The sequence below is a fragment of the Cavia porcellus genome, unplaced genomic scaffold, assembly GCF_034190915.1.
Source record: "Cavia porcellus strain 051 isolate PalLab524CR breed Dunkin Hartley unplaced genomic scaffold, mCavPor4.1 scaffold_9, whole genome shotgun sequence".
Lineage (NCBI taxonomy): Eukaryota > Metazoa > Chordata > Mammalia > Rodentia > Caviidae > Cavia > Cavia porcellus.
Window position 1 is genome coordinate 15,681,644 of NW_026947492.1, and position 61,442 is coordinate 15,743,085.

The 61,442-nt window shown below is 35.5% G+C and overlaps 1 pseudogene; it reads left to right on the forward strand.

Moving 5' to 3' along the window:
- Positions 1-3,861: 3,861 nt before the first annotated feature.
- LOC100716740 (olfactory receptor 10D3-like) lies at positions 3,862-33,690 on the forward strand (annotated as a pseudogene).
- The last annotated feature ends 27,752 nt before the right edge of the window (positions 33,691-61,442 follow it).

The window sequence follows — 61,442 nt, forward strand, 5'->3', positions numbered from 1 at the left end:
CAGGGCCGTCAATTGAGATTATTTTTACCCATTGAATGATCTTTCCTTCATAGATAGTTTGATTTAGTGCTTCTCAATTCTAATCCTCTGAACCATGTATATCTATTCCTTATGGCAGCCCACACTGTCTTAATTATCAGTGTCTTTTACTCCAGTTTGAAACTGGGAAGTGTGAAGTCTACTTTCTAGTTCTTTCTTTTGAAGTGTTTGCATTAATTCCTACTATTCTGTATCAATTTCTACAAGGCAGGCTGCTGGGATTATTATAGGGAATACACTGAATCTGTCGATTAATTTGGTAAGACTTGCTAACCTAACAATATTAAGCCTTCTAATCCATGAACATAACATAGTTTTCCATTTGTCTAGATATCCTTTAATGTGTTCAATAATATTTTGTGGTTTTTAATCTTTAAGTTCAGAAGTCTTTGACTTCCTTGGTTAGATTTATTCCTAATACTTTATTCTTCTGGATGCTACTATAAATAATATTTTCCTTATGTCCTTTGAAAATTTTTAATTGTTGGTATATAAAGTACAATTGATTTTTGCATATGATCTGAGGTTATTAGTACTAATTAGTGGATATCTTAGGATTTTGGTGTATACAACTTTATCCTTTGTAAGTAGAAATAGTTTGTCTATTCTTTCCTTTGTGGATTTTTTAAACCTTTTTTTTTTCTTAATTGCTGTGGTTAGAAACTCTTGTGCAACGTGAACTGGCAATTCTGAGGACAAATATTCTTTTCTTCCTCCTCACCTTAAGGCAAATCATCCAGTATTTTACCATCAAATGTTCACTGTGGGTTTTTCATTGATATCATTCATTATATTAAAGAAGTTCCATGTGCTTCTAGTTTGTTGAATATTTCTATGATGGCAAAATAATTGTTTTTGTCAAGTGCTTTTTGTGTTTATTGGGATGATTATGCAGTTCCTATGTGCAAGTAGTTTTGATTATTGTGTATAACATTAATTGATTTTTGAATGTCAGTCAAAGTTGGATATTTGGAATAAATCTTCACTTGATTAAGCTATATAAATCTTTCTATATTTGGTAAATTCATTATGTGATTATCTTGTTGAGGATTGTGGTATACATACTATTAGCAGATATTGGCTTGTCGTTTTGTTCTTTTCTGTGATGACATACTTGTATCAGAATAATTCAGGTTTGATAGAATAGTTCTGGAAAGTTTTTCCCTCTTGTTTTGGGGGAAGGGATTTGAACAGTTGTATCAATACTTTTGTAGAACTGTAGCAAAGTAGAGTTCTGGGTCTTCACTTGTGGGTAATTTTGATGATTACCATTAAAGATATTTTTTATGGTTGTATTTGATTTTTCCTCTGTAACCAGTTTGTCATATATATCTTTTAAGAATTTGACAGCTATTCTAAGTTACTTAATTTACTGACATCCAGTTGTTTCTATTGTTACTATATATATATATAAAATATAATATAATATATATAATAATATATAATATAATATATATATTATATATAATATATATATAATATAATATATATATAATTTCAATCATGTTTGCTTTTTCATTTTTAACTCTAGTAACTCAAGTCTTTGCTTAGCTTTTACTGGTCAGGCTAGTTAAAGATGGTCTATGTTATTGTTTCAAATACCTTTTGCTTATTATATACATTATTGATAGTGTGTTCTTGCTTATTCATATCTATTCCATTTTATAAATGGGCACTCTTTTTAATCTCTAACTACTCCATTTTCTTCTAAACCTATTATCTCTGACTTCTTTTTACTCTTACCAGAAACCTTTTCTTTTGCACCTGTGTCAAATGTATCACACTACTCACAGGTTGTTATGGCTTATATCTAGATGAGCCCTCAAATCCTCATGTGGTCATAGGCACAGTTTTCATAAATCAAGTTTACGAAGCTGGAATCGAATAATGGTGCTTCACTAGGATTAAGGATCCTGAATGTGAGTACCACTAAACTTTAGGATATAAGATACGAGGGACAAAAAGAGGGTTACTATTTGTCACTTGCTGCTTGTTTTCTTCTGCCTGCCCTGATTTATCATGGGCAGTTTATCCTCTGTGGTAGAACTCTGCCATGCTACCCTGCCTTGGTGCCAGTCAGCTATGGACTGAAACCTCTATGATCCATGGGATAATTAGCCTTTCAACTTTTAACTCTGGGTTTTGGATACTGTATATCAGCAATGAGAAAAGTAAGTAGGACCTAACTATTTTCTTCTTGTTTGTACTGCATGCTTGAGGGGCATCTCCTTTCTCCCTTGACCTTTGGCTATTCAGCCATGTTTTGTATTAGGAGTAGCTTTCTCTATGGGTTAGAGAAGGGAACATCTTTATGGAAATTTTAGTGAGAGTTCCTATGTAAGACTTGGAACATCTGCCATCACAGTGAGTCATAGCTCCACAAATGGAAATATATTATTATTAAATGCATTTATCTGTGGAGAGTCTCACTTTTGGGCTTACTTCATTTCAGTTTTGGTGGAGACTATACCAATCACTTTTCCATAACAGAGTATAACATGTGAATTGTTAATATTTAGAGAACAGACTTCTAGAATCTAACCAGGATATCCTATGTGTATACTATACACTAAAGAAAATGAAAAGCTCATGAATCCATTTCTTTAACAGAATAATATTTTTGTATTTTCTACTTAGTTTGCATTTAAGCAATGAAGTTTGATAAATGAGATGAAAATTACATTAATATATGATCCAATTCTATTGAAATGCTATTGAGTCACATGATATCACATAGAAGATTTGGCTTCTCTAAATTTGTGATTCTGAACTTGTGTATAACTAAAAATTTCCACCATTTGTCACTGCTCAGCAACAGAATTTTCTTATTTTTAATATTTATAATCCTAAGTGAAAAAGAGTTGTTGAATATAAGCACAAACATGTTTTCTTTACAGAGTAGTATTAGAAAGTCTATACAATCATTACATGAATGGAAGATTTCTATTTTCAGGAACACATCCACTATGATACTGCAGAAGTAACTTCTGCTGCCCACAAACCACACTATTATGTTCTAGTCTTACCAAACCTGGATCATCATGTGCATTTACATAAAGCCTTGATTTTCTTCAATCCTGCCATGGCTCTCATCCTGATTATTCTGAGCATCCACCATCATTGATAGTTTTTCCCTCTTTCACCCCCATCTTCTATTCCTTTTCCCAGTATTCAAGATGTTCTATCCTTATTCCATAGTATTTTTCTCTATCTTATTGTCTTCAGTAGAATGCTTTGGAAAAATAAAATCTCTGTCTCTCTCTCTTGGTCTCTCTTGCTCTCTCTCTCTCTCTTTCTCTCTCTCTCTCTCTCTCTCTCTCTCTCTCTCTCTCTCTTTCACACACACACACACACACACACACACACACACACACACACACACACCCCGAGTCTTCTTTTTCTCTATTTTCCCCTGGACACAAAAGCAGAGGGTAACTCTGACTCCTTGAGAGCTGAACTGGACCCTATTATGGTTTCTGCGTATTTCCGTGTGACCCACCCTAGAAGATTGTGCATAGTACAATCTCAGGGTCCTTCCTGTCCTCTTTCCCCCTAACAGGGGGACTCTGGAAGCCAAGCAAGCAGTCCTATCTGAAACTTTTCATGACTAAGAAATAGATTTGTGCTCTGTATAGCCCCTGGAATTTTGGCTTAATTGCTATTGTGATGTAGTCTATTCTACAGTGACACAATTCTCCTTATCATTTATTGTTAGGTAAACTGGTGATCCATGCCTTTTTAGCATGTGATTGACACTTTTATTAAATGTTGAAAGAAAGTGCTGATTATTTTGGACACTCAATCTGAAGCGGCGCAGAGAAAATGAGAGATAAGGAGACGAAGGAGGAGGCCTTTAATTCGGGCATAGGAGAGCTTCACGGGCAGGAGGTATATAAGCTCTCAACAAGAACAAAGAAGTGGGACCGCTTTTATCAGTTTTGGCTGGGGGAGGAGTTTAGGAGGTGGGCAAAATGACAGATTAACCGCTGACTCGAAGGAACATCTGCCTGTGTAAAACAGGAAACGGAAAGTTTACTGGGGCCGGGGGGCGTGGAGGCTTGGGTGGTTGTGGAGTCTTGGGATTGGAGATGGCTTGACATGGCGCATGCGCAAAGAGGGAGTGGGAGGTTTATCTCTGGAACGAAAAGGAGCATGGAAGTTACTCTTGGAGAGAGAAGTTGTTTCTCTGGGTCTGGCACTGAGTTGAGAGGATGTTGTTAAACCCAAGGCTAGCAGAGTCTATTAGGTTCTTTCTTTTGAACAACTTATGTTTATTTATTGTGAAAATATTGTAGGTGGCAATTAAAAAATTAGACGATATACTGGAAATACTGGCTGGCAGTTAAATTGGTAAAGGGACCTCTGACATTTCCAAATAACCCAAAAATGCAGCTCTCTGAGTAAAGTTGACTAATTATATTACAATTTGGTAGAACATGTACATTTATTGTTCAAATCTCACTCACAGTGGGTTGTATTTGAAACTCCTTAAGTCATCAAAAGCAAACCCTTTTCTCCTGTGGAAGTCCAAGTGGCTCTTCAGTCTGCATTCCATTCAGCCCATCTCATGGTCATGTCCGAATGTGGCATTAAGGGAATTTGTTGTCTGTAGGATTTTGCTATTTGCCCCGATGGATTTTCTTTTTTGGACACTGGGAATTGAACTCAGGACTTTGTGCTTGCTGGGCAGGCACTTGCATCACTGAGTTGTAGCTCCAACTCTCTACATATAGGCCTTTATGACTCTGTTTTATTTCCTTTGCTTTTTCACAGCTCAGCTCATAGTTTTATTTTTTGTTCTTCATTTTTAAAATTTTGCTTGTCTTAAAGATTTTCTAGCTTACATCATTTCTTTTTTATTCTAGACAAAATTCCAGTATACTTGGAATTGGTAAGTTTTATAAAACAGCTTTTTTCCATTTTAATTCCTAGTTGTAAGTAAAAATAGACAATTACACTCCTTAGATTTTATTTGCTGAATTTTTCTGATTGTTTTATATCTCAGAATTAGTTTTAAAGTTCGCTTTCTGCTAAATTTTGAAAATTAATCTCCATATTTTTATGTCTTATTTAAACCAATGCAATTTTTAAAATCTCAGAGAACTGAGAGAAAATATTTCATCTTTTCCTAAGGACTCTACCAATATTTACCATCCAGAATTGTGCAGCACATTTGATAAAATGATAAAGGTAAATATCACAAACGTGAGCCTTGAGAAATTGTGCAATATCAGTTTTGATTTTGAATTTTGGAAAACAGTTCTTGTAGAAAGTTGTCAAAGAATAGAACTTGGGAAAATAAATCTGGTTTGAAGAAATTGTGAAATGTCCTCTAAAATGTAATGTTTCAACCCAGTAATGTCTCTTTTGCTATCTGGTAGCTTTGATGGATATTCATTGCCTTAGGTTTGGCATTCACACCATAATTTATGCTTTCTGAAAATAGAACTGCTGCAAATGATTTTCCTTGGACAAAATAATTTTTTTCTTCTTTCTTTATACATAAAGCCATGAAGCTCTCAGTGTGATGTGTTTCCTATTTAAGCAAAGGGTTTGAAAATCTTTCTCTTTTGTCAACATAAGGGCTGTGCAACCTTCTCCTTTTGCTACTTGAACCATTCACTTCACTGTGCCCTTCTCCAGGCAGGTTTCACACAGTGTCACCTTCCCCCGCTCCCTGAGTGTCTCCCTCTACAGGAAAAGCTGTCAATCATTTCCTTTCTTTCAAGTGGTCCTTCCAAACACTTCTAATTTAATTGCTTGATTAAAATTGCTAAATTAAAATTGCCTTGCATTTCTGTATTTTTGAAAACTTGGTGATGATCAAAATTTAAGCAAATATTAAAGTAAGAAGTTTCCTTTTTATGGTAACTTGAAAATACTTTTGGAAAAGATGTGAAAGTATAGCTGAATTCTTAAAGTAGTGCTGTGAGAATTAAATGAGCTAAAGAAAAATGATTTAACCATAACTAATTCAGGGTAAATTGTTAATGAAATGTTTAAATAAAACTTTCAGGGAACCAGATTCTGAGCATTGTTGTTTGCATGCTGTTTCTGTGATATTCTAGCCATTTTTATAGCACACATTTATTTTTCTAACCGCTATTAACATGTCATCAACAGATGAAAATTGCATCTATTTGGAGGTTACACAGTGTTGGTTGTTATACATATATATTGTGAAGCAATTAACATAATCAACCTAATTAACATATCTATAGCTTCCAATAATTATTTTTGTATGGTGGAAAACACTTGAGTGGACTGTTTTATGAAAGGTTAAATATACAATGTAATTTTATTAACCATAATTATCACACTGTACTTTTAACTTTCAGAACTTTATCAAGTTGTAATTTCCACCCAAATCTCTTTTACCCCAACACTAAGCTTCCAACTAGCATTATATTTTCTTGCCAAGAGTTTGGCTTTTCTTTAGATTCTTTCTTTAGACTGAAATGAGATTGGGCAGTGTTTGTCTTCCCCTCTCTATACTTTGCTGACATTAAGTGTGATGCCCGATTCCTTCAACTATGTACTCAGTCTTGTAGGTGTTCATGCTGTCTTCACTATTCATTTGTTGATGGAGCTGGATCATTTATGTGTCTTGGCTATTTTGAAAATGTACAGTGGATAGAGGACACAGATGTCTCTTTGACATACTAATTGGATTTTCTTAGATTTGTAACTAGAACTGAAATTGCTGTATCATATGTAATTCTTTTACCTTTTTGATTACACTCTTCATACTTTTTTCCATTGGCAACACCAATTTTCATTGCTACACCAAACATGTACAGGAGTTTCCCTCCTTCACATCTTCATCAACACTTAGCCTTTTGATAACAGATATCCAAACAGCTATTTTATTTTGGTTTTGGGCTACAGTTTCCTGTTGTTTAGTGGTGCTGAAAATCTTTTCATGTACTTGTTTGCAATTTGTCCCTTTAAGAAGTCTATTCAAGTATTTGCTTATTTTTGATGTTAATTTTTTGTTATTGTTCTTAAGTTGTTTGTAAGTTGTATGAATGCTTTATATAACTTGGATATTAGCCCTTAGCAGATACATTCATCCCATTTAATTGGTTCTTTTTTCTTTTTTTTTTTTTTTTGAGTCTCAATTTACGTTGTAGAAACATTTTGGTTTTAGGTAGTCACACTGCTTCTTTTTGCTTTTGTTGACCACATTGCATAGTACTTTTAAGGATGAAGAAAGCAGCTTTCTTTCTGTCACTGAAAATAAATTAATGTTGAGCTTTATAATATTATTTATAAAACAAATATACTTCATGTCAATTTTTTTCATCTTTTTTTAATTTAAAGAGAAAATCAAAACCAAATGAAGCAAGACAGTAAAAGGCTAGAAGCAACACAGAATTTCAAGAGAAAAAACATACAGTAAGAGTTCACTAGTTAATATATCACACATTGTCAACTTACAAACAGCTGTCCAGATTACAAAATTAAAGCATACAAAGTGGAGATTAATACAGTGAGACTGCAGTTCTGTTCAATAATCCAAGAAAAACGCAGCAATGTGGTTCTCTTTCCTACACATTTAAATAAACTTGCAGTTATATCCTTGAGATCACTTTCCTTACTCTCTTTTTTACACTCACAATCGTGCATTTTAGTTTCATTACTTCCACAGTTTTTTTTTTAACTTTTTCTTTGAAGAGGAAAAGAAAAAAGATTGAAAAAAAGGCCAAAAAACAAAAAACAAAACAAGACGGACCAAAGAAAAACCCAATGTGACAAAGCAAAACAGAGTCATTTAGATCAGGAGGATGGACATAGCATAAAATGAAAAAAAATAAAAGAAAAATAAAGGGGGGGATTACTAGGTGATCAACAATGGTTACCATTATGCCTCTTGTTATCCTAAAAAGAGTAGCCTATATCAGCTAGTATAAAAGAATTGAGCAAAACTGTACATAAAACCAATAAAACCACATTGGAGAGCTTACAGGACTCCAAAGAAGATAATAGTCAAATAATAACGGGCATCATAGAATATCTGGTTGCCTTCCAAATGGTTGCCTATACCCTCAAACTTGATACTATTAAGTGAAACAGAATATAATAAAATCAGAACAAGATATGGAGAACACTACAGGGGTTCAAATCAGGTTAATAGGGAAACAAAAAAATTACTATAATCTATCGCACTATTTTTAATTTTCCTTTAGTTAAAAGATACTAAGAAAAAATTAATTTTTAAAAAAAAGAAAAGAAAAAAGTGGGGGAGACTGAGATTTAAAAAAAGAACGTATCAATATAACAACACAGGTCAGAATCGAAAAATTTAACCATCATTGTGTTTCACCCCCAGATAGCTTGACATTAATAGTAGTTACTATTGTGACTCTTTCCTTGAAATATTTGAGTCTAACTTTGTATACTATCGCATCAAATTTATCAAGACAGTGTGAGACCGTTCAAGAGAATGAAATTGTTGCAGGGAATTTAGAACCAGGTAGCAGAAACCAAACATCAATTTCTGTATTATCTCTTTGTCTATAAAAAACTTGCTTATACTATCGCATACATTAAGATATAATAAGGTACCACATGTTAGAACCAATGGAAACAAATGAACAAAAACTTGATGGGGCTTCAAAACAGGATGATATTAAGTCAGCGCTAGCTACTACGCTCTTATTCTCTTCAAAATAGTCATTTGTAGTATCACAGACAATAAAATAAAAACACCCAAATTAAAACCATTCCAAGTAATGAGTGAAAACATTACATGGCTTCAAACCAGTGTGACTGGGAATCATGATTACCACGTACTTTCATGTATTCTTATCGTTTCTTACACTAGGGAAACTATTCGGTATTTATACAGGTGAGTTTGATTTATTTCACTTATAAGTATTGTCTTGAGCTGCGTCCATTTATTTATAAATGTCTCAATGTGATCATTCTTTATAGCTGAGTAGTACTCCATTGTATAAAAATACCACAACTTTTTTATCCATTCCTCAGTTGATGGACACTTAGGTTGTTTCCAAGATCTGCCTATTACAAATTGTGCTGCTATAAACATGGGTGCACATATATCACTGTGGTATGATGCTTTCAGGTCTTCTGGGAATATGCCTAGGAGTGGAATAGCTGGGTCAAATGGTGCTTCCAGTCCCAGCTTTCTGAGAAATCTCCAGACTGACCTCCACAATGGTTGCACCAGTCTACACTCCCACCAACAGTGCAGGAGAGTTCCTTTTTCCCCACAGCCTCTCCAGCATTTGTTGTTGGTGGTTTTCTTGATCTTGGCCATTCTTTTAGGAGTGAGATGAAATCTCAGTGTGGTTTTAATTTGCATTTCTCTAATGACTAGTGATGCTGAACATTTTTTCATATATTTATTTGCCCTTTGTATTTCTTCATCTGAAGATTGTTTATTCATCTCCGATGCCCATTTTTGGATGGGGTCTTTGAATTTTGGGGATCTGATTTTTTTAAATTCTTTGTATGTTTTAGACAGAAGTCCTTTGTCTGAGGGACAGTTCACTAGGATTTTTTCCCAGTTTGTGGGTTTTCTTTTCACTATGTTAGAGATTTCTTTCGATGTACAGAAACTTTTTAATAAGATGTGATCCCAGTTATTGACTCTGGGAAGTATTTCCCGTGCGGTTTGAGTCTTGTTCACGAATTCTACCCCTATGTCTTCAAGGTTTTTACCCAATTTGTCTTCCAAAAGATTTAGTGTTTCTGTTTTAGTATTTAGTTCTTTGATCCATTTAGATTTTATTTTAGTATATGGTGACAGGCATGGGTCTAGTTTTAGTTTTCGGCATATGGAGAGCCAGTTTTTCCAACACCATTTATTAAAGAGACTGTCATTCTTCCAGTGAACCTGTTTGGCCCCTTTATCAAAGATGAGGTGGTTGAGTGTGTTTGTAGTTGTGGTTGTATCTTCTAATCTATTCCATTGGTCTTCGGCTCTGTTTTGATTCCAGTACCATGTTAATTTTACTACAGTTGCTTTGTAGTATAACTTCAAGTCAGGGATTGTGATGCCTCCTGCCTTGCCTTTGCTGCTTAGAACTGTCCTTGCTATTCTAGGTCTCTTCTGGTTCCAGATGAATTTTAGGATTGATTTCTCGAGATCTATGAGGTATGTTGATGGTATTTTTATCGGGATTGCATTGAATCTGTATAACAGTTTTGGGAGAATGGCCATTTTCACAATATTTATTCTTCCTATCCATGAGCAAGGGATGTCTTTCCATTTCCTGAGATCATCTTCAATTTCATTTTTCAATGTATTATAATTTTCCCTGTACAGGTCTTTCACTTCTTTTGTGAGAGTAATTCCTAAATATTTCATTTTCTTGGTTGCTAGTGTGAAGGGTGTGGCTTCTCTTATTTCTCTCTCTGTGATTTTGTTGTTAGTATATAAGAATGCTATCAATTTTTGAGTATTGACTTTGTATCCAGCCACATTGTTGAATTTATTTACTATATCTAGGAGTCTTTCAATGGATTTTTGGGGGTCTTCTATGTAGAGTATCATATCATCTGCAAATAGTGATAATTTAACTACTTCTTTTCCTATCTTTACGCCTTTTATTTTTCTTTTATGTCTAATTGCTCTGGCTAGTATTTCCAGTACTATATTAAATAGGAGCGGTGACAGGGTTTATCCTTGTCTTGTGCCTGATTTTAAAATAAAGGCTTTCAATTTTTGGCCATTTAGTATGATAGTGGCTGTTGGTTTGTCATAGATGGCCTTTATTATGTTGAGGTAAAAACCATTTATTCCAATTTTCTGTAAGGTTCCTATCATAAATGAATGTTGTAGCTTATCAAAAGTTTTTTCTGCATCTATAGAAATGATCATGTGATTCTTACTTTTGACTCTATTGATATGGTGGATTACACTTATTGATTTACATATATTGAACCATCCCTGCATACCTGGAATGAATCCCACTTGGTCATGGTGTATAATCTTCTTGATGACTTGCTGCATCCTATTTGCCAATATTTTATTGAGGATCTTTGCATCTGTGTTCATTAGGGAGATTGGTCTGTAGTTCTCTTTTTCAGTTGGGTCTTTCTCAGGTTTTCATACTAGAGTAATATTTGCTTCCAGGAATGACTTAGGAAGGATTGCTTCCCTTTCAATTTCATTGAAGAGTTTGAGGAGTGTCGGCATTAGGTCCTCTTTGTATTTCTTGTAGAATTCTGCAGTGAATCTATCTGGGCCTGGACTCTTCTTTGTAGGTAATGACTTAATTACATTTTCGATTTCATGAACAGAAATTGGGTTATTCAGCAGTTTTACTTCTTCTTGACCTAGCTCTTGTACTTCATATGCTTCTAGAATTCTGTCTATTTCTTCTGTGTCATCTAACCTTTGAGAGTAGAGGTTTTTGATATAGGTGTTGATGATCTTCTGTATTTCTATTGGGTCTGTAGTGATTTCACCTTTTTCATTCCTTATTGCATGAATTTGAGCTTTTTCTTTCCTTTTTAAAATAAGGTTGGCTAGGGGCTTATCAATTTTATTTATTCTTTCAAAGAATCAACTCTTTGATTCTTTGTATTGCTTTCTTAGTCTCTATTGCATTGATTTCTCCTCTGATTTTTATAATTTCCTCTCTTCTTTTGGCTTTGGGCTTGACTTGCTCTTCTTTTTCTAGCTGTTTGAGGTGTAGCATCAAGTTATTTATTTGTATTTGTTCTGTTTTCCTGATGTGGGAACTCAGTGCAATAAATTTCCCTCTGAGGACAGCTTTCATTGCATCCCACAGATTCCGGTAAGTTGTATTTGTGTTTTCATTTGTTTGTAGGTATTGTTTAATTTCCTCTGTGACCCACTGACTAGTCAAGAGTGTGTTATTCAGTTTCCATGTGTTTATGGGATTTTTTCAGTATGTTTTATCATTAATTACTAATTTCATAGCGCTATGATCTGATAACATGCAGGGGATGATTTCAACTCTTTTGCATTTCTTTAAATATGTTCTATGAGTTAATATATGGTCTATTTTAGAGAATGACCCATGTACTACTGAGAAAAATGTGTATTTTGTTGTTGGGTGGAATACTCTGTATATGTCTATCAGTTCCATTTGTTCACAGGTGTGATTCAGTTCTTTTACCTCTTTGCTGATTTTCTGTCCTGTTGATCTGTCCATTGGTGTCAATGGTGTGTTAAAATCTCCTGTTATAATTGTGTTACTGCTAATTTGGTTTTTCATTTCTGATATTACTTGTTTTATATGACTGGGTGCTTTGGAATTTGGTGCATATATATTTAAGATAGTTATCTCTTCCTCTTGAAATTTTCCCATGACCAGTATGTAGTGACCTGCTTTGTCTCTTCTGATCATTATTGGTTTGAAGTTCACATTGTCTGCAAACAGAATAGCTACCCCCACTTTTTTTGGGTTCATGTTGCATGAAGTATTGTTTTCCATCCTTTGACTTTCAGTCTGTGAGTATCCTTTTGGGTTAGATGGGTTTTTTTGTAGACAGCATATGATTGGATTTTGTTTCTTGATCCATTCTGCCAGTCTATTTCTTTTAATTAGTGCATTGAGACCATTTACGTTAATGGTTATAAGTGTTATATATTGGTTTATTAGTGACATGTTATATTTCTGCTGTTGCATCTTTATCTTTCTGTTCTATTTAATTGTCTGCTTTGTTAAGTGGTTTTTTCTTAAGTGTATCTAGACTGTCTTTCAGTATTCTTTGCAGGATTGGCTTGGTGATCATGAATTTCTTCAGCTGTTCTTTGTCATGGAAGTATCTTATTTCTCCACCAATTTTGAAGGACAGTTTTTCAGGGTACATCAGTCTAGGTTGGAAATCATTTTCCTTTAGGGTCTGAAATACTTCACTCCATGCTCTTCTTGCCTTTATTGTTTGTGTTGAGAAGTCTGCTTTGATTCTGATAGGTTTTCCTTTATAGGTGATCTGTCTTTTATCTCTGACAGCTTTTAATATTCTATTCTTTTGTTCGATTTCTGGAATGGTGATTATTATATGTCTGGGTGTCGTTTTATTTTTGTTATGGCTATTTGGAGTTCTATATGCCTCATTGATCCTGATATCAGTTTCCAATTTCATGTTTGAGAAGTTTTCAGCAATTACTTCTCTAAATATCCTCTTGACATCTTTTGTATTGTCTCCTTCTTTTCCATTTATCTCTATCAACCTGATGTTGTTTTTCTTTGCGTCATCTTACAGGTGTTGTATTGTTATTTCTTGATTTCTTGTTATTTTTAAAAGATCTTTCCTTTCCTGTTCACTGGCTGCAATCTTGTCTTCAAGGTCCGAAATTCTATCTTCGCATTCATTCAGGCAGTTTTTGCAACTTTCGATGTTGCTTTTGATTTCCTGTATATCTCTTTGCATCTGTTTTACATATTGTTTGTTTCTTATATTGTTCATCCAGAGATTCTATCCTTTTGTTTAGTTCCTCCAGTTTTTTAGCTGTGTCTTCTTTAGATATGTTCAGCATCTCCTTCATTTCTTTTATTATTTCTTCTTTCACCTGATATAATATTTCTAGTTTGAATTCCTTCAAAGCTTCCCGGAGCTGCTTCTTTATTTCTGTTACTATTGTTTCAGGTATTTCAGGTATATGACATGTATTTTCTTCTATGTACATGGCTCCTAGGCTTTCTTGGGGGAATGGGCTGGGTGTTTGAGATTGCATTTTGGTCTTTCGTTTTGTCATTTTCCTATATTACTGTGTTTCAAGTGTTGTTTCAGAGTTTCCCCTCGTTGTGTTGTAAATTGACTCTTATGTCCTGGGCTCTTGGGACTCCTCTTGTAGTAGCTCCCTCCTTGGGCAGCGGAGCCCCTGGATTAAAAGAGGCTTGCCAGGCTCCTCTCAGGTAGACCCAAAGCTTCCTTTTGCACAGTTTCAGGGCCGGACCGGAGTCGCCTCCGCTCAGCTGGATGCACACCTTCCAGTCCCCAGAGGTGGTAGTTGGGCCCTGGGCGGGAGAGGTGGCAGCAGGGCTGGCCTCTGCTCAGCTGGATGCGCACCTTCCAGTCCCCAGCGGTGGCGGTATGGGTCCTGGGCAGGATAGGTGGCAGCAGGGCCGGCCTCTGCTCCGCTGGACGCTCACCTTCCGGTCCCCAGCGGTGGTAGTTCTCATGTCAATTATTTTAATAAATTTGATATTCCCAAATTTAACACTTTTTAAGGTTTTTTTGTGTTTTTTTTTTTTTTTTTTTTTTTTTTTTGGTGCCAGGGATCGAACTCATGACCTCATGTTTGCTAAGCAGTCACTTACACCAGAGCTAAACCCCCAGCTACTTTTGAAGGAATTTATAGTGAAATGTGTGAACATTACAAATCATAAAAAAAATACTCTTCTAGAATAATTCACCAACAAAACCATGAACTTTATTGAACTTGTGATTTGCTATATGATTTCTAAATTCCCCTTACCATGACCAGAACCCCAGGAGATGTGTGCGGTTGTATAAATTCACATGGTCAGTAATGAATTTGGTTTAGGTTCAATGCAAGAATATGTGGTAATAAAGTGCATTTTCTGACTTCTACACTCCTTTGTTTCGAAGAAATTTTTTAAACTTGCTGTTTTTTAGGAGTCAGGGCACTGTCTGTGAATAAAGTTGCAATAACAATGTATGTATCTTTGTATAGTTACATGCTTCTTGCACCAGTGTGGCATTAAAACTTCACCATATTCATTACTGATTATTTTAATTTATATATCACCATAGAGCTTTTCCTAAAAATATTTCCCATAGAATATGAAACACAACACATGTTGCCATTCTTCTGATACTTGATTTACATTCCAAATACCTAATCTGACTCTCTCCTTTGTTTATTTGTGGTTCAAATCAAGCTGTAGCCTCTTCAATGAATAATATGGTGGTGATTCTGTAGTTATTCATCCATATAAATCTTAGTAAGTTTTCTTTAGAATGTTCCTCAGACAATTGGCTCATGCCATCTTCACAGAGGTTGCCTTACCTTTGCAGGAACTCCTGACCCATCCTGTCAGTGCTAGACAGCATTTGAGTGTAGGTGATTTCTCTTTACTCAAATTCTTACTTTGTCAGTTTGAGGCTATAGTAATTTTAGTTTTCAGAATTTTCCCTGTATCAGGGCATCCAATCAACCTTCATACATCCAAAGAAACTGTCAATTCCTTCCTTGAGTTCAATTGTTTATCTTCTGTGTCATGACTGATCTCACTCTACACACCCTGAAACTTGGAGGATCTGCCTCAGTCCTGTTTCTTACTGTATTTTTTAAACAATGGTAAGAAAAGATGGAAAAGTTGCAATGCAAACATTAGTGAAATAATATTGCAATGCAAATATTAGTTAATTGCTGGAAAATAAAGATAAAAAGGGTGGTTTTACTCATTATAACCAAAAATCAAGCTGAGAAAAGGCCCAATTTGATGCAATTAGAATGAAAAAATGTGAAATCTCAATGGATACTGCCCAAATCAAAGACATTATTAGCAACTCATTCTCCATCCTGTCTACTAATAAGTTTTACAGTTCAGAATAAATAGGTAAATTGTTAGATATATGTAAGTTACCAAAATTGAATCAAGATGATTTGAAAATCCTCAGTCATTCAAGAACATGCAAGGATATTGAAGCAGCAATAAATAGCCTACCACCTAGGAAAATCTTAGATTCTGAATTCCTGCTGAATTCTCCAAAACATTCATGGAACTTTTAACAGCAATACTCATCAAGCTTTTTAGAAATGTTGGAAGGGAAAGATGGCTCCCAAAGTCACTCATGGAAGCTACCCAAAACCAAACAAGGATTCAACCAGAAAAGACAAACATAGTTCAGTTTCCTCAATGAAAACAGATGCAAAAATCCTCAACAAGGTACTGGCAAACAGGAAGGAAAAAACCATCAAAAAATTTGTGTCATGACCAAGTAGGGTACATCTTGGAGGTGCAAGAGTGGTTCCATATATGCAAATCAGTAAACAGACTTCATCACACAAGCAAAAGTAAAGTCAGTATCAGATCGTTATCTCAATAGATGTAGAAAAAGCCTTTTAAAAATCAAGCAATTTCATGATAAAAACATGAAGAAACTAAGTGTACAAGAATTTTAGTTCAATCTGATAAAAATCACTTATAACCAAACTACTGCACACATAATATTAAATGGGGAAAAATGGAAACTTTCTCTCTAATATCAGGATAAGGATAACAATGTCCACTACCATCACTTCTGCTTATCATAGTACTGAAAACATTAGGAAGAGACATTATGCAAGCAAAATATAAAGGGAAGTGGAGAGCAGAGACCCTAGAATGTTTTGAATGGAAACCGGAGCTCACAAAGAGTGAAGAAATAGAGGACAATACAGGAAAAGGAAGGAAACTGCGCTTTCTCCCTGGATCCTACTTCATGGCATAAGACAGGAGGATTAAATCAAAAGACAGTGAAAGTGGGTGACTCCAAAGTCTGCAGGGAGAAACACACCTGGGAATGGCACAGCAAGTAAATGAATCTGGTTCAACTGGGTTCACTGTCCACTGGCTACAGTGCTTGTTGGACAGGATTTTAGGGATAGGCCTAATGAATCCAACATTGAGAGAAACTGTGGCTTTGTTTTATTATACTAGGGAGGACTGAGTGAGGGACAGCCATGGGAGATGTCTTAGTGCTTCTTATGCTAGAGAAACAATAATGTTTATACATATGAGACTGATTTATTTCATTTATGAGTATGGTCTCAAGTTGCATTCATTTATCTATAAAAATCTCGAGTGTATCCTCCTTTATAGCTGAGTAGTAGTCCATTGTACAAAATAATACATTTTTAATCCACTCTTAAATTGATGGACATTCAGGTTGTTTCCAAGATTTAGCTATTACAAATTGTGCTTCTGTCAACATGGTGCACATATATCACTGTGGCATAATGCTTTCAATGCTTCTGGGAAAATACACAGAAGGGGAATACCTGGGTTGAAATGGACCTCCAATCCTAGTGTTTTGAGGAATTTCCACACTGATATCAATAGTGTTTGTACCAGTCTACATTCCCAGCAACATTGGAGAGATGTTCATTTTACCTCACATCCCCACCAGCATTTGTTATTAGTTGATTTACTGATGGTAGCCATTTTTTCTGGAGTGAGATAGAATCTCTGTGTTGTTTTAATTTGTATTTCTTGGATGCCCAGCGATGTTGAGCATTTTTCATATATTTATTTGCCATTTGTATTTCATCTGAGAAGTGCATATTCATCTGAGATGCCCATTTTTGTATTTGGTCTTTGGATTTTGGAGGTCTGAGTTTTTTTTTTTTTCAGTTCTTTATATGTTTAGATAGAAGTCCTTTGTCGAGGGGATAACTAACTAAAATATTACCCCTGGCGTGTGGGTTTTTCTTTACACCATGCTGGTGATTTCTTTTGATGTGCAAAAAGTTTTTAATAAGATGAGATCCTCGTTGTTGATTCTTTCAAGTACTTTCCATGCAATTCATCTTTTGTTCATGAACTCTCTGCCTACCCCTGTGCTTTCATGGTTTCTGAATACTTTCTCTTCCAGTAGATTTAGCTTTTCTGTTTTAATATTTTGATCTTTGGTCCATTTTGACTTTAGTTTAGTGCATGGTGATAGACATCAATCTAGTTTTAGTCTTTGGCATGTGGAAAGCCAGTTTTTCCAGCACCATTTATTAATAGGCTATCTTTCTTTCAGTGAACATGTTTGGGTTCTTTGTCAAATATAAGGTGGCTGAATGTCTTTGTGTCTGCATCCTATAATCTTTTCCATTGATCCTCAGGTCTGCTTTTTGACAGTACCATCTGATTTTATCATGGTAGCTTTTTAGTATAATTTCAAGTCGGGGATTGTGATACCTTCTGCCTTGCCTTTGTTGCCCAGGGTTGCCATTGTTATTTTAGATTTCTTCTGTTTCCAAATGAGTTTTAGAACCATTTCTATAGACTTGTGAGGTCTACTAATAGTATTTTGATCAGGATTGTATTAACTATTTGTAACAGTTTTGGGAGTATGGCCATTTTCACAATGCTGGTTCTTCCGAAAAATGAGCAAGGGATACCTTTCCATTTGTAATATCTTCTTCAGTCTCCTTTTACAGAGTACTGTGCCTTTTTAATATGTAGATCTTTCACATCTTTGTTAGATTGATTCCTAAGTATTTCATTTTTAGGATGCTATTGTGAACGATGTTGATTCCCTAATTTCTTTCTCAGTGAGTTTGTTGTTTCTGCTATGCATTTTTGAGTGTTGACTTTAACCCAGTTATGTTATTGAATTTGGTTATTACACCTAGAAGTCTTTTAATGGAGTTTTGGGGGGCCTTCTATGTAGAGTACCATGTCATCTGTAATTAATGAAAATTTAACTTCTTCACTTCCTATCCTTATTCCTTTTATTTATCTCTCTTGTCTAATTGCTCTGGTTAAAGCTTCCAGAACTATATTGAATAGGAATGGTGATAGTGGACATCCTTGTCCTGTTCCTGAATTCAGGTTGAAATCTTTCAGTTTTTATCCATTTAATATGATGTTGGTTTGTCATGGAAAGCTTTATCAGATTGAGGTAGAGATCATCTATTTTGATTGTGCACCCATGTTTATAGCAGCACAGATTTTAATAGCAAAGTCTTGTAAGCAACTCAAGTGTCCATAATCTGAGGAATGGACGAAAAATGTGTGATATCTTTATACAATAGAGTATTACTCAGATATAAAGTAGGATAAACTCCAGGCTTTTTTAGGTAAATGGATGCAACTAGGAGGGGAGGAGGAGGAGGAGGGGAGAAGGAGAGGAAAGGGAGAAGGAAGACTATACACATAAGTGAAATAAGTCAGACTCACATGTGTAAACATTTTATTATCTCCATAGTGTAGGAAACTCAAAGAGTAAATAAGATCCAAAATGTGCCGTAGGTATAGTGAAAGGTAAAGTGTCTACTCAGAAGGAAAGAACAACTGGGATGGAGGAAAGGAGAGAAAAATAGAAGAAAAATATATATTGGCTAAGATAATTATATTACTAATTTGTGTTAATTAATTGAAAATAATCATTTGTGCTCATACTGCTTGATCAAATTTACATGCCTATATCTTGTAATCTGAGCAGTTAATTTGAAGATAATAATATGTAATATTTGAACCACTGTTAATTTCCTGTATTCTTGTTTTTAAACTCTGTATTATTGTTTTTATTGTTTCTTATTCTTTAAATTTAAAAAATGTTAGGGTCTATTTGGGCAACTTAGTGAGGCCATTTCTCAAAATTTAAAAAAAAAAATGAAACCTCCCCCCATTTTTTTCTTTTTGAGGCAGTGTCTTGCCATGTAGTTCAGGCTGATCTTAACCTCATTAAACTCATTATTTAACCCAGGGTGCCTCAAGATGCCTCAGCCTCGCAAGTGACGACATTACAGGTATATGCCACCACTCTCAGCCAAATGAACAGCTGTCAAAAGGCTGAGGATATAGTTCAACGTGAAGCTCCTACATTTATTCCACAGTGTCACCAAGAAAAAAAAAACAGACGGACTACACATATGTTTATTTATACAAAGTGTAAGAGAAAGACAGAAAGAAAGGGAAAGTAAAAAAAAATGAGATAAGAATAAAAACATGGAAATAAAGCTTTTGTAAATGGGGAGGGGTGGAAAGGAGGGTAGAAGAGTGGGGAAATAAAGTAAGTCATATCATGTACAGGTGCAAATTCTCTGTGAGGAATATGATCATTATAACCATCTAAAATATACCAATAAAAGCTGATTTCAAAAATATTACAAATCCAGTCATATCGAGTTGAAAAGCTTCTGCACAGTTAGAAATACAACCAACAGAGTGAAAAGATAACCTGCAAGATGCAGAAATAATTGTGCCTGTGATTCATCAGGCAGAAGACTCATATCTAGAATATATAAAGAGCTAAAAATATCAAGCCTCCCGACATAAAAGAGCCAGTAAAAATGGGCATAAAAATGGGCAAGAAGTACAAATGGCCAACAGGTACATGATGAAACTCTCAATTTTGCTGGCACTTTGAGTAAAGCTCATTAAAACAGTGCTGAAGTTCCATCTTACCCCAGAAAGAGTGGCCATGAAGGAGGAACCAAATTATAGCGAATGTTGGAGAGGCTCCAGGGGAATAAAAGGACCTCTTCTACAGTGTTGGAGGGAATGTAGTTTAGTAAAACCAGTATGGTGATCACTGTGGAGACTCCTGAAAAACACAGAAACTAGAAATTTTATTTGACCCAACTATTTTTCTGTAAGGTATCTAAAAGAGTTAAAGATATGTTATGACAAGTATATGTAACCATATTTGTAGTGGCACAATTCATAATAGTTAAATCTTGGAAGTGTCCTACATATCAACAGATGAATACATAAGAAAATGTGGTATTTACACACGATGTAGTACTACACAGTCATAAAGAAAGATAAAGTTGAGTCATTCAAAGGAGAAGTGATGCCCTAAGATCCTACTAGCAAGTGTGGCCATGATATTAAGTGAAATAGGTCAGGCACTCAAGTATTATATTATCTGTAATATTATTTAAGAAACAGGGTAAAAATGGAGAGCAAAATAAAAGGTAGGTAATAGGAAGTAAGGAAGTGGATCTTTTCTAAAAGGGAAAAGGATCAAAAGGGATATGGGAGAGGCAAGAGATTTAGGGAATGACAAAAAGAATTGGAATATGTCATGCTCATGTACATGGAATGTAAACATTACATGCTACAGATGTGGACCCCTGCAAAAAGAGAGCTGGGGGACCAAGAGATCAGTGGACAGCCGTGGAGGGAAGGGAGGAGGATGAAAAAGTTACTTGTGCCAACTCCCCACCAAGACTTAGACACTATGTAGAACACACATGTACGAAAAATCAAATCAAATGAAATTTGAATGTCTCCACGTTAAGATAACCTCATGTTGTAAACACTTGTGTCATTAATATGCTCTGTTATCAGTACTGTTTTCTCTTCTGTCTTTCCCTCCCCCTTCCTTCCTTCCTTCCTTCCTTCCTTCCTTCCTTCCTTCCTTCCTTCCTCCCTCCCTCCCTCCCTCCCTTCCTTCCTTCCTTCCTTCCTTCCTTCCTTCCTTCCTTCCTTCCTTCCTTTCTTCCATCCTTTCATCCTTTCTCATTTAGTACTGAGGATTGGAGCAACTTTTCAACCTGAACTACCACCTAGACATTTTATTACAGGGTTTCAGTAAATCACAGGATTGCCCAAGCCTCCCAACATGCTAAGATTACCCACCATGCCTGGCTAGTGCTGTTTCCATAAGGTGAAATTTAAGAAAAAGGAGACAATGGTTGATATTCACATTTCACATAGAAAATGATAAACCTCAGCTAATCATTCATCATATTAGATCTTATTTCCATTTATTCTCTTAGATTTCTTATTAGCAGCCCTCAACTGGTGAATTGAGATGCTTTCAGCAAAGCCTCATCATTAGGGTTATCCTTCCCCCGTTACCCTGTATTTATAAAATACTTTATGGGTGTGGCCATATTGTATCTGATTAATTTTCTGAAATGACAATTTCTGAATTAGTGAGCAGCTGAAAAGAGGTTTAAGTTATAAAAGGTCCATAACTCAAACACAGGAAAAACCTGATCGAGTCCTTAAAGAATAGGGAGGCCTTTGTAGTGATCCCAATGCTGATGTTTATTTGCAGTTGCAGTTTTCTTTCTCAATAATTAATCAATGCAATTCCTTCTATCATTTTTATTTCATGCCTACTAAATTGAAGGAACAGTAGTGATAGATCTTTGAGACAGTATTTATGCTCTAGAACTGCAATGGGAAGCTAATGGATTTTAGACTGCAGAGAAGAACGTGTATGTGGAATTTTGACATAATATGCATATTCTGACTTAAGGAAAACAAGAAGTTATTTCTTGTGAGTGAAATATAGTGAAGATAGCCCAAGACCATAGATTCAAGGTAACTTGCATAATATTTTCTGCCTGGAAGGGTTGACATGAATTTTTACAGTCATTGAACAAAGAAAGTCATAAACTAAGACATTCAGTAAGTACACTGGATGCCAGGGATTTAGCTCAGCAGCATAAGCACCTGCCTGGTGAGTGCAAGATCGCAAGTTTGATCCCCCATACAAAAACAAAAACAAAAAAAAGTACTCTGGTGTATTAAGTAGCAAACTATACAGATCAAGGATCTTTATATTTTAAATGTGCTTCTGTATAGTTTTCTTAGCTTTAAAGTTGGCAGATGCTAAAAGTCATTTAGGCTTAGAAAGACATTCTATGAATTTTACCATGTAGTCAGTCATGAAGACTTCTATCAGATACATAAATTAATGGTAATGGCTATTAAAATGGCCAAAATATCCCAAGATAATTTTGGTGTCATTGCATTCTGTGGTCCACAATCTCAAGATTCTGGTCAGTTGAGATTGAAATGCTTGAAGATCTTGAATATAATCCCTACTTCTTCAGAGAACTTCAGTTTATAGAAGAGTTATGAAGTATATGTGAAATATACCTATTATGGTTTAGGTACTGGTATGACTCACCATCTAAAGTAATGAGAATTACACATGTACATAACTTAGTCATGCTCCAAATATACAGCATAATAGTTTACATGTAGGTTAAAATAATATAAAACATTATGGTTCATGTATTCAAGTCCATAGACTTTCTGTGTCCCATACCAAATAATATTTTCTTTTCTTTTCTTTCTTTCTTTTTCTTTTTGAGGGGGTGTGGGTATCAGGAATCAAACAACCTCATGCTTGCCAGGTAGGCGCTTATGCCACAGAGCTAAATTCCTGGCAATAATATTGTACTTTCAATCTTTTAATTTTAACAAAAGAAAAATTAGGTTGGGTGCAAGAGACCAAAGTATCTCATATTTCTTTTTATCTCTTAATGATATTGGTAACTCCAGTGTCCAGATTATGCACACATTTGCCCAATCATACCCAATCCAAGCATGTCAGAAGTTTCATCCAGCAGTTTCAGTGGTTTCAGCACATTGTCAGCTGGCTCTGTTTGCTTTGGGCCTGTGATGAGGCAGCACACCATGGTGGGGGACAGCTGGCCATTTCTCTGTGACCAGGAAGGAAAGAAGAGGAGGCAGGGGTCAGTTGTACAATATCTTCTTCAAGGACTTGAACACAAAGACTCCATCCACTAGGCTACACTTCCTCAAGTTCTAACAACTCCCAGGAGTCCCATGGCTGCGGTCAGGACTTTAACATACGGCCCTTTGGGGGACATTTCAGGTCCACACTACAGCATTTGCTCATATTTATGTTGGTTTGTTTTCTTACCATAAAATTTAAGAGTTCTTTGTCTGTTTTACCTATGAGTCCTTGATAGTAGTATTTCTTGATGCACTGTTCCTTACTTTTTTGTCTTCTTATGTTTTGTTCTGTTTCGTTTTTGTATCAGGGAACACCTCATGACCTCATACTTGCCAGGCAGGTGCTTATACCACTGAGCTAACTCCCTGGCCCCTTCCTACCCTTTTAATGATATTCTCAACAGTAACCTACTCAAGATTTCAGTATTTCATTCACAGCTATTACTTTCTATATCTATGTCAGAAACATCTCCCTGTTTAACTTGCAAATAACAGTTTTTTTCTGTACAGATGGAGTTTCTAATATCTTTGGAATTTGTATTTTATGATTCTGCCTCATGGTTAATTAAAATTTTTCCTTGTTTACCCAATAGTGCAAGCCTGATCTAATGAAAAGAATTCTTATAGACTTTAAAGTTATCTTTGTATTAATTATACATACATATATATATATATATATATAAACATTATGTTTTATGCTCTATATTCTATTCCACGTGTTTATTTCTATTATGTATGCCAATAGCACATTTACTTGCTATAAAAATAAAAATAAAATCTTTAAATTTCTTTAACTTGAGGAGTAACAAATATAAATATTAAGTAGTTTGAAGCCAATTTCTTAGGAAAAGACTGTTAATATTTGTAAACATATTAGTACACAATGCTGATAAAATTGGACCTTGCAGGCACTGCTGTGAACAAGATATTTTGGAAAATTGTATCTCTAAAACTAAAGTATAAAATAATTTTATAACATTTCTGTGTTGGTTAACTAATATTTATAAAGTATTGAAAATAGAGAAATATATATAATATATATATAATTGATGAATATATATTCTTTCACTCTATTTGCTTATTTGACAAGCACAGAAGAAATTTTAAAAATTAAACAGCCAATAAAATGAAGACGATTGAGCAAAGTAGGTATATATGAAACGTAAGTCAAATGACACTGCCAGAAATGATGAGGGAGAAGGAAGGGAGGAAAAAATCACTGATGAAAGGAATTAAGATGTGTTATGGGATGTGAGGGTGACCCCGCTGCAACATGTGCCACCCCATTGATCTCCAGGGTTGATTTGGCTGATCTGGCTGGCTAGGCGGGTGTCCTCGTCCTCCCTCAGCGATCCATGTGCAGCCCGCCTGAAGCTGCACGCTTGGTCAAAGAAGATGATCACCCCAATAGAGGAGGACCGTTCCTCCATCAAGGGTATACCAGTAGCTGCGGAACCTACAAACAAGCTCTCAAGATGTGTTATGTACATGTATGAAACACGCATAGAATGCAAACATTATGTACTGCAAACACATACTAATAAAAATTATATAAATAAATGATAGTCATAACAATTCAGCAATATGGAAAATAGTTTGAAAAAATGTGAAAAATGTTTTGGTAAACCAAATGATGAAAAATGATAGCTCATATAATCTGATAGTATGATTATAAATTGCTAAAATGTATTATGGTTGCTGTGGAAAGATCAGAAATAAGACACATAAAATGTGAAAATTGGTAGGTTAAAGTTAAGGAAGTATGTTTTTTGTTTTTGAATATTCATGAGTTTGTTTTAAATTTTCATATTACTTCAATAATAAATATTTCAGATCATAAACTAATGAGGGATGGAATGGGAAAGAGCCCCAGGAGCGCTGTGAAAGTCTAATTACTCCCTTTGCTCTATCATGCCTTCTGGGTCTGCAAATTGGGCCACTGGAGGGATTTGTCGCAAAAGAAACCAGGCTCATTGATACTCTTCCATTCAAAAATATTAAAGATTGAGACATTCAGGACAAAATTAATGGCAGGGCTGTGTGTGGGATCTGTGTCTTGGATTCAAGTGCAGAAGATACAAAATCTTGGTTCTATGCTGTATCCTCTCATAGAAAATACAGTTCTGGTTTCAGGAACTCATTCTTTTTACCCAAAAACTTTACAAAAAATCTCTCTACCCACATGAGACTTAATTTCCATCAGTTTATTTGTGTCTAAAACTCTGTCTCTGTAACTTGCATTCTGCTTAGGTTGCTCTTTCCTTTGCTCCCCTGTGTTACTCAGACTCTTGTTCCTGGTCACTTCACCTGCTCAGCCAAGGGGAGGGGGAAACCATGGAAATGAGAATGCTTACAAGTGGCCACAAGCAGACTCACACCGTAAGCCAGCTCCAAGAGAGCAATGAAGAGTGCTGGAGATAAGTGTGTGTGTGTGTGTGTGTGTGTGTGTGTGTGTGCGCATGTGCATGGGTATATAAAATGATTTGTGGGGAACAGTGAGTGGTATGCAAGAAGATTGATTCTTTAGGATTCTTTGGAATACAGATTGGAAATCATCTCTACTTAATATCTAGTTGTACACAGGAAAACTTTTTTTAAAACAGAGGTGTATGTTTCTATTCTCCCACTAAAGAGTAAAGAAATTAGCAAATATCAGGAGGTGTAGTGATGATCAACTCAAAAAATTTCTAAAACCCTAGTAATATGCCTTTTAGAATTTAGCATTAGTACAAAGTATTTAGTCTACCTTCCTTTGAGAAGAGTGCTCCCCTATTCTGTTTCCCCAATTGATCATGCAAATTTTACCTGAAATCTTCCATAGTAGAATCCCTGCTTTCCCAAAGGATTCTCTTTATGGTCAGGTACACCCTAGTCTTAGATTGATTTTCACTGTGTGCAAATCCTTGTAAATCCTTTCTGGGAAATCTAGGTGTTTATCAAGGGAGAGTATTGAATAGTGAGTGTTGGAGAATAGTGAAGAAACTTTGCAAGTGCATCTAAGGTCAGTTTTGATATTTATAGTTATACTTACTCTAGGGTAAGCATATACCAAAAACTTTTGTCATTTTGCCTAGTGAATCTGTTGATTTTAGAAAGAGAAATATTCAGAGGGAAGAATAGCTGACCTAATAATATTTTTAATTCTGTCAGAGTATTTATATAATGTACTATTTAGAGTCTGAAGAAAACATTTTTCTGACCTATATGTCTTGCATGCGCACGTCTTTTAAATCATGTGGATCTCATAAATAGGTCTTAAATAAATTTTGAAATGTTATTTTTACTTTGAAGTCAATTTCAATTATATCTTCACGTTTGAAACATTTTTGTAACTGTTTTTATTTTTTTTTTAATTTTAAGGAGATTAAGGACAAAAGAGGACAGGACAAAGCAGATCAGAGCAGAACAATGTAAGCAACGCAGTACTTCACCACAAAACAACCCGATATAACAGTAGTTATTATAGTGTCTCTTTCCTTGAAACAGTTCAGCATACGTTCATACACAATATAATCAAACATAAAAAATTTTATAAAATCTTTAAAGAGAATAAAAGTATTACAGGGCATTCAGAACCAAATAACAGAAAAAAAACAATAGTTACTATATTATCTCATTGTCCATAAAAATTTGTTTATACTACCACACATGATAAAATTCAATAAGATACAACATGATAGAACCAATCTAAACAGAAAAGCAAAAGCATGGTAGGACTTCAGAGTAACGTTATATCAAGTCAGTAATGACTATTATAATATCTTGTTTTTTTTTCAAAATAGCTGTTTATACCATCACAGATAATAAAATCAAACAAACCAGGGTAAACCCATTCCAACTAATGAATGCAATCATTATAAGGCTTCAAAGCAATATAAATGGGGAATCATGATTACCATAATCTCTTATTTACTCGTACCATTTCTTATACTAGGGAGACTGTGTGGTATTTATACATGTGAGTTTGATTTATTTAGCTTATGAGTGTGGTCTCAAGTTGTGTCCATTTATTTATAATTATCTCAATGTGATCATTCTTTATAGCTGAGTAGTACTCTATTGTATAAAAATGCCAAAACTTTTTATCCATTCCTCAGTTGTTGGACACTTAGGTTGTTTCCAAGATCTGACTGTTACAAATTGTGCTGCTATAAACATGAGTGCACATATATCACTGTGGTATGATATTTTCAATTCTTCTGGGAATATGCCTAGAAGCAGAATAGCTGGATCAAGTGGGAATTCCAATCCCAGCCTTTTGAGAAATTTCCAGACTAACCTTCACAGTGGTTACACCAGTCTACACTCCCACCAAGAGTGCAGGACAGTGCCTTTTTCCCCACAGCCTCTCCAGCATTTGTTGTTGGTAGTTTTCTTGATCCTGACCATTCTTTCTGGAGTGAGATGGAATCTCAGGGTGGTTTTAATTTGTATTGCTCTGATGAGTAATGATGATGAACATTTTTTCATGTATTTATTTGCCATTTCTATTTACTCACCTGAGAACTGTATATTCATCTCAGATGTCCATTTTTGGTCTCTTTGAATTTTGGTGGTCTGATTTTTTTAATTCTTCATGTGCTTTAGAAAGAAGTCCTTTGTCTGAGGGCCAGCTCACTAAGACTTTTTCCCAGTTTGTGGATTTTCTTTTCACTATGCTGGAGATTTCTTTTTGACATTCAGAAACTTTTTAATAAGATGTGATCCCAGTTATTGATTCTGGGAAGTATTTCCTGTGTGGTTTGATTCTTGTTCATGAATTCTCTACACACTCGTTTTTCTTCAAAATTTTTACTAATTTTCTTCCAATAGATTTAGTGTTCCTTTTTTAATATTCAGATTTGTGATCCATTTAGATTTTGGATTAGTACATGGTGACAGGCATGATTCAAATTTTAGTTTCAGCATTTGGATAGTCAGTTTTTCCAGCACCATTTATTAAAGAGACTGTCATTCTAGTGTACATGTTTGGCCCCTTTATCAAAGATAAGGTGGTTGAGTGTATTGATAGTAATGGTTGTGTCTTCTAATCTATTCCATTGATCTTCAGATCTGTTTTTACTCCAGTATCATGTGGATTTTACTACAGTTACTTTGTAGTATAACTTCAACTTAGGGATTATGATGCCTTTTGCCTTGCCTTTGCTGCTTAGAAATGTCTTTGCTATTCTAGGTCTTTTCTGGTTTCAGATGAATCTTAGGAGTGATTTCTCTAGATCTATGAGGTATGTCAATGGTATTTCCTTGGGGTGGCATTGATTCTGTATAACAATTTTGGGAGAATGTCCATTTTCACAATATCGATTTTTCCTATCCATGAACAAGTGATGTTTTTCCATTTTCTGAGATCCTCTTCGATTTCTTTTTCAGGGTATTATATTTTTTCCTGTATAGATATTTTACATCTTTTGTGAGATTAATTCCTAAGTATTTCATATTTTGGATGCTAGTATGAAGGCTGTGGTTTCTCTTATTTCTCTCTCAGTGATTTTGCTGTTAGTGTATAGGAATGCTATTGATTTTTGAGTATTAATTTTGTATCCAGCTATATTACTGAATTTATTTATTATATCTAGGAGATGTTCAATGGAGTTTTAGATGCCTTTTAGTAGAGTATCATGTCATCTATAAATAATGATAATTTAACTTTCTCTTTTCCTATCTTTATCCCTTTTATTTCTCGCTTTTTTCTAATTCCTCCGGCCAGTATTTCCAGTACTATTTTGAATAGGAATAAGGGACATCCTTGTCTTGTGCCTGAATTTAAGGTAAAGGCCACCAGTTTTTAGCCATTTAATATGATATTGGTTGTTGGTTTGTCATAGGTAGCCATTATCATATTGATGTAAAGACAAACTATTCTAAATTTCTGTAAGATTCTTATCATGAATGAATGTTGTACCTTATCAAAAGTTTTTCTGCATCTATAGAAATGATCATGTGATTCTTACTATTGGCTTTATTGATATGGTAGATTACATTTATTGATTAACATATGTTGAACCATCTCTGCATGCCTGACATGAATCCCACTTGGTCATGAGGTGTAATTTTCTTGATGATTTGCTGCATCATGTTTGCCAATATTTTATTGAGGATTTTTGCATCTGTGTTCATTTGGGAGATTGGCCTGTAGTTCTCTTTCTTAGTTTGATCTTTCTCAGGTTATGGTACTAGACTAATTTTTGCTTCCAGGAATAACTTACGAAGAATTGGTTCCCTTTTGATTTCATTGAAGAGTATGAGGAGTGTTGGCATTAAGTCTTCTTTGTATTTCTTGTAGAATTCTACAGTAAATCCGTATGGGCCTGAGCTCTTCTTTTTAGGTAAAGACTTAATTACATTTTCAATTTCATTAATAGAAATTGGGTTATTCAGCAGTTTTACATCTTCTTGACCAAGCTTTGGTAGTTCATATGTTCCTAGGAATCTTAACATTTCTTCTGTGTTATTGAACCTATGAGAGTAGAGGTTTTTGAAATAGGTGTTGATGATCTTCTGTATTTCTAGAGTGTGCAGTGATTTTGCCTTTTTCATTCCTTATTACATGAATTTGAGATTTCTCTTCCCTTTTTTAAAATAAGGTTGGTTCGGGCCTTATCAATTTTATTTATTCTTTCAAATAACTAACTCTTTGATTCATTAATTCTTTAGATTGTTTTCTTAGTCTGTATTGCATTAATTTCTGCACTGATTTTTATAATCTCCTTCCTTCTTTTGGCTTTGGGCTTGACTTGATCTTCTTTTTTTAGATGTTTGAGGGGTAGTATCATGTTGTTTACTTGCGTTTGTTCTGTTTTCCTGATGTGGGAACTCAGTACAATAAATTTTCCTCTGAGTACCATTTTCATTGCATCACACAGATTCCAGTAAGTTGTAGTTGTCTTTTCATTTGCTTTAGGTATTATTTAATTTCTTCTTTAATTTCCCCTGTGACCCACTGATTGTTCAAGAGTGTATTATTCAATTTCCATGTATTTGTGTGGTTTTTGCAGTTTCTTTTATCATTAATTTTTAGTTTCATGGTGCTATGATCTGATAATATGCATGGGATAATTTCATTTCTTTTGAATTTATTTAAATATGTCTGTGGTCTAGCATATTGTCTATTTTAGAGAATGTCCCATGTACTGCTGAGAAGAATGTATATTCTGATGTTGGATGGAACACTCTGTATTTGTCTCTCAAGTCCTTTTGTTCACAGGTGTAATTCAGTTCTATTATTTCTTTGCTTACTTTCTGTCTGGTTGATCTGTACCTGGTGTCAATGATGTGTAGGATCTCCTGTTATAATTGTGTTATTGCTAATTTGATTTTTCATTTCTATTAATACTTGCTTTGTATAGATGTATGCTCTGAAATTTGGTACATATATAGTTAAGATTGTTGTTTCTTCCTCTTGAAGCTTTCCCCAAACAGTATGTAGTGACTTTCTTTCTCCCTTAGATTCATTCTTGATTTGAAGTTCACATTGTCTGCAAACAGAATAGCCACCCCCACTTTTTTGGAGGGTCCTGTTGCATGAAGCATTGTTTTCCATCCTTTCACCTTCAGTCTGTGAGTTTCCTTTGGATTTAGATGGGTTTCTTGTAGACAGCTTATGGTTGGATGTTGTTTCTGGATCTATTCTGCCAGTCTGTTTCTTTTAACTGGTGCATTGAGACCATTGACATTAATAGTTATAACTATTATATGTTGATTTATTGTTGACATGTTATCTTTCTGCTGTTGCATGTTTATCTTTCCATACTGTTTGTCTGCCTTGCTTAGTGTTTTTTTCCCCTTTGTGTATCTAAACTGCCCTTCAGTGTTCTTTGCAGGGTTAGTTTGGTGATCATGAAGTTCTTCAGCTGTTCTTTGTCATAGAAGTATCTTATTTCTCCATACATTTTGAAAGACAGTTTTTCAGGGTACGTCAGTCTAGGTTGGAAAGCATTTTCCTTTAGGATCTGAAATACTTCACTCCATGCTCTTCTTGACTTCACTGTTTATGTTGAGAAATCTGCTTTGATTCTGATAGATTTTCCTTTTTAGGTGATCTGTCTTTTCTCCCCAACAGCTTTTAATATTCTGTTCTTATGTTGGATTTCTGGCATGGTGATTATTGTATGTCTGGGTGTAGTTTTATTTTCCTTACAGCTATTTGTCATTCTATAATCTTCACTAATTCACATGTCAGTTTCCATTCTCATGTTTCGTAAAATTTCAGCTATTACTGCTGTAAATAGCTTCTTGGTATCATTTGTGTTATCCTCTTCTTTTTCATTAATTCCTGTCAATCTTATGTTGTTTTTTCTTTGCATCATCTTGCAGATGTTGAATTGTTATTTCCTGATTCCTTGTTATTTTTTAAAAGATCTTTCCTTTACTGTTCACTAGCTGCAATCTTGTCTCCATGGTCTGAAAGAATATATTCACTTTCATTGCGGCAGTTTTGACAACTTTCAATGGAATTTTAGATTTCTTGTAAATCTCTTTGAATCTGCTTCATGTATTGTTTGTTTCTTATACTGTTCATCAAGGGATTCTATCTTTTATTTTGCTCCTCTAATTTTTTAACTGTGTTTTCTTTAGATGTGTTCAGCATCTCTTTCATTAATTTTATCATTTCTTCTTTTACCTGGGAGATTATTTCTAGTTTCAATTCCTTTAAAGCTTCCCAGAGTTGCTTCTTTATTTCAGTTACTGTTATTTCAGTTGTTGTATGGCATATATTTTCTTCATTTCTATGGCTCCTAGGCTTTTTCGGATGGGCTGGAGGTTTGAGATTTAATTTTGTTCTTTCATTTTGTCATTTTCCTGTATTTCCATGTTTCAAGTGTTGTTCCAAGGTTTCCCCTAGACGTGTTGGAAATGGTCTCCTACGCCCTCGGCTCCTGGGACTGAATGGAGGTTGCTGAGTGTGTTCCAGTCAGGCCTGCAGGACATCCTGTGCATCCTCCAGTGTTCCAGGAAGCTGAGTGGGCACTTAACTACTGTGGGATGATGGTCCAAAGCTCTCTGTGGGCAAGGACCAATGCGCTGGAACTCACTTAATGTGTTCTCAAATCCCCTAATGCAACAAGGTCACTGGATGTAATCTAGTCATGCCACAAAACCTCTCAAACCTAGTCCAGTGTAGCTGAAATCTCTGCGGGCCCTTGACCACTGGGAGCAATGATCTTAAACTCTCCTGGGGCTCAGGATATTGTGCATGAACTCACCCTGCCAGCATCCCAGTTCCCTGGATTGAACAGTTACTGAGCATGGCCCCGGCAGGTCCAAAACCTGCAGAGCCAGCCTAGTGTGCCTGAAAGCTGCGCAGGTCCTTGGCCACTGGGAGTGATGATCTTAAACTCTCCCTGGGCTTGGGATTGTGTGCAGAAACTCACTTCCTCCAGCAGCACAGTTCCCCTGATTGAAAGAAGGTGACAACACATTTTTAAAGTTGTCTCAAAGTTGGATTCATTACAGACTCCTTTTCCTCACTGTCCTTCTTTTGCAAGGAGACACTGACTTAAATGAAAGTCACTTTGTCAGGTAGATAGTCTCACCTCCTTTGGTCTTGATTGATCACTATTGCTTTGCTTTTCAGGACCCCCTTTCACAGGAAAACTGGGAACTCAACCCCTGTGACAGAGTTTGTTCTGCTGGGAATTTCTAATATAGAAGGGCTGGAGACCATGATATTTGTTCTATTCCTGACCTTCTACGTTTTCACCTTGCTGGGCAATCTCATAATTTCCCTCACTATTCTGGCTTCCTCGAGTCTCCATACTCCCGTGTATTTTTTCCTGGCTAACCTGTCTGTGTTTGACATATTTTTCCCTTCTGGGAACTCCCTCAACATCAAAGTCTTCTTGGTTGGGTGAAGCCGCACCATCACTTACCAGAGCTGTGCTTCCCAGGTCTTCTTCTACCACTTCCTGGGCTACATTGAGTGTTTCCTTTACACCATGATGGCCTATGACTGCTGTGTGGCCATCTGTTACTCTATGCGATACATGGTCATTATGAGCCACAGGGTATGTACCAGCCTGATGATGGGCACTCGGCTAGGGGGCTGTCTGCATGCATCTGTCCTCACATTCTTCATCTTCAGATTGCCCTACTATGTTCCCAATGAAGGAGAGATATCCTTCATATTTTTCTGTGATATCCTGGTGTTGCTTCCCCTGGCCTGTCCAGACACCTCCCTACCACAAATGGTGAGTTTTGCCAATGTAGGTGTTGTTGCATTCTGTGTTTTCTCCTTATTCTCACTTCTGATAATCACATTGTTCTGTCCATATTGGAAATATTTTCTTCAGAAGGCAGGCAGAGAACCTTCTCCACTTGCAGTGCCCATCTGACTTCCATCCTCTTTTGCTATGGACCAGTGATTCTCATCTATCTCTGTCCAGCTTCTAGCCCTTGGCTAGCTGCAGTAGTTCAGGTATTAAATAATGTCATCACTCCTTGCTTGAATCCTTTGATTTATTCCTTAAGAAACAAAGATGTGAAATTGGCCCTGAGAAAGGCATTGGTGCAAATTGCCCACCCTTCTGGAGTATAAGGAATAGGAAAAATTCCTCCCTCAAATTATTTGGAGAGGTGCTTCAGATTCATTCCTGCAAGAGTACATTTTTTAAATGCTGAAATGGGCAAAGTTAATATTTCTCATTTTGGGAAGTTATCGTAGTCCCGCTATAAGTCCCACTATAGAGAAGTCTGAGCTGGAAAAGACAGATTTTCATCTTCAACAAGACATTTCATAGCAACCCAACATTTACCAACAGTTGTAATTTTCTATAACGATATACTTCTTCCACTGTACACACTATGTTTTTGAAATTCTCTTTCAATTTTTTGTATGATAATGTATGCAATTTGCAATCTGATAATTAGCTCTTACTGCATGATAATGTATGAAATTTGAAGGTAGGAGTGTAGTTTGTTAGCTATTTCTTTCAATTGTTTGCTGAAATAAAAGCAATCTAGTTGAGAACCAAGAAGTATTCATCTTGATGACAGCTCATTCCAGAAACCATGAAGATGTACACCACTCTTTTATGAGATAGTGCCTGTTTTTATGGCTGAAAGTGCAAGCTGTGTGCTTAGCTTCATGATATATTTGTCAAAAATTATGATGGTGAAGCAGAGTTTTAATTGCCTTGTAATAAACAGACTGGTCAGCCAGGGAAGTAAATGCGATTACCACCAGTCCTGGTAAGATTGCACAGTGTTGAAAAACCAGTACTAAGGAGAGAATAGTTGGTGGGAAGAAAATGTTTCACTCAAAAGCTTCAGCTGAGATGATGGATGGAATTATCACTGTGCTGTTCAAAAACAAGGTCATGCTCAGGATGTCATGTTTGTGAAAAGGGATTTTAGGGCAGACTGCAGCCATTCCAGTGGGAGAACCACCAGTGTCTCCTGAGATCCACACCATGTTGGAACTTAGGACCCTGGGAAACCAAGCAAGCAGCTTGCCTCCCTGGTAAGTGGCGGTGGTGTGGCAGACTATGGCCCTTCCAGGGGGAGAATCACCAGTGTCTCCTGAGATCCACACCATGTTGAAACTTAGGGCGCTGAGAAACCAAGCAACCAGCCTGCCTCTCTGCTAAGCAATAGTGAATCTACTGGTGCATGGCCTAGAGTCAAACACCTCACTTCCCTTACCCCGCCTTTCCCTGTCTCCCTGTTAGCAAATGGGAAACAGAAATCTGAGCATCTCTTGGGAGGTTGACCATAGCAAATAAGGGGGATTTCCTTCTACCATCTCTTTTTTTATTTAGAGAAAGATAAAACAGAATAGAAAATGGGCAGAAATAGTACATACTTTCAAAGAAAAGAAATAAACCATAATAAATCACTAGTTGATGTATACATATGTCCTCCCACAAATAATTGTTCAAGATACAAAAGTGGAATGTATAAATGGGAATTCAACCGGGGAGACTGCAAACCACTCTGTTCAACTATCCAACAAAAACCAAGTCATATGAGTATTAATTCTACACACTTAGACATGTATGCATTTATCCATATCTTCATTTATGTTGAGAGCTAACAAAACTTATTAGATTAAAATCCTTCTGAACAAAGATTAATAATATTGCTGGATTTCACATCATAACACTCCGGAATCAGCACTGGCTACTGCAGTGCCCCCTTTTTTCCTTCAAAGTATTTGTTCATTTTATCATGTGTCATAAGATCAGTTCTCATAAACTGTTTCTAGGTTTTATGAAAGCATGAGTCTTACCATGCATTTCTATCCTTTCTATATTAGAGGGAGAATCAGAACAAAGCAGGACAGAACTAAACATATTCCTATAGACACATAAAACTAAAAGACATATAAAACTGCTGTATAAGAAGCTCTACCATGGTTACTGTGCTGTTTCCTGTTATCAACTGAATTGGCTATATCATCAGATAAAGTATAACTGAACATATCAGTTCATAACAAAATTAACAGAAATACAACTTTGTAGATAGTATAGAGCTACAGAAACAGGTAGTCATCAAATCAGAATGGATATTGTGGTGAATCATTCTCATTTTCAGTTTAATTGTCTATACTCCTCATCTTGATACCAGCAACCTAGCAGTTTTGGTTAAAATCTGTGAATAAGCAGTATTGAAACAAGTCAGATTTAGCTAAGATCAGTTAGGATACAGCAGTATAAGTCATACAGGGATCCTGATTGAGTTAATAGGAAGTTAAAGATGACCACTGTGCTATGTCCTGATATCTTTGGAATAGCTGTCTGTGCCTTCAGATCCAGTGCTTGTATACAAACTAGGATGGAACAAGTTCCAACCAAGCAGAGTGGTGTGAGTAATAATGGTTTTATTCCTGATACACTATTAGCTATATCTTCTGCTATTTGTTTTGAAGACTATTCCTCCCCTTTACTCCCCCAGAATGAACTGTGTATTTTCGGGTCTCACTCACGATTTTATATTGGGGGGCAACCTGCTATTTACCTAAGTATTTCTGTGCTTTCTCACTCCTGGGTTGGATTTCTAGTTATATTTCTTAATTTATTAAAGTCTGTCTGTTCAACCTATCCATAAATACTTTCCCAATTATCCCTATCACTTCGAGTTCCATTTTCTCATATTTGATTTTGGTCTATAAAGAGTCTCTCGGTGAACCCTACCTCTTGATCCACTCTGCCTGTGATTCTGTTTTTTCTCCCTTAAGTTAGTGTATTTAGGCCATCTCTATTAGAAGTTATATACCATCTTCTTTGTTTCATTTATGTTGTGTTCTTTTTCTGTTACTATTTATCTGTTTGTCTTTTTCATTTTTGCTTTCTGCTTCATTCATTGTGGTCTCTCTGCCATTGTTTCTGGTATCCTGGTACTTTTCTCTCACTTTAGAATGTCTTGAAGTATTTTCTGTGGAGTTGGATTGGTGGTTGCAAATTCCCCCAGTTCCTCTTTATCTTGGAAACACCTTGTTTCTCCATTAATTTCTAGGGACAGTTGTGCAGTATATATCAATCTTGGCTGGAGGTTTTTGTCTTTCAAGGCTTGGATTATTTTGCCCTATGCTTGTTGAGATTTTATGGTTTGTGCTGAGAAGTCTCCTGTAATTCTGATTTGTATCCCCTTGTAAGTGATCTGTTTCTTGTCTCTGACAGCTTTTAATAATCTGTTCTTATATTGGGTTTCTGGAATCTTGATTATTATAGACCTGGGTGTTGTTCTGTTTTGATTCTAGGTGGCTGGAGTTCTGTATGCCTCATACATCTGAGCATCTTTCCCTTTTCCTATGTTTGGGAAGTTTTCCTTCATTATTTCTGTGAATAGCATTTCCAGTTCCTTTGTTTTTACCCCTGCATCTTCTCTCACGTTCTTTATTCTTAAGTTATAGATTCTTTTGTCATCTTTTAGCCTTTATATTGTTACTGCTTGTTTCCTTGTTTTTTTTTTTTTTTTGTCTTTTTCCTGTTTTATTGGTACCAGGGATCGAACTCATGACTGCACACTTGCAAGGTAGGTGCTTATGCCACTGAGCTAATTCTCCAGGCCTTTCCCTTGTTATTTTTAAGAAGATTCTCCTTTCATGCTCCCACATTACAAATCTGTCCTCCAGTTAAGATAATCTATCCTTAGTTTCTTTCAAACTGTTATGCCAGCTTTCAGTAGAGGTTTTAGTTTCCTGGTAATCTCTTTGAACCTGCTTCATGTATTCTATGTTTTCTCTGTTTTCTCTAACAAACAATTCTCCTCTTTTTTTTCTGTTCTTACATTCCACCATCTGTTTTTTCTTGGGAGGTGCTTAGCATTTCTTTAACTATTCTACTTATATCTTGCTTTACTTGGCTAAATACTTCACTTTTGAATTCATCTATGAGGTCCCAGAGACATCGCTTTAAGTCTATTGGTGCCATGCCTGATATTGCATGTTTTCTGTCCTTATTCTCCTTTGCATTTATCTTTCCTTGATCAGTTTTCTCAGGATTAGGGACTGAGGACCCTTTCTTGTTGCCTCCTCTTCTCATATTTTTTTGTTCCTTCTATAGAGGTATATATAGTAGGCCCAGTTTCTTTCTTTGTCAGTTACCATTTGTTTGAATCGCACTGGCTAGGTGTTCCTGCCCTCTGCAGTATACTAGGGAGACACAGACCTGGGGAGCCTAGGCTGGGCCTGCCCCTCCAGGTCAGTCAACGTGCTGAAGGCTTCACTGCCTTAGGGTGCAGTGCAAGGCACAGACCTGGTTTGGGCTAGTCTATTTGGTCTTAGTCCATGGCATCACCCAGGTCAAGCACTCCCCACAAATCCCACTGGAGAGGGGAATATGTGACTGAAGTCCCTACAGTGCCCTGTTCCAGCCAGCCTTCCTGGCCCCAGAATGTCCTCTGTTGGAGCCTCCTAGTCTATGGAAGGGTCTTCTCACTCACCACAGATCGATGTAGGGCTCCCCACCATCTTTGCTCTCAATTCAATTCACCGATTCTTGCTCTCAGAGAGTTCACATCTCTATCCCTGCTGTGCTGATTCAGATGCAGCAGCAGCAGCTGCAGGGTATTCAAGTCATAGGTTCCAGCTGTGTGGGTTCCAGCAGCGGCACTGAGACTTTAGCTGTTCCAATTGTAGCATCAGGATTGCATTTCCGATTGTTTTCTCTCAGCTTAGTTCATTCCTGAGTCTGCAGGGCATATCTCCCCCTGCTTGGGACTCCCCACACAGCAACATTCCTGGAATCTAAGCTGGCTATCTCAGAGAGCCTCCATAGCTGCTGTTATCTATCCACCATCTTCTCTCCTCTTTTGTTCTACCATCTGTTTGAAGTCAAATATTTTTACTACTCTTTTGCTTTATTCTGATTAATGGTACTGATCTACTCAATATTCTGTTTTGATAAGTTCTATAATGCTCTGTATTTCATTTTATTTTTATATATGTGATTGAAAGAACAACTATTGTAAAGATAATGAAATATACTATGATACCTATTACTGTTATCCTGATAATTTGCTGTGAAGTTCTGTACCAGTTTCACTACACGGTCTCCGTTGGCTTTATTCTGCTTGTTCTGTTGTATTTTACTGCTTTCAAAATAAAAAAAGGGGGATTTTATAGAGAAAACTATATCATTTTATAGGAAAAAAAGTGCCAGGAAGTTTATATGCTTAGTGAGGTTTTTGTCATTTGGAGCCTATTTTTTGCTTCTTCTGTCAGAATATGCTTGAAATGACAAACAGCTTTTTATGTTTTCATTTATGTTTCAAATGTCCCTATATTTGTTTTAGATATAGCATTTATTTATCTGAAATTTAAACATTATTTCTCCTTAAATAGAAGCACTAATAAATCTTTTGTCCATACTTTGGTGCTGTCTGAAGACAATCTCACTTTCCAGGCTCTGAAAAAAATAACAAAAAATAACAGATGTGGATTTTGGGAACAGTGTTTATTTAGTTCATTTTCCTGTAATGATTTACTCCAGTAGGTAGTTCTCAGCCATTGCAATGTGGGTCTTTTAAAATAGATTTACAACTTGCATCAAAAAGAAAATAATAAAAATTTTTCAAGGGGCAATTTGCATGGTAGAATTTATCTAAAGTTGTATGTTGTAAGACATAACAATCTTGACATAATTGTAGTTATGCTATGACTTCACGCACTGATACAAAGGCTGGTGATTTCATTCCAGAAGTTGCTGTTCACTGCAGCACATGAGATTAGCATGAACCTAGGTAGGCTCGTACAATAGTTCAGTCAAGAGTTCTGCTGTGATTGTCTACTTTTTATGCTTTGATTTTGTAACTTGAACAACTACTTCTAAGATAACAATATGTAATTTATCAACTAGAGATTTCTTACTTTTTTTGAAATTCTGTATTACTTCTACCCTTTTTTCTGTTTTGCTTTTTTTCTCTAAATAATAATAATAATAAAAGTTCTGCTGTGAGGGTCGAGGAAACTGGTTTAACAAGGCCTCCCAAACAAATGCTCTTCTACTTTTGTTTTCTATCATGATCATACTCAATTTTTAGTTTGATTGAATTTAAATTTATTGTTCCCTTAGTGAATATCAATTTTGGATTTGATTTTCTTTGGCTATCTTAAAAGTCTGGTGTTGGAGTTTATTAATTCTGTGCCATGGGTGAAGATGACCATTAATTTATTAGTAGAAAATATAAATGCGGATTTTGTAAATTTTTCAGAGGAAAGACTTTTGTGAAAAATTACTTATTATAGGTGCTTTATCTTGATAATGTAATATATCTCTAATCAACTGAAGATGAAACAATAGTGATATTTGTATATATATTTGGGTATTTTCATATTTAATCAAATTATTTTCATGATTGGATCCATCTAATTAGACTGATTCACTTAAACACTTGGAAACAGGACTGATATTGGAAATCTATTTACTGTATGACAATGTTAAAGATACTTTACCTGTATTGACTGAATTAATTCCTGGAATCATATAAAGCAAATTCTATGATACATTCTGTTCATTAATAAAGAAATTGAGAAGAGAGCAATATTCAAATCCAAAGACATCTGAACCTGTAACTGAGCCTTTAGCTTTCCCTGTGGCACCCTACTTTACAAAGCTCACTGTACTGTCGCAAATCCTGCATAACAGTAGCCATCTCTATGTCTTCCTTTATGTGTTGTCCATTGTTGTAACTAATTTTTATATGTTAGCTGATTGAGTCTAAACTACATTTCTGTTAGATAGAAAAGATCCATAATTACATACGAGAGAGCTGAGGCACAGGGAGGTTAAGTAACTGCATCCAGACAATAGTGGTTACATTGGGTTTAAATAGGACAGAAGTCTGGTAACAGTTACAGAAATGGGCAATGATTCCATGTATTTATTCACTCACGGATTACCTGATTCACTTAAAATGCTCTGTGTAAATGGTTTTCAGTGTGTAGAGTGCTTGCTAAATGGGCTACACAATGAGAAAAAAGTGAAAGCTATGAAGGCAACTATACATAGCTGTTCATGGTGTAAATTAAGTTAATATGTACACTCACGTGCCACCACAGTTGCTAACATCACCATATTGTCCTCGGACAGTCTCATGTCTCATACTGAATGTTGTTGCATCCCTTGCACTAAGTATTGCGTTAGGTGTCTATTGTAGCTTTGCAATTTAATTCAAAATTTAACAGCTTAGAAAAAATGACATTACTTTAAGGTGTATCATATGGGCAAAGACAGTGGAGCAGCTTAGCTGGGTGGTCCCAGCTTGGGACCTCTCCTGGAATTGTAGTCACTCTGTCACCTCCAGTCATCTGACGCAGGATCTGCTGGCAAGGTGGCTCAGAGCAGGACTGTTAGCAGGAGGTCTTAGTTCCTCATTTATGGCAGGGGTCTCTCTTTTAGCCACCTGTATGTTCCTCACTGTACATAATTCTCTGGGGAGCTTAAGCAGGGCTCTGCAAAGTTAAGTACAATCACTCCTGCTTTTGTTTTCTTTTCTTGCAAGTAGAGTCACTAAGTCCAGACCATACTCAGTAGGAGAGAATTTATGCTCTGCCTTTTGAAGGAAGTATCATACAATTTATCAAGATGTTTCCAACCGTTACAGATACAGTTCCAATTTATTTAAAATTACTTTTTTGTCTGCTTTGGACTGTTTTAGATACTAAACATAACCACAACTACTTGTATTTGCCAAGATTTCCTTTGGGATGTTTATTATATTTCTCTCCATCTTTGTAAGAGTCACACATGCTTTAGGTGTTTCACTTCTACTCTTTTCCTAAAGCCTTCTCTAAATTTCACATTCTGTGAGAATTCTTTTTTTCTATTGGCCTTCAGTTTTTAATTGTTTAATATGCTTAGTACATGATTATGGAATAGAAATTGTGAAACTTATATCATTGTGGAATTCTGCATAATTCAAAATTTATCATTCAATATTTTAAATACCAGTTATCTGGAATACAATTAAGTCAGAAAGCTAGCCATTAGGGTAACATATTTATTGGCAGTTTAGGATTTATGAGACACAGTGCTAGACAAGTAGGATATAGTAGTGAACAAGATAGAGGTGATCTTCGAAGTTACGGAGTAAAACATACTGGAGAATATAGACATTGAAAAAACAGTCAACATATAATGATGACAACTTTGGAACAAAACAGGAAATGGATCTATGAAAACATTTAAATTAAAATGGCAAACATATAGGAAAAAAGAATCTTAAAAATGAGCAAACAGGGAAATCCAGAGCACTTGCATGAAGAGGAAACTCACAGCTGTTATTCTGGTTCAATTCCTAGAATTCCAAATTTTGCTGCTTGAATGCCCTTAATGCTCATGAATGCCACCGGGAATGAACTGAAATGGCTGTTTTGAAATTGATAACATAGCATCTTAAGAATGAACCCTGACGAGGGGCTGGGGATTTAGCTCAGCGGCATAAGCGCCTGCCTTGCAAGCAGGCAGTCGTGAGTTTGATCCCTGGTACCGATAAAAAAAGAAAAAGACAAAATAAATAAATAAATAAAAGAATGAACCCTGATGAAAATTGTTGCAAAATACCTAAAAATGGTTACAGATCACAGTAATTCATTCATGAATATTTGTGTGACATTAACTTCACTGTAATGAATACATTACTTTAAAAAGTAAAACAACATAATTTGAATGGTAACCTAGTTTTTCAGCATCTGAAATCTGGCAAAACTGTTCACAATATCTCCTCATTGAAAGATACCTGCTTCACTCAGAACTTTTTGGGTCATAACTATTTTCCCCAATCTGCTCTAAATTTTCAGAAACCTGTCACAGTGTCAGAGCTAGCAGCAATGTCTCTGTAAGAACTGAAGAAATCATTCCTTTTATCTTTAGGAAATATTTGCTCTATTTAGTCTATCAAGGAATGATAGGTATTTCTACAATGCTTGGTTTTCTTTATATTTTGGCCACCTTAACCAAAATCTTTCATGTTGTCCCATCCTGAGGCCTAATTAAATCAACTTATTGCCACTCAAAGTATTTGCAAATCCTTCTCTTTCGTGTTATTTGTTTTCCTTAAATGCCAACAGTTCAATCCATTTCTTTTGTGTTTACCAACCGGAGTTATTGTATATGAAAGATTTCACCTTTCCATGTCCAGAAATAATTCAGAAGAACCCAATGGTGTCAGATTACAACCAAATAACAATTTCCTTATTGGTAATTGAATTATATAATTATTAGCTGAGCGATTTATTACTGAAGCCTAAGAAAGCACATTTTAATCTTTTCCCAAGGGGATGTATGTATGGTTTCCACTTTTCCAGTCTCTTAAATCCCTCTCAAAGTTTCGAGTTTGGACTTGACTTTTCTTTACCTTCTATTGTAGGTAATGCAGCCACAATGGCTGTATTTGTCTTGTCAGTGTGTAAACCACTGATATTCTCCTATAGCAGTTCTTCAGAAATCATTCCACAGTGTGATTTGCTACTCTGAGCCTTATCAGTGATGTCAGAAAGAATATGCAATTTCAACATACGAGTTACAGTCTAGGATGACAGACTGCAAAGCAGTGGATGTCCTGAGAGATTTTATGTTAGGTCACAGTAGCCTTATTCATAATATTGAAAAACTGGAAACATCCAAAGATCCATCAATTGGGAGGGAAAAATAAAATATGGTTTTTCACAAAATGCAATGTTACTTGAAAATGGAATGTTATTAGGTAATTAAGACACCCAAGTATTTTTAAATTATATAGTGTGAGTAACTTCAACACCACTGTGGTAAGTGGAAAAGAAAGAATTAGCAGAGAACACTAAAAGTCCTGGAATAAAATAACATATATAGATCAAAAGCAAGTTAGTGATGGCATAGAGGCTCATGCCATAATCTCAGTGCTCAGGAGGGGAGGCAGGATGACTGTCATGAGTTAGAAGCCAATCTGGGTTACATAGTGAGTTCAAGTCCAGTCTGAGCTGCATAGTGAGATCCTGTCGTGAAAGAAAGAATGAAAAAGAAAGAAGAAAAAAAGAAAGGAAGAGACAGAGAGAGAGAGAGAGATAGAGAGAGAGAGAGAGAGAGAGAGAGAGAGAGAGAGAGAGAGAGAAGCCCACAAGCACTTTAGTGGTTTCCTGAGGTAAAAAGGATGAAGAACCAATGGCAAGTGGGACTCAGGTCTTTTGAAGGATGATGACAGTGTTCTGCATTTTGCCAATCTTTGTGCTACTCTACAAATACATTACATCAATTAAGTTTTACACGCACAATAGCTGAATTTTATGAACCCTAAATTCTGTCTCAATATAGATACTGAAAGGTAAAAGTAGAGCCGACACTGAACAAGCCCTTACTATCTCTGTGGCCAGGAGAGGAAATCCCAGCTGACAAGGGCATTGCCATCTAGTGACAAGTGTATTGGGACAACGAAGAAAAGAGCATCAAATTATTGGAAGAGGAGAGCATCTGGTCACAGTCATCCTTTCACACTGCTTCAACTTTAGACTCCCCTAGCAGCCTTTTGAGAGAGTATTTTGTTTTCAATGTCAGTTTAAACAATAGCTGACCCATACGGAGATAATATATTTGCAAACTCTGGTATAAAATCTACTTAAGTCTTTTGAGAACAAATGTCCAGGGAAACCAACTTAGTCTCTCCCTCTGACAAACACATTTCTCAACTGGATATATGTTAAAAGCATTATAACTTGGAAAGGTTAGAAGCATCCTTTTATGAAAAATAAAAATGGAGGCTGCTATCCTACTTTATACTTTAGTGTCTTTTGAAATTGTATTATGAATAGCAGTTCTGAAAAGCTGAAATGTGATGTTGCATATATGGGATGATCATTGCTTGAATAATTTTTCTAATTTGTGTGAATATTTTATGTGTGTTTGTTAGAGTTGAAAAGAAAAATAGAAAATTATGCAGATAGTAATTATGGGCAATCCTCTGAATACTAACTATAATTATCTAGATGCAAAGTAAAATACCCAGCATAATACTAGTACTATTGAAAAAGATGTGATTGGAATATAGCACTAATTATACATTATGTCAATGTCCAGCTGATTTTCTCTTATTCTGTGTTGGTTTTTATAGTGAGTCATAAAAATTGAAATGATGAACTGAAAGTGGACAATTAGAATAATATTTTCCAAAATACACATATGAAAGTGCATAATTTGTGACACATACAAGAATAGTTGACATTGGATTAGACAATGGTGATGATTTGGAGATCTTCAAAATGTTTCAGCTTTGTACCAGCATTCAGTTAAAGGACAAAAACACTAGAAATAAAATTGAATCATAGAATATCTATAAAGGAATAGAAATATATTAATCAATGATAATAAAGAAAAATACTTGTATAATTTAGGCAACACCACAGAAAAATTTCAAACATTATAGTTAGTTCAGGAAGCTAGATAAAAGGAACACAAACTTTATGATATCAGTTAAATAGAGAAGGGAACATATTTACACAGAAAGGAAATAGGTGAAAGATTGCCTAGAGCTGGTGGTCAGAACAGGTATGATCACACAAATGGTGATCAAAACAATGAGTGTTTAATTTTTTTTTAAAAAATTATTACAATAGACACATTACTAGAAGTTCCCCTCAAAATACTTCCTTTTGCTTCCAACACACCTAACTCACCATTCTTGACATGTTCATAAACAGTGCTGGGATTCTTTTGTATGTATTTTTAATTTGCTGTCCTGGCTGCTTCATTGTCCTGAATCAGTTAAAAACATCTAATTTTCATGGTCATTTTGATTTTGAGGAAGACCCAAAAGGTGCACAGTGCCAGATTTCATGAATAAGGACACACTGGATACCTCTTGGCAGGAACATTCAGTATATTTTTGATCATGCCTAGTAAAGCCTTTCATGGAAGAGGACTTCTACTACGGCTTTAGAACGTGACAAGAATGATGGGATAAATGTATTCCAAGACAGGAATATTTTGAGGGGAAGTAATGGCAAGGTACATTTTACTGGAATAAATTTTTTAAAATTTAATAATCTACCATGTGTTTTATTACATCTTATAAATGAGCACGCGATTATTCTTCCTGGGATAAAAATGTTCTAAAATCAGATCATAGTAACAGCTATACAGCTCTCTAAATATATACTTCGTGAGTTGTTCACTTAAGAAATTCTGAGTTTAATGGTCACTGAACTGTATTTCAGCAAACCTGTTTAAATATTAATTACTGTCAATCAAAAGGTAAGATTTTATGATGATCCACTACCTACTTTTTGAGAACAAAATGACATAAAATGTAAAACTCAGTGTTTATTTCTAAACAGAATAACCATTCAGTTATAATTGATCATGCATTTTAAATGGAGAGAGGCTGAAATTTAAATGGAAGTTCTATGTTTTAGAGATAACTCTTAGAAGGCTAAGAGCCCCAAGTCTGCAGCGTCTTTTCTTTTCTCCCTGTGGACTGCGAGGTCCACTTCCAGGAGCAGCATGTAACTAACTGCTCTAGCCCTGGCAGGCTCTGCACCGGGGCGAATTGCCCGCTTTTGGCCGGTAGATGGCAGTATGGGGGCACAAACCCATCCCTCTCCCTGCGAATTGACGTCTTTCTAGAACAAAAGCTCCCCTTAGCCCTTTCGGCCCGACACGCTGCGGGGCGCCACCTGCTGCCGAGCTCTGGGTGCGCAGGTTGGGGAAGGAGCCCCAGGAAGGGAACGGCCTGCTGGGGGCGCTGGGGCTCAGCTTCCCAGGCTCTCCTTTGTCTGCACCCTCGCTGCGGAACCGAGGAGGACTGCAGGCTTTGCACTTCATTTGCTTCAATTATTGTAGGGAGGGATTTGCTTTTTCAGGAAGCCGCGGGGGTTGCTGAATCTGGAAAACTGTGATGATGTCATGATATAAACTGTTTTGTCATTTATTTTTATTTTTCGAGTTTGCCTCGCTTAGACAGTTTCTAATGTGTAGCTTTCTCTCTCTTCCAAACCAAAATTCCAGTATACTTGTAATTGATAAAAGTTTAATTATATATTTATATACAATTGATAAAAGTGTGGGCTGGGGATTTAGCTCAGCGGCATAAGCACCTGCCTTGCAAGCAGGCGGTCGTGAGTTCGATCCCTGGTACCAATAAAAATGAAAAAGACAAAAAAAAAAAAAAAAAAAAAAACAATTGATAAAAGTGTAATTGATAAAAGAAACAATTTATCTTCTTCCCCTTTTGATTCTGAGTTATGGGTAAGAAAAATAAACAAGTACAGTCCTTATAATAGAATTTGTTGAATCTTTTCCTGCTTGTTTTATGTCTCATAGTCAGCTTGAATGTTCATTTTCTTCGAAATTCTGAAACTTAGTTTCCCTATTTTTATATTTTCTATTGAGCTGCAGTTTTAAAATTCTCAGATACTGAAAGAAAACATTTCCTTATCCTCTACGACCCCACCAATAATTATCACCAAAAATGGTCCAGTACGTTAATAAAATGATAAATGTAAACGTTTCAAACCTGAGCCTGGAGAAACTGCCAAATAGACATTTTTTATTTTGAATTTTTTAAAAATGTTCTTTACGAAAATTCTCTAAAAATAGAATTTGGGAACAGAAGTTATTAAATGTCTTCTAAAGTGTAATTTTTCATCCAAGTTCATGATTTCTGAATATATAGGACTCAAGTGATATTTCTTAAACTAATTTTTTATACTTTTGTATGTAAAGTCATTAAGCCACCAGTGTGATGTTTTCTACCTAAACACAAGGTTTTGGAATCTTTCTTGTGTTTTCTAACAACACAAGTCCTGTGCACCCTTCTTCTGAGACCTGAGGATTTTCCCTCCCTGTGCCTCTCTGCAGGCAAAGCTCCCTCACTGTCTTCTTTCCACTCCTGTAGAAAAGGGTGTCACTCATTTTCTTTCTCAGGTGGTCTCTGCAAAGTGGGCAGGTCCACAGCTTGAGGAGGCTTTAGCCTTCTATTTTAATTGGTTCATTTCTAAGTTTCAGTTACTTTGTATTTCTATATTTTAGAAAGCTCACGTCCAAACTTTATGGTCACCACAGTTTAAACAAATACTCTAATAAAAGATTTTTCTTTTACCATAATGTGAAAATGCTGTGGGAAAAGATGTGGGAGTAGAGCTATGCTCCAAGACAGTGTTGTGAGGGTTAAAGGAACTAAATAAAGTAAAAGTGCTTTGAGCAAGGCTAATTCACAATAAACTGTTAAAGTGTTTAAATTAAAACCTAAGGGCACCAGAGAGTCAGATTCTGAGAACTTTCCTATTTATAAATTATTTTAATATCATAGCCTTTTTAAAATAATATTTTTATTCATTTTCATATCCCTTATTGACCTGTGATTAACAAATGAAAACTTCCATGTATTTGCAGATTACAGTAATCATTGTTATATATTTTTGAAGGTAATTACCAAAATAAGATATTTAACATATCTATAGCTTCCATATTTATTTATAAGGTGGTAAAACACTTAAATTTCATTCAGGAAAAGGGAAGTATACATTGTTATTAGCCATAATAATTACACTAGGCTGCAGCCTGGAAGAGGAAGCTGCCCTGCAGAGGCCTGCTTGGGCCTTGCCGGCAACAGTCTCTTGGTCTGGGAAGTGCCGTTGCTGCTGCTGCCACCTGGAGAAGGGACTTGTGCTGTGGAGAGGGTCTGGGCCCTGGCTAGGCCATGCATGTGACCTTCTTTCAGCCACCGAGGAGGAAGATGCCTGTACAACATCTGAACCCCGGGAGAGTTTGAGATCCTTGCTCTGGGTGGCTGGTGACCCACCCAGGTTGCGACCACACTACATTGGGCTTGGCAGGATTCAGACCTGCCTGGACAGTGCCTGGTGGCCTTCTTTCTGCCCAGGGAGCATTGCTGCCAGAGTGGGCAGGTCCACAGCTTGAGGAGGCTTTAGCCTGCATGAGCCTCACCTGGTAACCTTTTAATCTGGGGGCCTCACTGCCCAAGGAGGGAGCTAAGCTACCAGAGGAAGCCCAGGATCCCATGACATAGGCAACAATTTCCAACATGTTCAGGGGAAGCTTTGGAACAACACTTGAAATGCGGAAATATAGGAAAAGGACAAAACAAAAGACCAAAATACAATCTCAAACAACTAGCCCATTCCAAGAAAGCTTAGGAGCCATGTACATAGAAGAAATATCTGCCATATGCCTGAAATACCTGAAATAATAGTAACTGAAATAAAGAAGCAACTTCGTGACGCTTTAAAGGAATTCAAACTAGAAATAACCTCCCAGGTAAAAGAAGAAATGATAAAAATAATGAAAGAGATGCTGAACACATCTAAAAAATACAGTTAGAAAATTAGAGGACAAAAAAAAAAAAAACAGTTCCTGGATGAACAATATAAGAAACAAACAGAATACATGAAGCAGATTCAAAGAGATATACAGCAAATGAAAAATTTCACTGAAAGTTGTCAAAACCGCCTCAACAGAAGTGAAGATAGAGTTTCAGATCTTGAATACAAGATTTAACTATTGAACAGAAAAGGAAAGTTCTCTTAAAAATAACAAGGAACCAGGAAATAATCCAACAGCTGCAAGATGACTCAAAGAAAAACAATATAAGTTTGATAGAGATAAATGAAAAAGAAGGGGACAACACAAATGATATCAAGACACTATTGAGAGAAGTAATAGATTAAAATTTCTCCAACATTAGAGTGGAAACTGACATTAGGATTAGTGAAGCATATAGAACTCCAAAAAGCCATAACCAAAACAAAACTATATCCAGACATATGATAATCACCATCCCAGAAATCCAACATAAAAATAGAATGTTAAAAGCTAATTGAGACAAGAGACAGATCACCTATAAATGAAAGCCTATCAGAATTATAGCAGACTTCTCAACACAAACAATAAAGAAGAGCATGGAGTGAAGTATTTCAGATCCTAAAGAAAAATGTCTTCCAACCTAGACTGATGTACTCTGAAAAACTGTCCTTCAAAATGGATGGAGAAATAAGATACTTCTGTGACAAAGAACCACTTAAGAAATTCATTATCATCAAGCCAACCCTTCAAAGAACACTGAACGCCTGTTTAGATACATATAGGAAAAAAAAACACTAAGCAAGGCAGACAAACAGAATGGAAAGATAAAACTGCAATGCAAAAAGAAGACATGTCAACAATAAACTAATAGATAACAGTTATAACCATTAATGTAAATGGTTTCAATGTACCAATTAAAAGAAACAGATTGGCAGAATGGATCAAAAAACAACATCCAACCATATGCTGTCTACAAGAAAACAATCTAACCTAAAAGGATACTCACAGACTGAAAGTCAAGGGATGGAAAACAATATTACATACAACAGGACCTCCCACCCAAAAGCCAGGGTAGCTATTCTGTTTTCAGACAATGTGAACTTCAAACCAAGAATGATCCAAAGAGATAAAAAAAGACACTACATACTGGTTAGGAGAAAACTTCAAGTGGAAGAGATAACAATCTTAAATATATGCACCAAATTCCAGAGCACCCAATTATACAAAGGAAATATTAACACAAATGAAAAGTCACATTAGCAATAACACAATATAACAGCAAAACTTAACACATCATTGACACCAAAGCTCAGGTCAACCAGACAGAAAATCAGCAAAGAAATAACAGAACTGAATCACATCTGTGAGCAAAAGGACTTGAGAGACAAATACAGAGTGTTCGATCCAACAAAATCCAAATATACATTTTTCTCAGCAGTACATGGGAAATTGTCTAAATAGACCATCTACTAGTCCACAGAACATATTTAAATAAATGCAAATGAATTGAAATTAACCCATGCATATTATTGGATCGTAGCACCATGAAACTAGAAATTAATGATAAAACAAACTGGAAAAATGCCACAAACATATGGAAATTGAATAATACACTCTTGAGCAATCAATGGGTCACAGGGGAAATTAAAGAATAAGTTCAACAATACCTAAAAGCAAATGAAAATACAAATACAACTTATCAGAATGTGTGGGATGCAAAGAAAGCAGTCCTCCGAGGAAAATTTATTGCACTGAGTTCTCAAATCAGGAAAACAGAATGAATATAAATAAACAACCTGATGCAACACCTCAAACATCTAGAAAAAGAAAACTAAGTCAAGTCCAAAGCCAGAAGAATAGAGGAAATTATAAAAATCAGAGCAGAAAAAAATGCAATAGAGACTAAGAAAACATTCAAAAGAATCAATGAATCTAAGAGTTGGTTCTTTGAAAGAATAAATAAAACTGATAGGTCCTTAGCCAACCTTATTTAAAAAAGGAAAGAAACAGCTGAAATTCATGCAATAAGGAATGAAAAAGGTGAAATCACTACAGACTCTGTAGAAATACAGAAGATCATCAACACTTATTTCAAAAGCCTTTACTCCCAATGGTTCAATAACACAGAAGAAATGGACAGATTCCTAGAAACATGTCAACTACCAAAGTTGGGTCAATAAGATGTAAAACTGCTGAATAACCCAATTTCTATTAATGAAATTGAAAACACAATTAAATCCTTATCTACAAAGAAGAGCCCAGGCCCAGATGGATTCACTGTGGAATTTTACAAGAAACACAAAGAAGACTTAATGCCAACACTCCTCAAAATCTTCAATGAAAACGAAAGGGAAGGAATTCTTCATAAGTCAATCCTGGAAGCAAATATTACTCTAGTACCAAAACCTGAGAAAGACCCAACTAAAAAAGACAACTACAGGCCAATCTCCCTAATGAGTACAGATGCAATTATCTTCAATAAAATATTTGGCAAACAGGATGCAGCAAATCATCAAGAAGATTATACAGCATGACCAAGTGGGATTCATCCCAGGCATGCAAGGATGGCTCAACATATGTAAATCAGTAAATGTAATCTACCATATCAATAAATTCAAAACTAAGAATCACATGATCACTTCTATAGATGCAGAAAAAGCTTTTGATATGGTCCAACACTCATTTATGATAAGAACCTTACAGATAATTGGAATACATTATCTTTACCTCAATATGATAAAGGCCAACTATGACAAACCACCAGTCACCATCATATTAAATGACCCAAAATTGAAGGCCTTTACCTTCCAATAAGGCACAAGAGAAGGCTGTCCCTTATCATGATACTTATTCAATATAGTCCTGGAAATACTAGCCAGTGCGATTATACAAGGGAGAGAAATTAAAGTGGTAAAGATAGGAAAAGGGGGAGTTAAATTATCATTATTTGCAGATGACAAGATACTCTATATACAAGACCCCCAAAACTCCATTGAAAGACTCCTAGATATAACAAATCAATTCAGCAATGTAGCTGGATACAAGATAAATGCTCAAAAATCAATTACATTTTCTATACACTAACAACAATATTATGGAGAGAGAAATAAGAGAAGCTACATCCTTCACACTAGCATCCAAAACAATGAAATACTTAGGAATTACTCTCATGAAAGAAGTAAAAGATCTATATAGGAAAAACTATAATGCCCCGAAAAAAGAAATTGAAGATGAACTCAGAAAATGGAAGACATACCTTGTTCATGGATAGTTAATATAAATATTGTGAAAATGGATATTCTCTCAAAACTGTTATACAGATTCAATGCAATCCCAATGAAAATACCATCAACATACCTCATAGACCTAGAGAAATCACTCTTAAAATTCATCTGGAAACAGAAGAGACCTAGAATAGCAAAGGCAATTCTAAGCATCAAAGTCAAGGCAGAAAGCATCACAATTCTGACTTGAAATTATACTACAAAGCTACTGTAATAAAATCAACATGGTACTGGAATAAAAATGGATGTGACGATCAATGGAATAGACTAGATGATAGAACCACAACTACCAACACACTCATTGTCCCATTTTTTCCAGCTATTCCACTTCTTGGCATATTCCCAGAAGAACTGAAAACTTCATACCACAGTGATATATGTGCACCCATGTTTATAGCAGCACAATTTGTAATAGCCAGATCTTGGAAACAACCTAAGTGTCCATCAATTGTGGAATGGATAAAAAAAGTGCTATTTTTATACAATGGAGTACTACTCAGCTATAAAGAATGATCACTTTGAGATATTTACTAATAAATGGGCACAATTTGTATAAATACTGTATAGTCTCCCTAGTGTATGAAATAGTAAGTGTACATAAAAGTTTATGGTAATCAGGATTCCCTATTACATTGTTTTGAAGCCTTATAATGATCACATTTTTGTTGTAATAGGTTTTTCCTTGTTTCTTTGATTTTATTAACTGTGATGGTATGAACAGCTAATTTGAGGGAAACAAGTCATTATAATAGCCAGTACTGATATACTATCATCTTATTCTGAAGTCCTACCATGCTTTTGCTCTCCTGTTTCCATTGGCTCTATCATGTTGCACCTTATTGGATTGTATTGTGTGTGAAAGTATAAAGAAGTTTTCTATGGAAAATGAGATAATATAGTAGGCATTGTTGTTTTTTTTTCTGTTATTTGGCTCTGAATGCCCTGTGATACTCTCATTCTCTTGAATGTTTTTATACTATTTTGTTATGTCTGATACTATTGTATATGAAGTTATACTCAACTATTTCAAAGGAAGAGACATTGTGGTAGTTACTGTTAATTAAGGGTTGTCTTCAATAAAATACTGTGTTGCTTAAATTGTTTTGTTCTGATCTGATTTGTTGTCCTTTTTTGTCTTAATCTCCTTAAAATAAAAAAAAATTATGCTTTACATTAGCTCTCGAGTGTTATACACTATCAAAAAGAGCTTTGTTATGTTTGTGTTATGTTTACCAATGCCCAAGTTACCTATAACACCACCTGTAGTTCTGTATGCGCCATCTTCCTGGATGACCTAATTGATATGTTAATCATTGCTGCCCTCTGCAAAGGACAGATGTTATCTAAAATTGAGTGTAAAATAAGTTGACAAAGGATTGTAAATTCCTGTGAGACCGCTGTGCTCTGCAAAGGGAAACAAAAGTCTTCCTCATTCCTTAGTAGATCACGGATTTTCTCATTTCCTGATCCATGTCCATAAACCTCTTACTTTGTAAATTATATTTGCTAAAAAAGTCTGGAAAAAGTTTCAAGCGGGACACACAGCCTTGCGAATGAGAACTGCAGTGTGTCGCTGGGCCCAGGAAAAATAAATCAGGGTTGCTTTTTCTTCAAAAAACACATCTTGCTCCATTTATGGACACCAAATTGGGGGGGGGGCTCATTTTTGGGCTACAAGATCCAGGTTTGAATCATATATTGAAGTTTTAGTGTAGACCAAATCTCTTTCCTCCCAACCTTGCAGCCCTTGATTACCATTGTTAAATTCCTTACCAAGAGTTTGACTTTCTTTTCAGTTCCACACAGAAGTGAGATGGTGCACCTTTTGTGACTTTCCATTTGTGGATCATTTCCTTACACTGAGGGTAATGTGCCCCCCTCCCCGCCGCAGTTTCAAACATGTTGACCTGTAGGCAGGATTTCCTTCTTTTTAAGGGCTGAGTAGTATTCAGTTATGTATGTGTTCATGTTATATTCACTATTTACCTTGATGGACACAAATTGTTGATGCATCTTGGCAATTATGAATAATATACACTGGATATGGGAGTGCAGATACCTTTGAAGTACTGATTGGACATTCTTGGATTTATGTCCAGAACTGAAATTGCTGTGTCACATGGAATTCTACTTTTATTTTTTAAATGCTTTCATACTTTTTTCCAATGGTGGCAGCACCAATTTTCATGTTCATCAAAAGTAAACTGGAATTTCCCTCCTTCACATCTTCACCAACACTTAAGTTTCTGCTAACAGCTATACAAACAAATGTAAAACATTATTTAATTTTGGTTTTGATTTTCAGTTTCCTGATGATTAGTTCTGGTGAACATCTTTAATGTGCTTGTTGGCACTGGCTCTTTTCAAAATGTTCATTCAAGTATTTTGATTATTTTTATTCAATTCATTTTACTTCTATCATTCCTAGGTTTTGTTGGTGAGTTGCGTGAATTCCTTATATATTTTGAATATTAGTCCTTTTCCAGTACATGGTTTGCAAATATATCCTCCCATTTAATTTTTAATTTTGTTGAATGGCTCATTTACTATGAAGACATTGTTTTTTGTTTTATGTAGTCACACTTCTTTTTGCTTTTGTTGATCATGCTACATAATGCTTTTTAACTTTATTTTTTATTAGCACATATTGTACACACATGCCAATCACATTTGTAATAGAGAATTTGTTACCTACACATAATATATCAGAACTCTTTTTTCCCATTCCCCTTCTTATCCTTGAACCCCTTTTCTTCTCTTCATTTACAAAAGCTTTCTTTCCATTTTTTCTCTTGCATTCTTTTTTCCTTTTCTCTTTCTCCCCTTCCTCCTTCTCCCTCTCTTGTCCCCTTTTCCATTTGAACATTTTCAGGATGCAGAAAACAGTTTTCTTTTTGTCACTTAAAATAAATTCAGGTTGGTCTCATTATTTACAATGCAATCATTCTTCACTGTGGTTTTTGAAGTACATTTGATATTCCCAAATTTATTACATTTCAAGTAATTTAGAATTAAATATGTGAATAGTGAATATCATAATAAATTATATTATTCCAGAATAATTCAGAGGACAAAACCATGAACATTGCTGATCTGTGTTATGCTGGATATTTTATAAAGTTCATCTTATTATAGCCACTACCAGAACCCTAGGCGATGTCTGCTGTTATCCGGTTCATACAGTCAGTAAAGAATGTGGTTAAAGTTTAATGAAAGACTGTGTGTTATTAAAGTTCATTTTGCTGACTTCCGTGCTCTTCTGTTTTCATGACATTTCAGGAACTTTATGCTTTTTAGGAGGCAGAGCAATGTCCATGACTAACATTGTGTTTCATTTACTTTTCTCATCACTGAAACAGAATACCCAATACCCAAAGTTAAAACAGAAGGGTTTAATTCAGCTCATGGATTTTAAAGGGTTCAGTCTATAATGGGATGGCTCTGAGGCAGGGAAGCATGGCAGAGAGGAGTCACAAGGAAAGCAGGAGGCAGCAGCCCAAAGCATTGGCAGACAATCGTCATGGTTAGCAGCAGTACAAGCCTCCTCTCACTCCCCTTGTATCTCTTCTCTTGTATTGGCAGCCCTGGAGCACCCAACTGAGGCAATGCCTACAGAGGCTCATCAGCAGTGCTGTCTTTCATGTTATGCTGTATTTATAAAATATCTTATGGTTGAAGTCATGTTGTACCTGACTGATTTTTCTAAAGTGACAGCTTCCAAGTCAACTAGTAGATGAGATGAGGTTAAAATCATAAGAGGTATGTAGTTCAAACACAGGAAAGATCTGATTCAAATGCTTAAAGGACAGGGTGGTTTTATAATGACTTCAACTGGTGACGTTGTTTATAATTTCTGTCCACTTTCACAATAATTAAGCAATGCAATTTCTTCTATCATTTGTATTTTATGACTAGTAAATTCAAAGCAGAAAAGACACAGAGCTTTAAAACAGTATGTATGTTTCAGAGCCACACTGTACCATGAGAAAATGATGGATTTAATGGTATTGTGATATATATGTGAGGCAATGATGTAATATAAGGATGTGGCTTTAAGGGAAAGAAAAGTTTATTCTGGATGAAAGATGGGTGATTATGACAAAAGTCTCAGGACATCCTACATAACATGTTATGTGTGGAAGAGTTGTCATGAATTTTGACAATGAACAAAGAAAGTCATAAACCAATACATTCCATAAAGACAATGGGTGAACATTCAGCAGGCAATCTACACAGATCAAGAATATATTTTCTATATTTTCAGTATACCATTGCATAGCTTTCTTAGCTTCAGAGTTGGCAAAGACTAGAGGTCATCTAAGCTTAGCAGTACTCTAAGAATTTATAGTTGTGATGATGTTAAATCAGATACACAAGTTAATAGTAATGGCTATTGAAATGACCAAGATAATTTTGGCTGTATAGTATTTTATGTCCCCATAGTCACAACGTGCTAGTTAATTAAAGTCAATAGACTAGGGAATCTAGTCTTTGAAGCTGCCTCTTCAAAGGACTTCAGTTCATAAAGGTGATCTCAACTATACCGATTATGTATTAGATACTGGTGTGATTCTTCATCTAAAGGAATGAGAATTATACATGAAAATGACAGTCATATTACAAATACACAATTTATAATAATTTGCATCTAGATTATAGATAATATATAATTAATTACATTGCATTTATTTTGCCATGTGTTTTATGTTCATAGACTGCTTTTTCAAGTTTGCAAAATTTCTTTTTCCCATAAAAATAAATGACATTTTATTTTCAGTTTTTAATTGTAATGAAAGGAAAATTAGGCTGATGTTTTAGTTGTTTCTTGTTCCTAATACAAAAATATTGACACCCACAAGTTAAAGCAGGAAAGGTTGGTTGTGGCTCACATTTTGCAGAAGCTTCATTCTATACTTTGGTGACTCCAAGACAGTGTGCCTTTATGAAGGGCATCCAGAGGTGAAACAGTCCATGGCAGGGTAGACAAAAGACAACAACCAGCCTTTTTTCCTGTTATGCCATCCAGGATACAGGCTTTTTACATGGTACCACAACCAGTTTGGGCTTTCCCATTAACCACACCTAGAACTATGACAAACCAGTTAGTATGCTAATCCAGTACTACACACACTTAACACCAGTGCCACACACCTATGATCCAGCCACCTTCCAAAAGCCTTATCTATGAGTACATGAGGCTTGGGGGAGATGCAGATACAAGCCATAACACCTGAGCAGAAGACTCCAGATCAAAACATTTTTATTTCTTTTTATCCCTTATAACTTAGTAACCCCAGTGTCCAGACTGTGCACATTTATGGACCAATCACTGCTTACGCCAGTTGCATTAGAGATTTCAATGCACAGTTTCAGGGGTTTCAGTGCATGGTTAGTTGGCTTTGCTGGTTTTGGGTTTATGGTGAGGCAGAACACAGCAAAGAAAAGGAGGCAGGGTCCAGGGTCACAATATTCCCTTCATGGATACCTGCACCTTACCCTCCATTAGGCTGCATTTCTTTTGGCAGTTGTGCCAAGGGCAGACACTAAGGCTTCTGTATGTGGCCCTTTGCAAGGTATTTCAGATCTATGCTGCAGCATTTGTTTATATTCACGTTGGATCTTTTTAATATAAAATTTAAAAGTTGTCTGTTTTATTTATAAATCCTTGATAGTTGTATTTGATAAGGTAACATTTCTTTTTCTTTTTTACTCATTTAATGATATTCTCAATATTAAAGTACTCAAAATTGCAATGCTATTTATAGCTATTACTTCCTATACCTTTGTTGAAAGATTTTTCTCTAACTTGCAAAAATAAAATTATTTTCCATATAGACTTGAGTTTACATTATCTTTGAACTTGATTTTAATTGTGTGTATGTTACTCAGTGATTAGTTTTGTTGTTTGTTCACCTAAGAATCTTATCTGAATTTGATGAAAAATATTTCTGATGGATTTTTGTTTTATTCTTGAATTGATTAAAATCCATACATAATCACTGTATTTTATGCTTTGTGTTCTATTCCCTCTGTTTGTCTTATCTATGCTAACTATCCATGGATTTAGTTGCTATATAATAATAAATAGAAATTTTAAATATAGCTAAATTGATGTAAAACAAAAAATGAATATTAAGCAATGGCTGGAGTCAATTGCTTGTGAAAATACTTTTAATATTTATAAACACGTTCATATAAAAATCTAGTAAAATTGACTCAGATTGAAACATTACATTCAAAACTGTACAGAGATACAGTATTCATTAATTTTATGGCTCTTCTTTTTTGGTGACTTTTATATTCTTAAAAATAATAGCCTACCATGTGAATTTCATCTATGTATCTATGTATCTAACTAACTGCATCCTTTTCTCTGACTATAGTTGCACATCTGACAAACACCGAGAAAACCTAAAAATCATTAAATATCCCCCAAAATAAATATGGTTGAGCAGAACAGACACATATGAAGTGTAGATCTAATGTTATAGTAAAAAATGATAGTTGAACAATTGAGTGACATGGAAAATATTTTGAAAAAATGTTAATAAATATTCAGTTAAACCAAAGCATACATTTATATGTATATGCTAAAGACATACCAAAGCTGTTATGGAAAGATTGCAAAGAAGACTTCAAATTGGTTAAGATTGATGAAGCATGGGTTTTTCCTTTGTTGTTGAATATTTACCAAATGAGTTTAAAATTTTCATATTATTTCCACAATAAATATGTCAGATCATAAACAAATGAGGGAAGGAATGGAAAAGAGCTCAAGGAGCGCTGTGAAAGTCTCTAATTACTCCCTTTGCTCTATCATGCCTTCTGGGTCTGCACATTGGGCCACTGGGGAGATTTGTCTCAAAAGGAACCAGGATCATCGATACTCTTCTGTTCAAAAGCATTAAAAATGGAAACTTTCAGGACAAAATTAATGGCAGGACTGTGTGTGGGATCTGTGTCTTGGACTCAAATGCAGAAGGTACAATATCTTGGTTCTATGCTGTAGCCTCTAATACAAAAAACAGTTCTGGCTTCAGGAATATATCCTTTTCACCAAAAATCTTTACAAAAAATCTCTCTACTAACATTAGATTTAATTTCCTTCAGCTTATTTGTGTCTAAACCTCTGTCTGCTCTGTAATTTAGCATTCTGCTTAGGTTGCTCTTTTCATTGCTCCCCTGTGTTACTCAGACTCTTGTTCCTGGTCACTTCACCTGCTCAGTCAAGGGGAGGGGGAACCATGGAAATGAGAATGCTTACAAGTGGCCACAATCAGACTCTTAGTAAAACAGCACCAAGAGAGCAATGAAGAATGCTAGAGATAAGTGTGTGTGTGTATGTGTAAGTGTGTGTGTATGTGTATGTGTGTGTATAGAATGATTTGTGGGGGAAAGTAGGTGGTATTCAAGAAGATAGATTCTTTCCTTAGGATTATTACTTTGCCATTAGTATACAGATTGGAAATAATCTTTAGTTAATATGTAGTCATGCATAGGAATTAGTTTTAACAGAGGTATATGTTTCCATTGTCCCACCAAAGGGTAAAAACTTAGCAGATAACAGATAGTGTGGTGAGTCAATTTAAAACCTTTCCAAAAGCTAGTAATATGCATTTTAGAATTCATAAATAGAAGAAAATATTTCGTTTACAGTCTGAAAAAGAGAATTCTTCCCTCTTCTGCTTCCCCTGAAAGTAGGTCATATAGATTTTACCTGACATCTAAGATAGAAATTCATTGCATTTCAAAAGACCTTTTTTATGTTAGGTGAACCTAGTCATGGACTTCTGTGATGGTAAATACTTGGTGTTCCTGGAGGTAGAGTGTTGAGCCCCGAGTATAAGTGGGATAGTGTGATCCCTGATCATGCACCTAATTTAACTTGTGATATTTACAATTTCCTGCTGTCAATAAGTGCCAAACATCTTTGTCATTCAACAGTGTGAAGTTGTTGACTGACAGAAACAAAAATTTTCAGATAGAGGGATTTTATACACTTCTAGCTTATCAGGTTCTTAATTCCACCAGAATATTTATATATGAACCATGTAGAGTCTCAAGGAAATAACATTTTCCTGACCTGTGTGTCTTGCAATGGCTTTTAAATCATATGGATTCTATATAAATGTACAATATTTAGGGCTGAAATAAATTTTAAGATTCTACTTTTTCTTTAAAGTCCATTTCAAATATATCTTCATCACACTTGAACCTATTTATAATTACATTATAACTCTTAATTGTTATCGGTATGAGTTTCAATTGCTGAGCTACCTCTGTTACCTATTTAGTTCTAAGTGCCAGGCATTGAGCATAGTAATCTATTTTCATAGAGTGTCACTATCCTCACAAATAAGCTATATACAAGCAATATCCATTTTTTTTGGAAAGAAGTGAATCTCAGAGAGATTAATTTGATCATGGTGCCATACTCAGGGCTGCCTTCACAATCAGTTTTATAGACCTCTAGAGTAAGTTCTTCAAGGGGTGGAACTGTATTCTATTTCTCTAGCAGGCAGATAAAAAATGTATGTGAAATTATATTGAGTTCCATGGCCTAAAACAATGGCTAATTAGATTTTGGGCCAGACAAGAGTATTTTGACTTCCTGTGTATATCTTTGCTGGGATGTCAATCTGTTCAAACCCAGAAGGCTAGGCTTGCCCGGAGCCTGGTTATGGGGTTGAACACAGTGGTGTTATGAAGAATTCCTGCTTCCTTCACCTCAATTCTTGCTTTTTATTTCACTTACCGAGATTTTTATCTATTGTATAATCCTTTCCCTTTGCAAATATTGGAATAATACCAGAAGTATTGTCAAAGCAGCCATCTATAAAGTAGAATCAATAGATTTATCCAATGTTTTGTGTAATATATATTGATCACAGAATTGTAATTACTGGCAAATTAGGGCTTAATAAGATAAAATAAAATGCAAAGATGAAATCTGGGTTTCAGGAAATTCTGCTTTTTCTTAGGATCATCAAATGGACTCACAGTAAGACTCTAATTCTACCCAGGAAAGAGAACTACTAGAAGAATGTTGCAGTTATTTCTAACATCAGTGCAATTTTTTTCTACTCTCCATCTACCTTTGGTATCTGTATAAAAGCATAGTGAAATATGAATTGTTATCTTTTTTGAATAAAAATTAGGAAGAATGGAAACAAAATGGAAAGTAACAGTAAACAGAATGGATTATATCATGTGTCTTTATGCTTAATATTTATATGCATGCATAAGAGTTATTGACATATTGAAATCACAAGTTG